Below are 66,909 nucleotides of genomic sequence, written 5' to 3' on the forward strand. Positions count from 1 at the left end.
TATTGTTGAGGATCAGAAAAGGATTCTAAGGGAAGGTAGTCTTTGAAATGAGACCTGAAGAGAGGAGGTCATTCCAAGAGGCAGATGTGAAAGCAGAGAGTATGGGAGGAGATGGGGCATAGCCTGTTCAAAGTCTATCAGTCAATCAACATTTATTAAGCTCCTACTATGTGCCAGAGGTTGGAGACAAAATATCATGAGGAACAGAAAGTGGGTGAGAAGGACTAATGTGATATATCAGACTGGGAAGGTAAATTGGAATCAGACTGCAAAGGCTTTAAATGTCAAAATAGAGGAGTTTGTATTTAACTTTTAAAAATTTTCCATAATATTTTGTTTTCCCAATTACATGTAAACAATTTTAAACATTAATTTTCATAGTATTTCATTTCCCCCCAATTACATGTTAAAACAATTTTTAAACTTTTTTTTTATGTTTTGGGTTCCAAATTCTATCCTTCCCTCCTTTCCCTTCTTCCTGAGAAGAGGGTAAGCAATTGGCTATAGTTTATACACATACAATCACGAAAAACATTTCCAATTAGTCATTTTCATTTAAAAAGAAATTTGAGTTCCAAATTTATTCCACCCCTTCCCTCCCCTCTCCCTGAGACAATTTGATATCAGTTTGTATTTAATTCTTGAGTTAATAGGGAGTCATGGAAAGTTCCTGAGCAGAAAAATAACATGGCCTGATTTGTGATTTAGGATTTAGGATTTGGTGTCTGGGTAGAGCATAGATTAGAGAAGAAAGAGACTGTAAATAAATATTTTATTAAAAAGACGATATGACAACAATTTCCGTTTATTTCTGCTGAGGGTACCATCATGTTTACAGTCACTTGACTCTGCTCTGTCCCTCACTCCCTATATCTAATCAGTCACTGAGTCTCATCACTTTAGTTTCCACATCTCCAACACCCTCGCCCAACTTTCCACTCTATGAGGCCACCCCGCAGTAGCTGAGGTCCTCTTTTCCTCTTGATGATGGTCTTGATGACCATTCTAGCCCCCTAATTGGGCTCCCTGGGTCTGGTCTCTGCCATTTCCATCCATTTCCCACACAGATGCCAATATTATCTCCTTAAGGCACAGATCTGAGCACGTCCGACTAAGACCAATTAAGACAACTTCATCGGCTGCCCATTGGCCCTGGAATAAAATAGAAAGTTCTCAGCTTGGTCTTAAGTCTCCCACCTGCCTTTCTAAACTTGTATTCCTCCTTCTTGGAATCTACTTTCCAACTAACCACTCTTCTCTGGACTCATGATTTCATCTTCTCTCTGTGCCTTTACCCTGACACCCCCCTCCCCATTTAGAAACAATTCAACTTTTAAATCATCCATTAAAATCATCCATCGACCAATAAACATTTATTAAGTGCCTACTATGTGCCAAGAAGAGAGAGGTCACCTATGAAATAACAATTCTCTATTACGTGCAGATTGCTTTTCTTTAAGTATATAAAGATTGCTTTTACTTTAGGTATATCATAAAATGCTTTTACTTAAGTGTGTGTTATTTTCAATACGGGGTGATTTCTCCTGTGCATTTTTAAACATGAGCCGCTAGGTGGCGCAGTGGGTTGTGTGTTGGGTCCAGAATCAGAAAGACCTGAGTTCAAACATGACTTCGGATATTTCCCAGCTTTGTGACTCTGGGCAAATCACTGAATGTTCCCTCAACCTCCGTTTCCTCATCTGCAAAATGGGGATAATCACAGCGCCCATCACACAGGATTGCTGCGGGGATATATTAGGAGAACACATATAGAAAGTGCTTTGCAGACCTTGAAACGCAATGTAAATGTTAGCTATTGTTATAGTTAGGGAAGGCTCATTTTCCTGAGTTCAAATTCGACGCATACTAGCTGTGTGACCTTGGGCAAATCACTTCATCCTGTTTGCCTCAGTTTCCTCATCTGTAAAATGAATGGAAGAAGGAAATGGCAAACCACTCCAGTATCTTTGCCAAGAAAACCCCAAATGGGGTCATGCAAAGTCATTAATGAAACGACTGAACATCGTTACAATTAAAAACATGTTAGTCTCAACTGTGTTTTGGTCTCTAATAGACAGACTGTCCCCCATTCCCAGAATGCTCTCTTTCCTTACTTCTGCCTTTTAACTTTTCTATCCTTCTCAGCTCAGCTTGGTTGCCACCTCCTCTGGGAAGCCTTCCCTGATCACCCACAGTTGTTCGAGTAAAGGTGAGAGGGTGCCACCCTGATAGTGCATGGGGCAAGAACACATTTGTATTGGATCACTCAGAGGCGAGAACAAAGCTTGGGCAATGAATGGATGGATGAATCAAAGGCATTTCAAGAGGACATGTGCTAGGATTGTTAAGGGACTTGGTCATGCCCAGTGGGGCTTTTACAGAAGCAACGTGCCAGTTTGGATGAGAATTCTAGCACTGACCAGCTCAGCCCCTGAGAAGTAACCCTTTGGTGCTTGGTCTGGGGTGGGGAGGTTGAAGAAGAGACTCAGCTGGGGCCTTGGTTTCTCTTCTGGCTAGAAGAAGACCTTGCGAACTTTGGAGGGTCCAAGGATCTGGGACTTCCCAAAGGAGTCCCATAGTGCTAGCAGCATCCGTGGGATAACAGACCCATGTCTGCATCTGGGGCCAAAGAGAAGCTCAGACACTGAGCAGTCAACTTTAAGACTCTACAGGAGGGACAGCTAGGTGGCACCATAGTGGATGGAGCACTGGACCTGGAGTCAGGAGGACCTGAGTTCGAATTTGACCTCAGACACTAGCTGCGTGGTCACTTAACCCCAATTGCCTCCCCGCCCCCAAAAAAGACTACAAGAGCCTAGCAGAAAAGTTACAGCATGCCTAATGACGGGGCTTCATGTGTACCCAAGGAAGGGAGCTTGGCCGTATCTCTCCCTTGAACTCTGCATATACCGGTGGAAGACTTGTAGGGAGATGTTTGATACCAACTCCACAACCATAGTAAACACTTGTTTCAAAAATCTAATTGTTTGACTGATTAATTGATTTGTTTTTCAGCCTTGTCTGACTCTTGATGACCCCATTTGGGTTTTTTTTTTTTTAGCAAAGATATTGGAGTGCTTTGCCATTTACTTTTCCAGCTCATTTGACAGATGAGGAAACTGAGGCAAACAGTGTTAAGTGTTAAATATTGTGTTAAGTTAAGCCCAGGGTCACACAGCTAGTAAGTATCTGAGGTTAGATTTGAACTCAGGGAGATGAGTCTTCCTGAGTTCAGGTAGGTGCTCTATGGACTATGGCGCTGCCCAACTGTCTCTCAGAGTTACCCCTAGAACCTAGATGGAGAAGTAATAGCATGCCCATGCAAGCTGGGTTTGGGAGGAGAGCCCCAGATCATGCATCACTTACGTTTATTTGTGTACATATTGAAACTCCCTGGTAGAACATAAGCTCCCTGAGGGCAAGGATTATTTTTCATTTTCGTTTCTGTTGCCTTATCCCAACGCCTTGCACAGAGTAGTAGGTGCAAACGATATTTGTGTTGTGGGGACTGGGTCCCTTTATGTTTACACCTTTAGTGTGTGTAATCTTGGCCAAGTTGGAAAGCAAGTAGAAATGGAGATCAATGCTTCCGCTCCATGTGGCTTGAAGTAATCAATCAATCAGGCAACATTTATTATTAAATACCTACTATGTGCCAGGAAAAAAATCAAAGCTGCCGCTCAAATACCATAGGAGGTGTAAGGGCCACAATTAAATGAATCCATCATTCACCCAACCCCCTTAAGGTAATTTTGTTAATCCGGTGAGAACACATCTATTGAATTAACTTATGAAACAGAGGTGTTAAACTAGGAGAAAAGACTCTTTAATCAGTGTAGGAGTGAAAGGTGTTTCAGGAAATGAACTAATGCTAGGGAAGCGTATTGGGTTTGACTGAGGAGACTAATTGCTCCTGGTGGGGTCTGGCTGAAATAATAAACCAGTCAGGAGCCTAGAACTGGGGGTGGAAGGCCAGCCTTGGAGGAGAGAGCAGCCTAGCCGAGCCCCCTGAGAAGGAATTCCTTGAGGGGAGGAGAGTTTCTTTTCCACGTGGCCTTGTGAACTTTGAAAGGAGGATTTGGAAAGATTTTGGAGTTCCCACTGGGGTCCTAACAGTGTCCGGTAATAGCTGGCCCCGTCAGGTGCATGGGAGACTGACAACTTAGACCCTCCGAGGAAAGGAAGCTTATGGATTCTAGTGAGGGCCCAGCAGGGAGCTACAGTACAGAACTCCATGAGGACCCCAGGCAGGAAAAAAGAAAAGCCTTGCGGAGCTACAAGGACCGCGGCACCGCCCCCCCCCCCCGCCCCCCTTGCCTCATGTGTACCAACTCTAACCCTACTCTCCCCTGGGTTCGGTATGTTCTTGTGGGAGGGTGTGACGCAGACTTTGGGAAGAGGTTTTGTACCAGCTCGTCTGACTGTACCAACTCAGTGGTCATATGTCTTCCCTTTCCTATTAATCGATAAACATTCATTAAGCACTTCCTACACGAGTCACAAAGAGTCAGAAACAACTGAAAAACAACAACAAAGACAAATATGCCAGGCACGCTGCTAAACACTGGGGATACAAAAAGGGGCAAAGGACAGTCCCTGTCCTCAGGGAGCTTATGATCCAATGATAATAATAGCTCACAGGAGGACCTTGAATCTATGCAACACTTTGCAAATATTATCTCATTTTATCCTCAAAACAAGCCATGGGCTGTCATCATCCCCATTTTACAGATGAGAAAGAAGAGGCATAGAGAGCTTAAGTGACTGGCCCACAGTCATGCAGCTAGTAAGTCGGTCACACTCGAACTCAGGTCTTCCTGACTCCAGGCCCAAGACTGTAACCAGTGTACCACCCAGCTGCCTTAAAAATAAAAAGATTGGAAAGGTGGGAAAGGACCACTTTGTGAAAAGCATTAAATGCCAAACAAAGGGGTCCATGGTTGATCTTAAAGGCAATAGGAAGTTTCTGGAATTTATCGAGTAATATGATTAGTAAAATCACTTTGGCAGATCTTTGGGAGCTGGAGGTAGCTTTCCCTTTGGCCTTATGGTCTTGAGAATACTCATAAACACACGCATATACACATACACACACAAGTACATATACACATACATATACTTCCTTCCTTCCTTCCTTCCTTCCTTCCTTCCTTCCTTCCTTCCTTTCTTTCTTTCTTTCTTTCTTTCTTTCTTTCTTTCTTTCTTTCTTTCTTTCTTTCTTTCTCTTTCTTTCTTTTTTTCTTTCTTTCTTCCTTTCTTCCTCCCCCTTTCTTCCTTCCTTCCTTCCTTCCTTCTCTTTCTTCCTTCCTTCCTTTCTTTCTTTCTTCCTCCCCTCTCTTTTTCCCTTCCTTTCTTTCTTTCTCTCTGTTGCTGTATCTATCTGTTTGTCTGCTGGCCTATCTGTCTTTTTAGCCTGCTGCATGATGCTAGAACTTGAAAGTTCCCATTTAATCCACAACTAGAGGGTTCAGTGGATAGAGCACCAAGTCTGCATTTGAACTCAGGAAGATGAGTTATAATTAGAGGATGCTAGGAGGCGCCATATCGCATTGTGTGCCAGGCTTGAAGTCAGGAAGCCTCATCTTCCTGAATTCAGATATGGCCTCAGACACTTAGTAGCTATGTGACCCTGGGAAAGTCACTTACCCCTGTCTGCCTCAGTTTCCTCATCTGTAAAATGAGCTGGAGAAGGAAATGGCAAACCACTCCAGTATCTTTGCCAAGAAAACCCCAATGGGGGTCATGAAGAGTCAGAAACGATGGAACAACAATCCCATCTGGTTTGTTTGAACACTTCAGCTGGTAGAAGGTGGTCCTCTGAAGCAATTCAACTTGATAAACGTTGACAGGAAACACTGGGGATTTGGGACGTCCAGTAGCAGCTCATCCCTGGGTTGGCTATCAGCTTATTGAGTTTTTTGGTCAAGGCAATTCATGAAGATTGAATGTGAGGGTGGAAAGAAGGCTGGATCTGGAGCTTGATGTCTGGGGTTCGAGCCCCTAAGTCTGTGCCTGTCTGCCCATGACCCTGAGTGAGTCTCTGAATGTGTCTTTAGACTTCCATTATTTTTCTGTAAAACAAAGGGAGTTGAACTTAATGAGATTCACAGTTATTTCCAGCTCTGAATCTATGACCCTAAGACCATGGTGGAGAGATAAATCACAGCACAAAGTTACCGATGTTCTAAGCATGAATAATTTGCTTTTGAAACCATAAAGCACTTTGTAAACCCAAGAGATTGCGTTCTTGTTTGTTCAATGTTGGCTCCAGCTAGAGCTTTTGGATATCCTTTCTACATGGCTGCCATCAGCTCCCTACCTTTCCTCTTGATCCAGGCTCTGGATTTTAGTTCATTTCCCCCAAGAATGGTCCTTCCTATCACCCCAGTCTAGGACAAAGGACAATAGATTCACCCATAAATGTACAGGAGGCAAAATTCGAGAAAGCAGTTAGTAACGAGTCCTATAGCTTCAGACATCTCTACACAAATTTACTAAGCACAGGTAACAAGCAAAATGAACCTGCTATCTTAAGAAAATAGGACCCAAGGAAGGAGAAATTATATTCTGGACCTGAATGTCAGCAGCAAGGAGTTAAAATTTTGGAGGCGAAGGGAGAAAAAGAAGATTGTGATGAAATGCATGTTAACCTACCTAATAGTGCTCTGAGTTTTAGGTCCTGCACCACAAGGGGCCAAAGCAAGTCTGCTAACAGAGACTGAGTCACCTAACTATATGGAAAAGCTGTGGCTTCTTCTAGCACTGGTCATCACAGATTAATCTCATTATGGAGGGGGTGAATCAGGAAATGAAACAGACAGAGTTTGCAGAGATGTCTGCAAAACTTTTTTCCTTCTTTTTTTGAGGGAAAGATAGAAAAACAGAAGCTGGACAATAGTGCTGTTTAAGAAGATTTGAAACTAGCTGAGTGGTCGGATCCAAAAGGAGTAGTCATTAATGAATGATTCCATGTCAACTGGGAAGAATGTCTTGAAGAGGTAATATTAAATGAGGCAATATTATGTAATAATCTAATACTAATAATGTAAACATTAATAATAAAAAGAGCTTATTACAATGCCTCATACACAGTAGGTGCTTAATAAATTCTTATTCCCCTCCTCTTCCCTCCCCAGTGGAATGGGGATGTTCTAAGCATCTCTGCTGGGTCTTGGGATGTTGAGCATTTTTATCACTCTTGGATAAAATCATAGATGGTGTGTTTATCTAGTGTAACAATGAGAAAAAGTTAGGAAGTGAATGATGGGATTAGAAAGATCTTGACAGACTGGAACAATGGGGTGGAATAAGATAGAATTTAATAGGGATATGTGTAAACTCAGTCAGTCAACAAGCATTTAAGTGCCTACAGGCACCAGGTTAAACTGAGGATACAAAGTCAGGACAACAAGCATTGATTAAGCACCTACTATGTGCCAGAAGGCTGTTGTGATGATAGCCAGCATCAGGGTGGCAGCTGAGTGAGTGGGGACAAGGGGAGGCATAGGAGAGACATTGTTGAAAATAGAGACAATAGACTAGACATGTAGGGTGAGGTCCAGAATGAAGTGGATGATGACTTTGAGGTTGTGAGCCTGAGTCACTGGAGAGTCTGCTGGTGTCCTCAACAATAATAGGAAAATTTAGAAGAGGGGAAGGATTGGGAGTAGGGGTGGGGTAAAGATGAGCTCTGTCCTGCTTCAAAATAATCAACTTTGAACATGGTGGAGAAAAGACAGGGACTCCCAAATTCCCCTCCAAATAGCTTTCGATAATACCTCAAAACAAAGTCTGGAGCAGCAAAACCCACAAAAGCATAAGATGAAACAAATTTTTAGCCCAAGACAAGTTAGAAGGTCGGCAGGAAATGTCTGCTGCATCTAGGTGAGAGTAGAGCACAGTCTAGCACAGTCTAGCACAGGGTGTGCAGTCAAGGCCCTAGCAAACCAGTAGCAGACCTTGGGGATGACTGGATCAGGGGTGGCAGCAGCTGCTTCTGGACCTCTCAGTCTACAGATGATAAGAGGGTTGGACAACTGGTCAGAAGGAGATTATAGGTGTCCCTTTGTTGGCATTGGCAGGAGGACTCTGATGTGTGGGCCATACTTGGATCCAGGTTACAGGCCCAGGGTGAGGAGTAGCACCAGCACACCAGAGCTTGTGGCTGCAGAGGAATGGGGACTGTGGTCATAGTTCCAGGGTGGAAAAGAGTGCTTGTGGTCACTCAGAGACCAGAGCACAAGTCAAAGCAGTAGTAAACACACCTCTCCTTGGATCACACCACCTTGGAAGAACTGAAAACTTACAGAACCCCAGAACTAGCTCTGAGAATAGCAGCAGAAAGGCCTGAAACTTGGGACAGTGTTCTCTCCACCTCAGGAGCAGAACCCAACTTGAATCTAGAGTCAGAAGTCAAGAAATAGTCTGGAAAATGAACAAACAACCTAAAAAGAAACCCAAGCATAGAATTTTAAAAGTCAATGAAGAGAGGTAGATGAAAAATTGGGAAAAGAAATGAGAGTTATTTGAGAAAATCATGAAAAAAGAGTCAACAATGTGGTAAATGAGGCACAAAAATCCTGAAGAAAATAACTCCTTAAAAAACAGAATAGGTCAAATGGTAAGAGGCACAAAAATCCACTGAAGAGAATAATTCCTTAAAAAGCAGAATTGGCCAAATAAAAAAGGAGGTACAAAAGCTCACCGATGGAAGTAATTTCTTAAAAATTAGAATTGGGCAAGTGGAAGCTAATGACGCCACAAGAAATCAAGAAACAATAAAACAACATCAAAAGAATGAAAAGCTAGAAGAAAATGTGAAATATCTCATTGGAAAAACAACTGACCTGTGAAATAGATTGAGGAGAGAGAATTTAAAAATTATTGGACTACCTGAAAGCCATGATAAAATAAAAGAGCTGAAATATCATCTTTCAAGAAATTATCAAAAAAAACTGCCCTGATATTCTATAACCAGAGGGTCAAATAGAAATAGAAAGAATTCACCAATCATCTACTAAAAGAGATCCCAAAATGAAAACTCCCAAAAATATTATTGCCAAATTCCAAAGCTCCCAGGTCAAGGAGAAAATGCTGCAAGCAGCCAGGAGGAAACAATTCAAATATTGTGGTGCCACAGTCAGGATAACACAAGATTTAGTAGCTTCTACATTAAAGGATTGGAGAGGAAATATGATATTCTGGAGGACAAAGGAGCTAGGATTACAACCAAGAACTACCTACCAGCAAAACTGAATATAATCCTTCAGAGGAAAAAATGGATATTCAATGAAATAGAGGATTTTGAAGCATTCCTGATGAAAAGACCAGAGAGGAATAGAAAATCTGACTTTCCAATAAAAATCAAAAAAAGCATAGAAAGGTAAATAGGAAAGAAAAATCATAAAGTATTTAATAAATTTAAATTGTTTGCATTCCTACATGGGAAGATAATACTTGTAACTCCTAAGAACTTACTCATTATTAGGGCAGTTAGGAGGAGTGTATATATAGACAGAAGGCGTGGATGTAAGTTGAATGTGATAAAATAACTAAAAAATAAAATTAAGGGGTAAGAAAGAGGAATGGATGGGGAGAAGGGGAAAAGCAGAATGGGGTAAATTATCTCACATAAAACAGGTAATGAAAGAGGTTTTACAGTGGAGGGGATGATGGAGGTAGGGAAGAATGCTTAAATATTACTTTCATCAGAATTGGCTCAAAAAGACAATAACAGGGGTGGAGCCAAGATGGCAGCTGGAAAGCAGGGACTAGCGTGAGCTCCCCGCCAAGTCCCTCCAAAAACCTATAAAAAATGGCTCTGAACCAATTCTAGAACTGCAGAACCCACAAAATAGCAGAGGGAAGCAGGGCTCCAGCCCAGGACAGCCTGGATGGTTGCTGGGTGAGGTCTTTTGTGCACAGAGCTGGGAGCAGAACGGAGCTGAGCGGAGCCCAGTGTGGGCCACGCAGACAAATCAGACCAGGGCGCCCTGAATCAGTGAGCTGCAGCAGTTACCAGACTTCTCAACCCACAAACACCAAAGACAACAGAGAAGGTTAGTGGGAAAAGCTGCTGGGGACAGGGGGATAGAGTTTGCGGTTCAGCCACTGCCCTGGGGACAGCGGAGGTGGGGCAGCTATAGAACTACAGCTGCAGTTGCTTCTGGCCCCAGGCCCACCTGGTGGGAGGAATTAAGTGGCTGATCAGAGCAGGAGTGAAGAGCCTGCTGAAGATCTAAGTCCAGTCCGTGTTGGGGGTTCTTGGGGAAGGAGGAGTGCTGGTGAGGCAGAACTGGCACATCCCCCCAAGCTTGGAGCATAGAACTCTTTACTCTACAAGCAGTCATACCCCTACGAAAAACTCAAGGGTCAAGTAAGTTGGCTGGGAACATGGCCAGGCAGTGAAAACGCATCCAGATTCAGTCTCAGACTTTGGAAACATACAGCCAGAAGAAGTCAACAAAGTCAAAGAGCCTACAACAAAAGCCTCCAAGAAAAACATGAACTGGTCTCAGGCCATGGAAGAGCTCAAAAAGGATTTGGAAAAGCAAGTTAGAGAAGTAGAGGAAAAATTGGGAAGAGAAATGAGAAGGATGCAAGAAAACCATGAAAAACAAGTCAATGACTTGCTAAAGGAGAGCCAAAAAATACTGAAAAATATACTGAAGAAAACAACACCTTAAAAAAATAGACTAACTCATGGCAAAAGAGCTCCAAAAAGCCAATGAGAAGAATGCCTTGAAGGCAGAATTAGCCAAATGGAAAAGGAGGTCCAAAAGACCACTGAAGAAAATACTACCTTAAAAATTAGATTGGAGCAAATGGAAGCTAGTGACTTGATGAGAAATCAAGATATTATAAAACAGAACCAAAGGAATGAAAAAATGGAAGACAATGTGAAATAACTATGGGAAAATCACTGACCTGGAAAATAGATCCAGGAGAGATAATTTAAGCATTATTGGACTACTGAAAGCCATGATCAAAAAAAGAGCCTAGATATCATCTTTCAAGAAATTATCAAGGAGAACTGCCCTGATATTCTAGAGTCACAGGGCAAAATAGAAATTGAAAGAATCCACCAATCGCCTCCTCAAATAGATCCCCAAAAGAAATCTCCTAGGAATATTGTTGCCAAATTCCAGAACTCCGGGGTCAAGGAGAAAATACTGCAAGCAGCCAGAATGAAGCAATTTGAGTATTGTGGAAACATAATCAGAATAATACAAGATCTAGCAGCTTCTACATTAAGGGATCGAAGGGCTTGGAATACGATATTCCAGAGGTCAATGGAGCTAGGATTAAAACCAAGAATCCTCTACCCAGCAAAACTGAGTATCATGTTCCAAGGCAAAATATGGATTCTCAATAAAATAGAGGACTTTCAAGCTTTCTCAGTGAAAAGACCAGAGCTGAATAGAAAATTTGACTTTCAAACACAAGAATCAAGAGAAGCGTGAAAAGGTAATCAAGAAAAAGAACAAGAAAAAGAAATTGCAAGGGACTTACCAAAGTTGAACTGTTTTGTTTACATTCCTACATGGAAAGATGATGTGTATGATTCATGAGACCTCAGTATTAGGGTAGCTGAAGGGAATATGAATGTGTATATATGTATATATATATATATATATATATATATGTATATGTATATGTATATGTATATAAATATATATGTTTATGTATGTATATGTGAGTGTGTATGTATGTATATATGTATGTGTATACATACACACACACACACACACACACATATATATATATATATATATAGAGAGAGAGAGAGAGAGAGAGAGAGAGGGTACAGGGTGAGTTGAAGATGAAGGAAAGATATCTAAAAGAAATAAAATCAAATTAAGGGATGAGAGAGGAATATATTGAGAGAGGGAGAAAGGGAGAGATAGAATGGGATAAATTATCTTGCATAATAGTGGCAAGAAAAATCAGTTCTGTAGGAAGAGAAGAGAAGGCAGGTGAGGGAGAATGAGTGAATCTTGCTCTCATCAGATTTGACCTGAAGAGAGAATACCACACATACTCAATTGGGTATCTTACCCCACAGGAAAGAAGGAGGAAGAAGATAAAAAAAGGGGGGAATGATAGAAGGGAGGGCAGATGGGGGTGGAGGTAATCAAAACCAAACACTTTCGAAAAGGGACAGGGTCAAGGGAGAAAATTCAATAAAGGGGGATAGGTTAGGAAGAAGCAAAATATAGCTAGTCTTTCACAACTTGAGTATTGTGGAAGGGTTATACATAATGATACGCATGTGGTCCATGTTGAATTGCTTGACTTCTTAGTGAGGGTGGGTGGGAAGTGAAGAGGTGAGAGAATTTGGAGCTCAAAGTTTTAAAAATAGATGTTCAAAAACAAAAACAAAAAAAGTTTTTGCATGCCACTAGAAAATAAGATACACAGGCAATGGGGTGTAGAAATTTATCTAGCCCTACAAGAAAGGAAGGGAAAAGGGGATGGGAGGGGAGTGGGGTGACAGAAGGGAGGGCTGACTGGGGAACAGGGCAACCAGAATATATGCCATCTTGGAGTGGGGGGGAGGATAGAAATGGGGAGAAAATTTGTAATTCAAACTCTTGTGAAAATCAATGCTGAAAACTAAATATATTGAATAAAAAATAAAGAAAAAAAGACAATAACATACACACTCAATTGGGTACAGAAATCTCTATTATCCTACAGGAAGGTAGGAGGGGAAGAGGATAAGAGAAGGAGGGGTAATAGATGGTAGGGATAATTGGGGGAGGTGGTAATTAAAAGCAAAATACTTTTGAAGGTGGACAAGGTGAAGAGAGAGAGAATGGGAAAAACGGGGGAAATAAGATGGTAAGAAATACAGTTAACATAACTGAAAAAATTTTACAGCAAATTTCTTTGATAAAGGCCTCACTTCTCAAATATTTAGAGAAGTGAGTCAAATTTATAAAAATATAAGCCTTTCCCTGATTGATAAATGGTTAAAGGATATGAACTGGCAGTTTTTAGATGAACTATTGAAGGCTATCAAGAGTCACACGAGAAATTGCTCTAAATCACTTTTGGTTAGAGAAATGCAAATTAAAATAATTTTGAAGGTACCACCCCACACTTATTAGATTGGCTAATATGACAGAAAAGGAAAATGATAAATGTTGGAGGAGAGATGGGAACATTGAGACACTAATGCTTTGTTGTTGGAGTTGTAAATTAATTCAACCATTCTGGAGAGCAGTTTGGAATTATACCCAAATGGCTATAAAACCACGCATACCCTTTGACCTAGTAATACTGTTACTTAGTCTATAGTCCAAAGAGATAAAAAGCAAAAAAAGAAAAGGACCTATATGTACACAAATATTAATAGCGGTGGTGAAAATTTGGAAATGGAAGGGATGCGCATCAATTGGGGAATGGCTGAACAAGTTGTGGTATATGATTGTGATCTAATACTACTGTGCTATAAGAAATGATGAGCAGGATGCTTTCAGAAAAACCTGGGAAGATTTACACAAACTGGTGCAAAGTGCTATGAGCAGAACCAGGAGAACACTGTACACAGTAACAGCAATATTGCTAACAATGATCAACTGTGAATGACTTGGCTATTCTCAGCAATACAATGATCTAAGGCAATTTTTTCGTTTGTGTTTAATTTCACAACATGACCTATATTGAAATATGTTTTGCATGACAGCACATATATAACCTATATCAATGGGGAGGGAAAGAATTTGGAATTCAAAAGTTTTTAAAAAACAAATGTTAAAAATTGTTCTTACATGTGATAGGGGAAAATAAAATATTAAATAAATATACATATATTTTAAAAAGGCCTGACATTCAGGCAGTGAAATGCAGAAACGAATAAAAAAATGAAAAAAAAAAAACTTCACAAGTACAAGATGTGAGAGGCTTGGTTAGAATTTGTCCAAAACAAACAAACAAACAAACAAACAAAAAACATTTGCAGAGTTTCAGAGGCCTGCAAGTTCAATGGCTGCTGACAAGTAATTCCTCCTTGGGCTGCATTGAGAGGGCACAGCGTCCAGGAAGAGGGGGGTGAGTTACTCTGTGTTGTCCAGGTCATGCCACTTTTGGTACCAAATTTAAGGAAGGTCGCGTTCCAGAATGGCAAAGGCCCAAGAACCATCTTCGACCATCTGAAGGGACACCATGGCCAAGAAGGAAGAATGAGCTGGTTCAGTGTCAGCAAGAACACACCCAGGATGAGAGCTGTCCCAACCTGGGTGGCATCAACGCCTCCCCTCCCAGAGAACTTAGCTGCCATGCTCTGCACTGGGCACCTTCCTCCCCCTCGACGGCTACTTTTAAGTGTTGTCTTCCCCCCCATGTAAGCTTGTTGAGGGGAGGGACTCTCATTCTTTCTGCTTGCATTTGTACCCCCCAGCATTTAGACCAGCACCTGGCACACAGTAAGTGCTTAATAAATGCATGTTGCCTGCCTTGAAAGGTAGGAGGTTTGGTCTAAATGGGGACACTCAAACAAAGGCTGAATGACCAACTGTTGGAGACTACGGAGTTTCAGAAAGCTCCCTTATAAAACTGAAATTTTGTGGTTCTTGGCTAGGGGGTCGTCCTCCCCCAGAGCATCATGGGAGGTGTAGTCCTAGTCCTTTGCCACTGCATCATGGAAGGTGCAGTGGGACTCATCACCCAAAGCATCACGGGAAGTGTAGCTCTCCCTTCAGCATCATTGGCTGTATAGGTCTCACATGCAGTGGCATCATGGGAAATGTAGTCCTCCCTCTTCCAGACATCATGCTCCATTTTGGAGGGTCATCCCATGGAAGGGGTATAGCCAATCCTAAGCTGTGGGCAAGCCCATCCAGGGCCACCCAGCTGACCCAGTTCTAGCATTCTTGTTCCTTTCTTCCAGGCCCCTGCTGTCTAGATTCCCTCCCACGGCCTCACCAGGGCCTAGATCCCCTTCCTGGGGGCAGTGCCAAAGAGACGTGTGGGGGCATTCTGGCCTCTGAACTCCTCCCCCCAAGCCTTTGTCCAGTCCTGCCATCACTGTCCAGTCAGTTCATCGGTCAATCAGTCAACCAATGCTTGGCCTCTGCCTTTGAAGGCCTGGGTCTCCTACATGGCTAGGGCTGGAGGGAGGTGAGGGGTTGAGACTCTACAATTCACACAAAACCTTTTTTCACATACAAAACCCTAAATTATGAGTGGTGGGTGGGGGTGGGGAGCAGGATGGGGTGGGTCAAGCCCCCTTGACAGGGATCAAGTTCATAGTCAACAGCATGGGAAGCAGGCTGAGGGTAAGAGAGGCAGGGAGAAGCCTGGGTCCTGCCCCACTCCTTCGGGGCGTAGCATCTCGGGCTGCGCTATTGCATTTACTGGCAAAACAGCAGAAGATCTGGGGCTCGGCCAGGTCGAAGAAGGTGGCAGTCAGATGGGAGGCCTCGCACCAGGCAGGGGCCGCGCAGCCTCGGATGGTGTAGCCGGCACCCCAGTGTTCTGTGGTGGAGCAGAGGGAGGTGGAGGGGAAAAGAGGGGTTCAGTGCTTGAGCCAGACTCTGCCCTAGGCTCCCAGGGGGCCCTTAGCTCCCTGGGTATGGCCTTCCATGGGAGCCTGCCCCAGCTTGGGCACCCTGTGCCTTGGGACAGAAATAGTGGGAGCGAGTGTGTATGGGTGTGAGAGTGTGTGCGTGTATGAGTGGGTTTGTGTGTGAGTATAGATATAGAGTGTGAGTGTGGCTGTGTGAGTGTGTATGTGTGAGAGTGTGTGTGAGTATGAGAGTGGGTGTGTGTGTGAGTATAGATATAGAGTGTGAATGTGGCTGTGTGTGTATGTGTGTGTGAGAGTGTGTGTGTGTGTATGAGAGTGAGTGTGTGTGTGAGTATAGATATGGAGTGAGAGTGTGGCTGTGTGAGTATGTATGTGTGAGAGTGTGTGTGCGCATGAGAGCAGGTGTGTGTGAGAGCATAGATATGTATTGTACCTGAGTGTGGCTGTGTATGTGAGTGGATGTGTGAGTGTGAGTGGGTGTATGTATGAGTGTGTGTGAGGATGGATATGGGAGTGTACCTGAGTGTGGCTGTGGCTGTGTGTGTGTGTGTGTGTGTGTGTGTGTGTGTGTGTGTGTTGGGGGGATTCTCTCTAGCCCCCATCACCCATCCCTTTCCAGGAAGTCCTCTCTTCACATGATACAGGGTATCTGCTGGGCCGGGTGGCAGTGGCTGTCCTTTCTCAGTCTGAAGTTCTAGGATTCTGTTGGTTCCTGAGCCTTCCTTAGAAGGTCACAGGACCCCGGCCCCTTAGGAGCATCTGGTCCAGGTCCTCACTTTATAGGGGGAGGCATGGAGGCACAGGGTCACACAGCTAGGACACCTCAGAGGCAGGATCTGAACCCGGGTCTTCCTGAGGACAAGCCCAGAGCCCTATATGATGAACTAGGTGGGCTCTAACTCTTCCTTCCAGATCAGGAAATCTCAGCTCATAGGAACTGTAGCCTTCACCTTTTCCCATAAGAAGTTACTCCTCCTTCCCATAAGAATTCCTGACTCAGTTTCCCCATCACAAGTGAAAGGTCTGTACTGGAGGATCTCTAAAGGTCTGCTCTTCCCTTTAACCCTGTGTCCTTCATGTCCCCTTCCCCACCCCCAGGGTCCTTACTGTGGGTGCCGGTGGCTTCAAAGCATCTATTCATAGGGCCCTGACAGGCAATGATGGCCGTCTCCTCCGGGGAGCAGCCATGGGTGCCGTTCCCCTCACAGCTCTGGCATCGAAGGCCGTTCACGGGGTGGTCGGAGAGTTTCGTTACTGGTGGGCAATGAGTGAGAGAGGAAGGAGAGTGTGTGGGTCCTCGGGTCCTCCGGAAGCTAAGTGGCCCAGGGCCCATCCCTTCCCACAGACGCTATTCATACCTGGCCATGGCCCAGGCCAGCCTGACCTTCCTCCCTCCCCCTCCCCCCCACCCTCCCCTCTCCCTCCTCCTTTCTCCCTTCTCTCACTTGGGCCTCTGATACACTGGCTAGAGTTACAGCATCTCAAGAAGAGAAAAGTGTCGTTGTTATGGAAGCCAACAGGGCCTGGGCACTCAGGAAAACTCCCACAGCCGCGCACGTATCGCTCGTCCAGGGGGCCTGCTGTGGAGGCCACACAGGGTGGGAGGATCAGTGATGGGCAGGAGAAATGCTCAGGAAGGGCACTGATGGGGGATGCTCGGGAGGAGCAGTGATGGGGGGCACTCAGGTAGGGAGAGTGGTGGAGAGGGTAATGAGGGAGGGCTCACTGAGGAGGGGTTCACAGGGGCTGCATTCACCTTCAAGGCTGCTTTGGGAGATCCGCTCCAAGCACTGGTCTGTGGGTTCTGGGCAGCGAATGGTCAGAGTCCGACCTCGTTCACAGCTCTGGTCAGAGGATGCACAGGAATCACACTCTAGGGTACGAGCCCCAGGGAAAGTAGGTGAGGGACCTGAATTGGAGGGAGAGGAAAAGGGTAACTCTACTGGCCCCAGGTAGAGGAGAGAGAGAGAAAGAGAGAGAGGGAGAGGGAGAGGGAGAGAGAGACAGAGAGAGAGAGAGACAGAGGGAGAGACAGAGAGAGAGAGACAGAGACAGACAGACTGAGAGACAGAGAGAGACAGAGACAGATGAGAGAGACAGATACACAGAGACAGAGAGAGACAGACAGAGACACAGAGAGAGACAGAGAGACAGAGACAGACAGAGAGGCACACACCCACTCAGACAGAGACAGAGATAGAGATACACACAGAGACAGAGAGAAACTGAGGCAGAGAGACACAGAGAGACAGAGACACACAGAGAGACAGACAGAAAGAGAGACAGGGAGAGACAGAGAGAGAGAGAGAGAGAGAGAGAGGAGTAGAGGGAGTGGAGACTGAACAACAAAGACAGAGACAGGTATGTGGAAAGTGCACCCGAGCCGCAACTCACCCCCCCCTTTACAGTGGGTGGCCCAGGACCTAGGAGACACACCCACACCTGCCCCTTCTGCCTACCCATCTCCCCACCCTCCCTCCCCCTTCTTGATCTCTCTGGGCTCTGTCCCAAGGGTCGTCACCTGAGCTCCTCCCTTCTCCTGTGGAGTCTGACCTGGGCCTTCTTTTGAATTCCTCATTATTCAACAACCCCTCTCCCAGGAAATCATTCTCAACAGGCCTCCTTGAACACCTCAACCTTCTCCCCACCCCCCAAGTGCAGCAAGGGAACTTTCCCAGCTCTGATTTTGTATGTTTTATGCCTTCCCTGACTGACTTCTCCACTCTAAGATCTCTTCTAAGATCTAAGGTTCTAAGGTCCCTCCCAGTTCTGCCATTTCATTTTCTAAGGTTTTTTTCAGCATTGACAATCTACATTTTTTCCTTCTCAGGTCCTTCCCAGCACAGGCTTTCTAGGTTCTAAGGTCCTTCTCCGCTCTGACCACTTATGTTCTACGTTCTAAGGTCCCTCCCACAGTCCTACCATTCCACATTCTATGGTCCCTCCCAGTTCTGATGGTCTCTAGGTTCCCTTCTAGCTCTGACGCTCTCCTGTGCTGACCCCTCCCTCCTGTATGGCTCAGGGTCGGCTGGCCAGGGTCCCACTCACGGGGGTCTGGTTGGTTGCAGAGGTCAAAGTCACACACGATCTCCTTCAGCATGATTATCTCCTGGCTTGTTCGGTAGGACATGGAGCTGTTGTCTTTCCCGGTCACAGCACAGCCCCTCAGCACCACCTCCAGCTCCTGGCCTCCTGGGGTGCAGGGTACAATACGGGTAGGCGATGCTTAAGCCCTGGCTGGCCTCCTCAGTCTCCCTGGAACCCAACCCAGGGGACACTGGTGCTTTAGCCACAAGGTTTTCCATGCTTAGCTTCCTTCTGTGACTGGAAGCTTCATGAGGGCAGGGCCTGTGGCAAGTATAGTGCTCTGCACACAGTAGCTATTTAATAAATAGCTGTAGGATAATAATAACAGCTAGCACTTATGTGGCGCTTTAAGGTGGGCAAGGCACTTTACTAATATCTCATTTAATCCTCATGACAACTCTGGGAGGTCGGTGTCATTCTTATTCGCATTTCATAGATGAGGAAACTGAGGCACGGAGAGTTTCGGTCAGGGTCACCCAGGTAGGAAGTGTCCGAGGCCAGATCTGAACTCTAGTCTTGCTGATTCCAGGTCCCGACCTCCATCCACTGTACCACCAGATGGATGAATGACTTATCTTCCTACTAGACACAAGGGCAGGGGCGTATGTCGCTAACTTCAGTGCCTTCCTCAGAGCTGAGCGCAAGTCTTAGGTCACAGCAGGGTTTAATAAATGGTTGTGGACTGAATGAATAAATAAATGTCTTCTCCCCCTCTTGGACTGTGAGTGACCTCTGGGCTGGGGTGGCGTTCTATCTAGAATCCATATCTCTCCCAGTCCTGAGCATGGGCAAGTGGAATTGCTTAATAAATATTTGTTGAAATAATCCACCAAAGTCATTCATCGGGGAGGAAAGAAGCGTGTGTGAGTGCACGCCAGTGTGTGTGTGTGTGTGTGTGTGTGTGTGTGTGTGTATGTATGTGTATGTGTGTGTATGTGTGTTAGAGGTGGGAACTGGGGCCTGGAGATAGAAGGCTATCAAATGGGTCTTAGCTCACTTGTCCCAAGCCCTAAATCAGGCCATTGTGGGGCATCACCTCCGACCTTCACCTCAGGCTTGACTGGAGCTTGCTAACTGCCCATTAAAGGCAGGTGACCAGGGAGAAAAAAGGATTCCTGAAGGAAAACAAGACAAGGTCAGAACAAAGAAGGAGAAGGATTTGAAGAGGCGAAGGGGGATCCTGACTCATGCCAGGATGGTGGGGAGACATGACAAGAGAAAGGGAAGGACAAATGGACACTTGTAGTCATGTAATGGGTGGGAAGCTTTTCTTCTACAGAGCAGAGATGGACTCTGCAGGGGAAAAGTGGATTCTTGGGTTTCTAGGAATGGGGATGTTCATCCCTAGGAAAAGTCAGGAGACAAAAGATGGGAAGAAGGAGAGAAGAATGGTAGTTGGTGCGTCCCTTCTGAGACTCTTGCCAGGGTTGCTAACATTCAGAATGAGATGATGCAGGTAAGGAAGGGGTGTGTGTGTGTGTGGATATGGGTGCTAAGAATCCTGGTAAGATTTCTATGAACTTATGCAGAGGGAAGGGAGAAGAACCAGGAGAACAACTGATCAATACGTGGTAAGAATGAAAGAACTTAGAAAGACTTCAGAACTCCGATCAATACAATGAGAATCCGTGACTCCAGAGGGCTGATGATGAAGATGATACCCACCTCCTAACAGAGAGGGGATGGGTTCAAGATGCAAAAAAGAAACATACATTTTGGGGGCATGGACAAAGTAGGAATTTATTTTGCTAGACTACTGATATTTGTTATAAGGATTTTCTTTTTTTTTTTTAATTTCAGGGGAGAGTAAGAAGAGAAAATAAATTTTTGTTCATTGAGATAAAATGGGGGGAAAGTATGTAGCAGGGAAGTATAGATACTTAAGGATGAATAGGAGGGCCACTGTCCAAGATGGATGGGGTCATATAACAGAATGCAAATAGACCTGCTCAGTTTGGATTTTGCCTGTTTTCTTTGACTCCTTCTAGACTACAAAGGACAGACTGAAAATAAAAGTTTGTACCCAAGAAAAATAAGGAGAAAGGAAGAGAGAAACTAGCTACCCTTGAGGAAGACAAACTCCCTGACTGAGATGAGCCATAGCCTCAAGGACCGAACAGGATGGTGGGTAGAATGGCCCAGCCCCTCACTGTCAGGGATCTTTAAAAGATGGTGGAGAATAGTGAGGTGTCCTAGGCTTGGAGAAGGGCAAAAGTCATCCCAAGATTCTGAAAGACTGGAATCTGCAAACTCTAGGCCCATTGCCTTGACTCAGATTCTAGAACAAACAATGAAAAATGGGGCTAGGGAAAAATTAGAAAAAGTGGCGATCACGGGGGTGGTTTCCATGAGACTGGGAAGTCACTTGAGGCTGACTTGATTGTCTTTTTTGACTGGGTTACGAAGCTGGGAGAGCAAAGGAATGCATTAAGTATAACTTACCTAGATTTTTAGCAAAATACTTGACACAGTAACTCTGGAAATGGAAAAACGTTTACTAAATGGACTGTATTAAGCTCTAGGATGAAAAACGAGCCGGTTCCTATTCTCAAGATCCTCACCCCCAATGGGGAGAGACAAATTACGCACGAGGCTTATATTTCATGTTTGGTTCAAGGCAGATGGCAAAGTGAGGTTCTACTTAGTCAGAGAAGGAGAAGGGCGGATGGCAAGGTCCAGAGGAGCCTGGGGAGCTGTGGCAAGGCTAATGGTCACCTATCAAGAGGATAGTGGGTCCAAGGGTTAGAATGAGGTGGGGCTCTGGGAAACCCAGCAGAGGTGGAGATGCAGGAGGCATCCTCTATCTGTTGGGAACTGGGAAGTGAGGCAATGAGGAGAGAAAGGTCTGTAATTCTCCTTAGAGGCGGCTGGTCTATCAGAAAGATACGGAACCAATTAAAATGGGCCAGATCCATTGATTTGTCGTTAATGGTTTGGTGTCCATTCAGCAGGTTGCCTCTGGTGGAACGTTCTGGGATTGGCTCTTGGCCCTGTGCTGTTTAATATTGTTACTGATGGCTAGTATTGGCATTGAGGGGAAACCTCTGATTTGTTTACTATGTCCTTCCATCAAGGCGCATGCTCCAAGGGAGGGATCCAGTGTAACAAATCCTAACTCCTGTCACCTCTTGACTCCACTTGAATAAAAGTATATATGGCATGTTCATGCTAACAAGACAATGCAACATAACACATCATAATCGCTAGCATCTAGATAGCACTTTACCAATATTATCTCATTTCTTCCTCACAACAACTCTGGGAGGTAAGGCCTATTAATACGCCCATTTTACAGATGAAGAAAATGAAGTAGGCAGAGAGGTTAAGTGACTTGTCCAAGGTCACACAACTAGGCAGGATCTGAGGCAGGATTTGAACTCTAGACTCCAGACCCGGTGCTCCATTCATTGCCCAATCCTAGTTGCCTCAATGACAGTCAGGATCACAAATGACCTTGATACTCTGTGTGATATGGTGGGATAAGTAGTAGATCTGGTAGTAGATCAAAAGTGGGTTTGGATTCTGGCTCTTCTGCCTATTAATGGGGAAATCTTGGCCAAGTCATTTCTCAGTCTGGGCCTCAGTTTCTTCACCTTTAAAATAAGGAGGGTGACCTCTGAGATCCCTAAATCTGTGCGTCCGTGGACACTGGGCCAAAGCTAATTCTACAGCATTTAGCAAAGACACATATAAAGGGTTATACATGGAGACAAAAAAAATCAGCTAAGTTTAAGATGGAGAGAGCTTGGTCAGACAGGCTTTTGTGTGCCAAACATCTGGGGGGTTTACTGGACTGCCAGGGCAAGATGAGTCATTAGTATGATGTGGCAGCCACAAAAACCAAAGAGATGCTGGCTTGGAGAGGCCTGGCTTCCGGAAAGAGGGAGGTGATGGTCCCACCCCTAATTGAGACCACATTTTGGGTATCACGTCCAGCTCTGAGCATGACAATTCAAGGACACTGGAAAGCTTCCAGTGGAGGGTGACCAGGAGGGTGAAAGACCATTGAGTCCCTGATATAGGAGGATCAGATGGACCTGGGAGAATTGATGGACCTGGGAATGTTTCGCCTGGAGATGAGAAGGCTTGGTCAAGTATTTGAAGGCTTGTCAGGTGGAAGGGGGACTAGGTTTGTTCAGCCTGGCCACAAAGGCCAGGGCCAGGAGTGAAAAAGCTCCTAACTGTTAGGCATTCCTTGGCAGAATGGGCTGCCTCTGGGGGCAACAGTTCAGTCAATCAGTCAACAAGCATTTATTAAGCACCCAGGGTATGCAAGGCACTGTCCCAAGTGCTGAAGATGGAAGGGAAGGCAAAAAATAAACTAAAACTCAGTCTCTACATTGAGTAGCTCACAGTCTAATGGGAGAAGACCACATACAAATATATACATACAAGATATTTAGAGTGTAAATGGAAGGTAACCTCAGAGGAAAGGGATGGGTTGGGAGGATAAGAAATCAAGAAAGGTCTCCTGTAGAAGGCAGGATTTGAGCTGAGGAAGCCAGGAAGTAGAGGCAAGGAAGCAGAGTGTTTCCAGGCATGGAGGACAGCCAATGGAAAGTCTGGAGAAGGAATGACTTGTTTGAGGAACAGCATGAAAGCCAGTGTCACTGGATTGTAGAGTATGTGGTTGGGGAATAAGGTGTAGGAAGACAGGAAAGACAGGAAGGTACCAAGGTTATTATTACTATTAGGTAGATAGAGGTTAAGTGACTTGCCCAGAGCCACACAGTTAGGAAGTGTCACAGGCTAGATATGATCTCAGGTCTTCCCGATTCCAAGCCCAAGGCTCTATTCTAGAAAGGTTAGAGAAACCTCAAGCTGGCAAACTCAATGGGGAAGGAATCTGGAGAGGAGAAAGAGAAGAGGAAGAGAGAAACATTCCAGGATATCATCAGGAATAGAGGGAGAAGGGGAGAAGCAGAGGAAGACCCAGAGTCCAGAAGATTATGGTGGAAGGAGTATGAGATGGTCTAGATGTTTTATCAGGGATTTTTTTTTTCAGGGGTGGGGGCCTTCCAATTCTTGAAATTCTGTAAGGCAACTCCAGGAGTGATGCTGAGGCTTGGTAGATTGGAAAGAAGGACTCAGTATGGCTCTGGAAGGCTACAACTTTTTGAAAAAGAGCCAAATAGATAAGAAAAGGAGGTAGCACTGTATATTAAGACTTTTTTTTTTTTACATGAGGAAATCCAAGGACCAGTAGAGAGGTGGAAGGGGAAGCAAGATGGAGAGCTTCAGAATGCAGATTAAGAGGCTGGGGCAGAAAACAGAAGTCATGACGCAGTCATATAGAAACCATAAGGACAGAAGGAAGAAATAGATGCAGCCTGCTAGCCTGCCAGGGAAGATTGCTGCATAGTTAGAGGAGATGGAAATCATGGGCGCCTTCTAAACTGGCCATCCTCTGGGCCTGGGGATAGTCTCTCTCCTCGTCTCTGCCTCTCAGAATCCCTTGGGAGCCTCTAACCTTGCCTCCTACAGGAAGCCTCCCCTTCTCCTCTCCATTGTTAGTGTTCTGCCTGAACCCCTGAAATTACTTCAGACTTAGGTTAGGTTTTTCCTTTATCTGTGTACATGCTATTTTGTGCTGAGTCCACTAGGTGGCACAATGGATAAGAGTGCTGGGCATGGAGTCAGGAAGACCCATGCAAGAGATTTTCCAGCTGTGTACTCTTGGGCAAGTCACTTAACCTCTCTGCACCTCATTTTCCTCATCTGAAAAATGGGGATAAAATAGCACCTGCCTCCCAAGATTGTTGAGAGAATCAGATGAGATATTCGTAAAGTGCTTTGGGAGTCTTGTAGGGAATTCACAGCTGGAAAGTCAGCGGCTGCTCAACTCCTTTCTCTGAATTTCAGAGACTTAATGGTCTTCTAGCTCAAACCTGTCATGATTCTGTAAGCTGGTGTTTACAGACCAAAGGGAGGAATCCAGGAGAGGGGGAGAAAGTGATCGGAGATAGGGAGATCAATAATGGAACTAGGTGGCAGAGAAGAGGGGCAGGCTCAAGGCACAGGCGTGGAGGGGGCAATGTTGGCAAGGAACCACCCCAATTTCTGAGACAAGTCAGAAAACTGGTGTGCCAAGACTTGGGTTCTGATCCTAACTCCTCCCGTGGCTTATGCGACATCTGGTAAAAACCCTTCTTTGGGTCTCAGATTTCCCATCTGTAAGGTGAGAAGTGGAAGGCCTTCCAGAGTCCACAACCTACGACTCTGGTTTTCTTTCTTTTAAAGGCCCTGGGCAGCTCTGGAGGAGACGCAGTAGAGAAAAGGCCTCTTCCCTGCCCTCAAGGAGACTCCAGTCTGTCTCTTAGCTCCAAGAGTTAACAAAAGTCCACCTTCCCTTTCCTTATAGTGGTCCCCTCTTGTCCCAAAATGAAGCCCACGGGCTGGTCCATGCTGAGGACTCCATTTTCATCTTTACTGAGTTTTGCAGGGCGACTGGATTCTGCATTCAAGGCCTTTGGCGTGCTGCCCCTGTCTCTAAGTGGTTGCGTAACCTTGGGCAGGTCCTCGGAGCCCCAAAGATATGCTAAGGGCCCTGGGAGGGTTTCTCAATTTCCCAGTGTGTCAAATGGAGGGATTGGATTAGACGATCCCCTAACACCTTTCTCTGCTTCACAAGTGCCCGCCCTCCCCATCCCCCTCGAGGGAAGTCGCGGTTCTCACCTCTCCAGCGGTTGTGGTATACGGTGGTTCGACACAGCTCCTGCCCTGGGGGACACGTTTCGACAATGCAGTTCCCGTGGCTTTCGCAATGGTAACAGCGCAAGCCCGAGGAAACTGGGGAGACAAGGGGGCGAGGTCGCTGAGGGAGGCACTCGGGGGTCCCGCGGCTCCCTGGCTGGTTCTGGGCACTCGCTAAGCCTCGAATTCCGCCTCCGCCCCTCACCCGAACTCTAGCCTCTCCCAGGCCCACCCCGCCCTATCCCAGCTCCTCGTTCCCCCCAACCCGCTTCCCGACCCCCACCCCTCGATCCACAGTTTTCTCCCTGGCCGCCCCCCCCAGCACTGTGGGCCCCCGCCTAGTACTTTACTCACTCCTCTAGCCGCGTTTCCCTCCAGTTACTCATTCTCCTTCCCCCCGGGGGGGTGCTTCCTTCCCGTACCGTTCCCCCCTCCCCAGCTTGACTAAGTTCCTCTTTGCTAAGGTTTCCCAACCTCGTCTGAATTCAAAGTGAGCTGGGAGAAGTGGTGGCAGAGGCTTTCCAAGCTCTGAAGTGAAAGAACAAGCTTTCTGTCGCTCCGCAGCCTCTCGAACGCCTGCCGGACCCCTCCCGTCTCCAGCCCTCCCGGACCCCTCTCGGACCCCTCCCGGACGGGCACTGTCTCTTCCCCATCAGGTCGGTCCGTTTTGGCCTCTTCCTATTCCCATTCTCCACCTCTGCCTATAGCTATATGCTCTCCGAGCCTGTCAGAATCTATCCGAGCCTGAAAGACACATCCACCGCCTTGCTCGGCTACTAATTCCCTGTGACGCCCCGGATAAGTCATTCCCCTCCCTGGGCCTCAGTTTCCTCATATGTAAAATAAGAGGGTTGGACTAGTTGGCCTCTGCCGGCTCTTAAACCCCAGATCTAGGATCCTGTGAGACCTTGAATGAGGGAGCGCTTGTCCCCAAGTGTCTGTCTCTGCTTGCCTCTCTTTCCCTTTCTCAGCCCCGTTCCCCTCTTTTTCTTTCTTACATCTCTTAGTCTGTGTCTCTCTTCTTCTCTGTCGGAAGAATGGGAAGAAGGCTTTTTTCCCCTCCTCCCTGCCTTTTCCTCTTTCTCCCAAACCGCAGAATCCCCTTCGCAGGCGCCTCTGGGTCCCCTACCTTGAACCTGGGCAGCAGCCAGCAACAAGAGACTCAAGGTCAGCGCCCTCATGTCCAGTAAGCTGTAGGCTCTTCTGTCTCTCTGCGGCCGGACTGAGCCAGGGATGACTTGCTTCCAGCCTTTGAGGGAGGTTGGGGCCACCTCCTCCCTGAGGCTCCAGGAACTCCCCCTCCCCGCCCCTCATTGCTCATCCCTTAGCGCTCGGCGCCGGTCCCTAGAGCTTCCTTTCTCTTTCAGTCTTTCTCTTTCCATTCATCTCAGACTCTCTCTCCCTGTCTCTGTGTCTCCCTCTCCCTATCACGCAGTGGCTCTCTGTCTCCCTGGATGTTTTCCCCATCTTTTAGCCTGTCTTTTTCTCTTCCCGTGGTCTTTCTCCGTCTCTGTCTCCATCAGTGCCTGTCTTTCCCTGTATTTCTTTCACCATATCTCAGCCTCTTTTCACCTGTCTTGTTTTTCCTTATGTCTCAGTCTGCCTCCATCTTAAGCTCCACACCTCTCTCTCACTGTCTCCGTTTCAAAGTCTGGCTTCCTGTATCTCTCTCTCATCTCTGTCTTCCACTCCATGCCTCTCAGTTTCTCTCTAACTTACCGTTTCTTACTGTTTCTCCCTGTCTTCCTGAGGCAGTCAGGTAGTGCAGTGGATAGAGTACTTGACCTGGAATCAGGAAGACCTGAGTTCAAATGTAGCCTCAGACACTTCTGAGCTGTGTGACCCTGGGCAAGTCAATTAACCTCTGTTTGCCTCAGTTTTATCAACAGTAAAATGGAAATAATAAATGCACCTACTTTAACCGTTGAAGATAGGTGACCAAGGATTAAGTGAGATAATATTTGTAAGTATTTGCGCAGATTGGCACATAATAGGTGTTTATTCTCCCCTTCCTCACTTCCCTGTATCTATGTATCTCCCAGTGTCTCTGCAATCTGTTTTTTCTTTCCATATCTCCCCCCACAATCTCTCAATCTGTTTCCCCTTTCTTCCTCGCCATGTTTCTGTCTGTCCCCAGGTCTCTCTACCTGTCCCTGCATCTATGTTTCTCAGCCTCTATTTCTCCATCCTGAAGACTATGATGAGCCCGGGACCCACAGTCTCACACACACAGTCAGCAATAGCTTTGAGTGCCTCCTCAGTCTGTATGAAGGCCCCAGGCTGCCGATACTGGATGGTGACTGACTGACTCACACTGGGCTGGGCCAGCTCCACCCCAACCACTTACAGGACTCAGATTCCTAGCCCTAAGGATCTTTGCACCTAATGGGACAGTCCTTAAGGAAAAGAGAAACTTACACCGAGAAAGCGACTTTGAGAGAAAGAGGAACAGATGTAAGGAGCTACATCCTGGAGCTGTGATTCCATTCCTATGTGGATGGCTATCAGGTAGGGTGTGGTACTAGGGGGTGAGTCAGGTCTCTGGCTCTCTGAGTTTCCCCCCAGGAAGTGACCTCAGGTTTGGCTATTCCAGGCCAGGCATATGTCACCCAGACCCTGTCCTCAACCTCCAAATCTCTCCTCTCTTATGGCCCACTCCCCACAGCTCCTCTTCCACTCAGGACACAGGGACACAGAAGACAGAGCCAGACTGTGACTGACACACAGAAAAAAGCCAAGAAACAGAGGCACATACCTGGCCATAACCCTCATGTGATGCTCCTTCTCTGTCTCTGTGCATTTTGCATGGGAGGAAGCTATTCCTGGGATTCCTTCCCTGCTCACCTCACCTTGGCTTCTTTTGAATCATATATCTCCTTCTTCAGGAAGCCCTTCCTAATTGCCCCCCTCCACGTGGGATCACTTTCCCCACCCCAAATTAATTTGGATTTACTTATAGGGATCCTAGAGATAGAGCCTGAAGGGACCTCAGAGGCCATGTCCAAGCCTCCTCATTTCATCGATGAAGGAAACTGAGGTTTGAGGATGTCAAATGACTTATCCAAGGTCACACAGGAAAACATCAGAGACAGGATTTGAATCCAAGTCCTCTGTCTCTAGAGTCAGTTCACTTTCCCTTCTGTCTTCCACCTTCAGTTGTAGGTCTCCTCCTCCTTACCATGTCCAATCAGCTGTAAAGTCTATCGATTGCTATCTCTTTCAATCACACTTCTCACATTTGGCCCCTTATCTTCATTCTCTTGCCAGCAATGTAATTACCTCTCTGTCAGTACTATTGTAATCCAACTCCTAATTAATTGTTTCCTTTATTCCAGCCTTCCTCACTCGGCTACAGAAATAATCTTACCAAGATACAGATTTGACAGTGTTACCATTCTCTTTTTCAAAACTCTTCGGGGCTCCCTGGGACCACCAGGAAAAAATTTGGACTTCCCTTCCTGACCGTAAGGCTCCCGGCAATCTGCATGTAACCCATTTTTGGTCCCATTTACTCCTCTTTAGGCCCTTGACATTCCAGACAAAGTGGACGTGTTTTTTGAGCTCCTAAGTGTATCTGCTCCAGGTACAAACTGTCTGTACTTCCTAGGATGCTCTTCCTTCTCATCTTTGCCAATCAGGATTCTGACCTTCCTATTCATCTTGGGTATCACTTCCTCTGTAAAGCCTTTCCTGATAATTCGAGTTAAGTGTTCTCCCCTCCCTGCCCCCAAGTAGAATGTAAGCTTCTTGAGGGCAGAGTCCAGTTTGGTCTTGTCTTTATAGTCTCAGCTCCTTTTCCCAGTGTCTGGCACATAGTAGGTGCTTATGCTTGTTGACTGGTGTTGAGGTCCCAGCTACTCTGAGCCCTTTTCCCTGAGAGCTTTCTTGAGGATTGGTGCTGAAAGCACCCCCTTCACACTGGGGAGGGGGTGACACCTATACCTCCTATATTCCTCCTATTGAACTCCCCCCATAACTCCATTCTTCTGTACTAGATCCCTTCACAGAGCTTCACCATCTCCTGTCAACCTGAAACGATTCTTTGTGAGGGGTGGGGGTGGGCCTGGCCTACAGCATTAAGAACTTCGGGTGTCCAGGATAGGCTCTGTTCCAGACTCCCTATGGGACCTTGCACAAGCTCCTCACTGGGCTTCTGTTAAGTGTCAAGTGGGCGGATGGGTGTTGGGCTGGACAGTCTCTAGGGTTCTGGCTCCAGTATGCCTGTCTCACATGGTACCAGAGCTGAAGGACCAAGTGAGTGGGCTCTAGGACAGGGGTCTATGCCCCAGGCCATCTTGGGGTCTTTGAGATCATGGAGAGATCCAGAATCTCAAAGAACAAAGTCTCTGGGAACCCAGGACTCAAGGGAAGAGATCTTTGTAACTGGAGTTTAGTGCCAGAGGGCCTGGAAACAAAGACTAGAAGGGCAAAGCAAGGGCAGATTGGCCCAGATTTTCATCATCCCTCCACCAGGGAACACTGAGGTTCAGAGAAGGGAATCTTCTTGAGATCACACAGTGAAACAATCAGCCACAGAGCTAGAGCTAGATATGGGCCAAATCTCCTCAGTCTCTTCCTGGGCCCTAATACACCCTGGCAGGTCCACGATTGGGTTAGGCTAGCCCAGGACGTTAGCAGTCCTGCAAGTGGAGGAGATGACCACCTCCTCTCCTGCTGGCCTCCATTCTCCAGTGTCACCCCTGGGGTGTTTGCTCTGGCCAGGCACACCCTGCAGGAAGTACTGGGGCCTTGGTCACACGGGAACCTGGCCCAGGGTTTCCCCCAGTGCTCGGATACCCACCTCAACTCCCTCATTTCACAGAAAGGCAAATGGGGGTCCAGAGAAGAGCAGGGGCCTGAACCCAGGTCATACAGGGAGGATTTGGCTGAGCTGGGAGAGTGGCCCCATTCTTCACTCTCTTTGCCCAGTGCTGAAACAAAGTCGGCCTCCAGCTGAGGGAACAGTAGCTTCCCACCCCAGGTCCCTCCTCCCTTCAACTCTGTTTCTAAGGCAAATGCCCAATCCATGATGATGGGAGCATGACCCACCACCCCCCTCCTCACTTCCTTTTCTCATCTGAACCTTGCTCAGGGCCTCCTCCCTCCCTATTCTCACACAAAACCTGTTTTCAGTAGCCTTCTAGGGAAAGCATTCCCCTCACTACCTGTGGTATCTACCCCAAAGGGCTGACTAATCGAAAAACACAAAACACAGGAGCTGAGATGGCCCCAGAGATGACCTTGCTCAACCCTCCAATTTCCCAGGGACTTTTAGCTGAGACCAAAGATGAGAATAGGTTGGGTGTTTGCTCCTGGTCCCTGAGCAGGGGGAACAAGGCTTTCTTGCACCAGCCTAAACACCCCAACCAAATTCTGAATCCGAGCTTGTTGGCTATTTGACTAATTATCGAGATCCTTCCTTGCTTGTATTTCTCTGCCCACCACCTGGTACACAGTGAACACTTAGTAAATGCTCATGGCCGGCCTGCTTTTCATTACTGTGTACTGTCACACAGAACACAGAATGTCATACAGGGAAATGCTTAGCTTCAAGACCATTTTGATCAGGAATTTGTCACTTTTTTAAAAGTCATGGACCCTAGTGGCAGTTGGGTGAAGCCTATAGACCCTTCTCAGAAGGTTTTTAAATGCACAAAGTAAAATGCATAGAATTACAAAGAAGGCCAATTATGCTGAGACACAGTTACCAAAATACTAAAGAAACAAGTCCACTTATCTCCAGTTAAGAACTGCTGATCAGTCTACCAGGGTCGTGAATCTGCAGTGAGGCCATATGTGGCCTTCTAGGTCCTTGGGTGCAACCTTTTGACTGAATCCAAGTTTTACAGAACAAATCCTTTTATTGAGGGTACCTGTTGTGTGAAGTCTGGATTCAGTCAAAGGGCCGCACTTGAGGACCTAGAGGGCCACATGTAGCTTTGAGACCGTAGGTTCCTCACCCCTGATCCAGACCAAGCTCTTTAAGGATGAACTAAGGTCCAGAGAAGACAAATGTACACCCAATGTGGCACATCTACCTTTTGTAGAATCATAGGATTCAGTGCTAGAAAAGTTTTTAGAGACCACCTAGTCTGACCTGCTTTATTATATTTTATTTTTAGTTGCTAAATTTTATTTTTTTCCATTATCACATGCTTTTTTCACCCTCCCCCTCTAGCCCCACTGGAAAAAAAAAGAAAAACAAAATCTTTGTAATTAATTACACCCTTTCTTCTACGAAGAAGGAAACTGGGTGGCTCAGAAACTAGTGGACAGAACACAGGGCTTAGATGCAGAAAGATTTGAGTTCAAATGCTGCCTTAGGTATGAGACTCTAGGTTTATCACCTAACCTCACATGTAAAATGAGAGCATTAGATTCCAATGCCTCTAAGATCCCTTTCTGCTCTGAATCTATGATCTCATGGAAACTGAGGCATAGAGAGAAAAGAATGGATGTGCCCAAGGTTATCCAGGGAATCAGTGTCGGAGCTGCCATCCAAATGTGGGCTTTCTCAGACCCTGTCTTGAGCTGGGTCCTCGGGTTGGGGTGCATGGAGAAGGGCCATTTCTGAGTCCTCTTGGAATCTAAGGGGTTAGTTGGTCTCAGTGGCAGCCATCCTTATCTTCATTGGCGGCCATCCTTATCTTCATTGGTTATTTGCTCTTCTATCTTGCCCAGCCCAGGTGCCTGGATAAAAGGACACAACGCCCTCCATCCTGACTTTCCTCCTGGATCCTCCTGTCCTTGGCCACAATGCTCGTCTTACTTCTTGGGTTCCTGGTTACACTAGTTGCCTCTGGTGGTGAGTTGATGGGTTCCTATAGTGGTGAGGTGTTTGGCTTCCCTTATGTTTTGTGGGTCCTCCCTTCCTCATCCCTGGGAGCTTTGGGTCCATGTCCCAGCTCCGCCCTGGACTTGAGATGTGATTTTGGGCACCTCCAAGCTCCTCCCTGGGTCTCAGTTTCTTCAGGGAAGTTGGCCACAATGATCTCTAAGGAGTCTTTCCAGCTCTGTCCTACAATTGAAGAATTCTGTGACAAGTCTGTGGGTTTGAGCAAACTCTCTGGGCTTCAATTTCCTCCATATAATGAGGGGGTGGGTTCTCTTGCTCCCCTCCTACAACACCCAGATTCTCCCTCTCATGATCGCTCTAAGCCCCTGTCTTTCCTCCCATGGTTATACCCTGGGCATTCTTTCCTTCCAAGCTCCAACCCCTGCATCCTCTGCCTAACACACATTCTATATCCCACTGGCCCTTCCCACCCCCATTCTACCTTCTGCCTTGACCCAGAATGATAGCATTGAGTTTGAACCAAGACAACTGGGTTCTAGTGCTAGCTTGGCTACTCTGACTTTGGGTCCATGGCTTAAAAGTCTCTTGGCCTTATAAGGCTCCTCTGTAAATTGAGTGTGGTGATTTTGGTGACCCTGGAAGGTGACCCCATCCAGCTTAAAGTACCATTCTCCCATTGGTGCATGCTTCTGGGCCAGCCACTCCCTTCTCTGCAAAATGGGGTGGGTTGGACTAGATCTGAGATGCTTTCCCCTTTTTTGTCATGGACTCCTTGGGCAGTCTGTGGGAGCCTAGGGACCTCTTCTCACAATCGTCTTTTTAAATAATTGAAGGAAATGCTAAATTTTCAAATAATGAGACCTCCTGTTGCCAAGTAAACTGCTCAGGTATAGCTAGCTTTGAGGGGAGGGGACTGAACCTCCCAAGGGCAGGCATGGAGTCTTTATTTGACTTTTGGAGTGTTCCTTTGTGTGGTGCCAGCCACTGACCCTGACTCTGATCTTGACCCCAAGTGGAAGCTCTTAGGTAGAGTCCCCTTTCTGACCCCCTCTTAAGCCCTGCTTCTCTCTCTGCAGAACCCGCTACTGTCCCTGAGACCACATACAAGTCTGAGAGCACCAGCTGTTATTCCTGCCCCTACTTTGGCCCCTGTGAAGCCTTCCTCTGCTCTGCTGGGAAGGATACCTGCCTTAGCACCATGCAGGTCCTAGGTGAGTGGCCAAAGGCACCCCTCTGAGCTCTCTGGGGGGGACACACAAGTATACTTCCCCATCCTGGGGAGAATCCTGGGCTGGGCCATCCCACGGGAATAGAGGTAAGTTGGGGCTGCTACTTACCAGCAGAAACCAGTCCTTGGGATATGGAGAATTAAGAATCAATTTCAGGTTCATCTTCCTGCTCCCCACTGCTGATGACGTCTCCCCCCTGCTAAAGCCAGAGGTGGTCTGTTTCTTGTCTTCTGATCTCCTCCGTGTCCTACAGAGTCCCATCCACCTTCAAAGACCTAAAGAGACAGAGACAGAGGCAGAGACAGACGTAGAAAGGGAGGAAAAGGAGAGACAGGGAGATACCCATTGGAACAGTGACAAAGAACTAGAGACACAATCAGAACCAGAGATAGAAGCAGAACAGTGGGGAGAGACAGAAAGATATAGAACCATTAAATAAGCAGGAGAGAGACAGAGAGACAGGGAGGGAGAGAGAAAGAGGGGCAGAAATGGGGAGAAGAGGAGAAAGGCAGATGGGGAAGAGGAGACCGAGACAGAGTGCTATGGGGAAAACAGCAAGGAACGCAGAGTCACAAGTCTTGAATTCAAATTCTGTGTGACCTTGGGTAAGGCTCTGGGCCTGTTTGCAGCCCTCCCCTTTGTAGAATGTGTGAGCAGGGATGGGGAAGGATTCCCCCGGGGAGTCCCCCTGATTCCAGGTCCCCAGGGAACTGAGTTCCAATCTGAGCTCTCTCCTATACATTTGCTTGGTGACCATGAGCAAGTGACTTTTCCCTCTTTGGGCATCAGTTTCTTCATCTGGAAAACAGAGAGTTTGTATTAGAGGCCTTCGAAAGTCCTTCCCTGCTCTAAGTCTTGTGATCCTAGAGTTCCAGAGACACACAGACCGGAAAGATAGCAGAGGGGAAACACAGTGAGAGAAGGAACCGGACACCCAAGTGCCCAAGGGGCTCAGGGTCCCTTTTAGGCCAAGGACTGTCTATGCACAGAAGGGGTACCTGCACCTGCTTCCTGTCCCAGGGGACACTTCCCTAGAACGAACCGCCGAGACCACGGACCACAAGGGCTGGGAGGAGGCAGAGGAGGCTGCTGAGGGTGAGGTAGCAGCATCTGTAGGGTGGCTCCTTCTTTCTCCTGGGGAGGCCTGAGCTCTGTCCTCTTCCCCTGTTCTCCCACCAAGATCAAGGGAATGACCAGTCTGTCTTCAGAAGAAATGGCTCCTGTGTGGCACCAAAGGATTGCCAGCCTCAGTTCTACAGCCTATCTTATGGATACCAGCTGAGGGCTTGGGTCAGAGTCACCTGTTGCAGTGGTAACTGCAGTGAACCCCCTAGGCCAGGTACATCACCAGACAGGGGATGGGTTAGGGGGAGTGCTGGGTCAGGGTCAGGGTCAGGCTCAGCAGACAGCCGCCTCACTGTCTTGGGCCACTCACTAGACCCAAATGCCCATGAGCGCAAAAGTGGGTGTGGGGAGTGTAAGGGGCTTTGAGGGCAGAGACCAGCCCTATGGGCCTTGGATGGCCCTCTCACATCCTCTTCCCTGGATTCTCCAGAGACCCTGCCCAGGAGTAGACCTAGTGATGTCCTGTGTCCCATCTGCTCCCCGTATGATGCCTCCTGTGACGAAAACTTATATGTACGCTGCTTTCAAGAGGATACTACCTGTGTTAACATGACCATGTTTCAGCCTGGAGGTAATAGTGATGGAAGGAAGGGGGAAAAAGGCTGAGAGGTGAAGGGGTAAAGGGAAGCCCTGGCCAAGAGAGCCTGGGACAGTGTAGGAATGGGAGGTGCTCATTCTCTGTGACCTTTGGGCAAGTAACCCGCCCTCTCTGAGTCCCAGTCCTCCTATTTTTAAAATGAAGGGACCAGACTCAATGATCTCTAGGGTCCCGCCCACTGGGCTCTGGTGTTCTGGGGTCTGAGTTCTGAAGCTGCCTCTGTGGGGGGAGGGGCCCTTTTCTGATCTCTGGGAATAGTGGTAACCAGAGGCTCCAGAGCTTCCCTGGATTCATCCTTTCCTCAGGGGGTCCGAATGTCACCATTCAAGGGTGTGGCTCTGAGAACCTGTGCCAGCTGCCTGAGAACCACGTCCTGGGTTTGGATTACCAGCTTAGGGGGAAGCCAAACTGCAACTCCATCCATCAGGCTGTGCTGGGCTACAAGTGCCAGCACAATGCAGCCACTTGCTCGTTCTGCGGCGCTCTCCTCCCAGCCCTGTTGGGGCTGTGGATGGCCACTTGGTTTGCCCAAGAGCCCACCCTCATTCTGCTCATCTTCCCTAGCCTAGGCAGGAAGAGTCTTTCTTCTTTCTGACAACAGGAGCCCACCCCAAGTCTGGACTGCTCCAGGGAGCCTCCTCAGACAAAGGCCAGTCCAGAGGACCCCCTCAGAGCCGAAACCCCAGAACCTGCCCCACAACAGTCAACAACAAATTATATATTAGCTCATTTCCCCAAACATTCCATGTCTTTTCTTGAATTCTCTCCTGTTCATCTTGTCCTTTAACACCTAAGCTGGGTCCTCAGCTCCTCTGGGAATCCCTCAGTCCCCAGGGGGATGCCTCCAAGCCTTACCTTGGTTCTCGGGATCTGCCTCGAAGACTGAGGTGATGGTGCCTGCCCATGGGTGCTGCTGCTGGGGAAGAAGAGGCAGCTAGGAGCTTTGGAGTTCAGGAGCCCCGAGCTGCAGTAGACTGAGCCCACATTATGTTCAGAACCTGGTGGTGGAGAGCTACTGGCCTGCCTAAGGAGGAGCCGACCAGCCCCAGGTCAGCAGAACGACAGAGGCAGAGCTACTGAGCTGACTGGCTGAGACTGCACAGTGAACCCTACCTCCCATTTCAGGAAATCTGACACAGAGCTCTCCTCCTCAAGCTGTTCAAGGCATCACACCCATTGTATACAGGCACAGAATAAAGGCAGGGCTTTTGCAGAGGACTGGAGTTCAAATCCTACACTGGTTCCTCCCCACCCCTCACCCACTTCCTAGCTCTGTGATCTTGGACTTAATCCCTACAGGCTTCATTTTTCTCATTTGTCAAATGAGGGTGTTGGGCTTAATGACCTCTAAGGTCTTGGCAATTCTAAATCTCCAGTGTTGGTCCAACCATCTGTATTCAATAGTTGAGAAACCCAGAGCCAGAGAAGTGAAGAGATGTGGCAGGGGCCACCCAGGCTGATGTTGTTAGAAGAGGCAGAGAAAGAGGGTGGGGGGAGGGAGTGAGGGAGAGAGAGAGAGAGAGAGAGAGAGAGAGAGAGAGAGAGAGAGATACAGAGAGACAGAGAGAAAGAGAGAGAGGAGAGAGAGGGAGAGGGGAGAGACAAAGAGAGAGAGAGGGAGGGAGGGAGAGAGAGAGAGAGACAGAAAAAGAGAGCTACAGAGAGATAGAGAGAAAGAGAGAGAGGAGAGAGAGGGAGAGGGGAGAGAGAGACAAAGAGAGAGAGGGAGGGAGGGAGAGAGAGAGAGAGAGAGAGAGAGAGAGAGAGAGAAGTGGAGAGGGAGAAAGAGAAAAGGAGGAGGAGGGAGAGACAGAAAGAAAGAGGAAGGAGGAGGGAGTGGGAGGAGAAGAGAGAGGAAACATAAAGGGGAGTGGGGGAGACAAAGAGAGCCAGAGAAAAGGAGATAGACATACTCATATATGTGACTGACTGTACTAGGCCATGGGTTCCCCTAGACTGTGAACTGCCTAAACATAGAGAGGCTGTGTCTTATTTACCTCAATTTCCCGTATGGGACCCTGTGGTCAGTGAGAGTTCAGTAAATGTTTGCTGAAAGAATCAGGGACCAATCACTTGATCAGTGGGGAGCCCATCTCTCCCTTCCCCTCCCCCTCAGGATCCACTCATGAGGTCACCCCAGTGGGCATTGTTGGCCTGGGCCCCTGCTGGTGTTACCCGGCTGGGCGGGGCCAGCCAATCAGCGGCTAGCCCCTGTTATAATGGCCCCTAGCAACTGGGTATGAGCCCAGGCAAACGGGGAGAGACCCCGTGGGCGGGGAGAGTCTGAGGGGTGTGGGAAATTCCTCTGTGAATGTGAGTTGATTTTGCGGGGAATGGTACCCAATGTGGGTGAGATCAGGGCAATCCAGAGGGAAGAAACCAGGAAGAGAAGTCCTGGGTACATAGAATCTAGGTCCAATTCCCCTGGTTGCCCTTTGGACCCCCATAGTCTTCATCTCAGAAAGCGAGAATTAGTCACAGAATGGAGGGGAGGAGGGAGCCCAGGGTTTAGGCAGGAGGGGCTACACCCTAATTACTTAGGTTATTCACTAGACCCTAAAACCTTGGGAGGAGAGGAAAGGGCTGCTCAGGGCCAAGGGGAAGGAGCCCAATTATCTGTCTAGCTTTGATGGACCCCCAGAGTCTGTCCCTTGGTTACTCAAGCTAAGTGAATTGTTTGGGTTTGGGGCAGATTCGGTCTGGGCCCAAGTGCCCAGGCTATGCTCCCTTTTGAGCCTGTGTTAGGTGTCTCTAGGTGACCCTAGACCCTTCACAGAAGTGAGAGAATCTGGGGGTTGTGGCCAAGGCTGGGTGGATTCTCCCCAGTTTCTTCTACAGACTCCAGTTGTTATAGTTTGCTGCTCAAATACCCCAGTCCCTGACCAAAGAGGAGGAGAAACCCCAGGTGTGGGGGATTTCAGCCCAATCACCTCCTTTCCCCTATGCCCCTCTGTTCAAATATCCCAGACCTTCCCAAGAGGTCATGGAGAAAAGAGAGTTTGGTGTGGGAAGGGGCTCCTGTGAGATCACCACCTGAATACTCCAGAGCTCTATGTGGAAGGATAGATCCCAGGTGTAGGAATTCAGGGCATCTTGTGGGCATCTTGTCTCATGGGCCTATGGACTGCTTATTCAAACATTTGGAACTTTTCCTGGTGAAGAGGGGAGGAGGAAAGGTGGTGGCTGTGCTGAGGTGGGGCATAATGGGCCCAATTGGGCCCAATTTTCCAGGCTCAGCCCCTGAAGGATCTCAGATGAGCAGGGGATGGGAGGGGGCTCCGGGATGAGAAATGGTGTGATTCTTCTGACTACCCTATGGACCTATAGTTTGCTGCTTGGACATCCTGGGCCTTCCATAGACCAGAGGAGGGGAAGACAGGTCCTGGGTGTTGTGAGGGTGGGCTTGGGGTCCCATTCCTTAATTTCCTTATAGATTACAATCATACTAAAAAAAAAAAAACAAACCCAATTCTGAACCATCCATGGGGCTGAAGGGAGAAAATCTCTATGTGTCTGTTGGGGGTGGAGAGGAGCTTCCCTAGCTTTCCCCATAGACGCTGATAGGCCCTATCATTCATGTACCCTGGGCTTACAGGGGAGAAATGAGTCTGGTTTCCCCAGTTTCCCCACATTCTACTGTTTATATACCTCACCCCACCTCAGACCCCCTGTTCTTCCCCCTCCCTGGGACCCCAAGAGAGGACAGAAATGAGAAAAATGAAAGAAGGACCCAGAAAGAGAGGAAGAGATTGGGATGGGGAGATCCAATGGGCAGGCCATCTCAGGGAACCATTCCTCCCCTTGGTGATAGAGGATGAAACTGACTTGGTGATAATGATGAAGCTGAGAGTCAGGACCATGGGCTCAGAGTCCTCTAGGGCTGGAAGGGACCTTCGCCTAACCCCCAGAATTTTACAGAGAAGGAAACTGAGGCCTAGAATACGAGGTTGTCAGAAGCGTTGGGTCTGGTGCCTCCAACTCTGTTGTCAGTGCCATGTCGGGTTAAGACAAAGACCCCTTCTAGGTCTAAACATCCTAGGACTTAAATGAGAGGCTATGGAGGGTAAAAAAGGTCACTTCCCACATCTCCTGATGTGGCTTCAGTTTCTCTCCCTGTAAAATGAGGAGGCTGGATGAAGTTGACCCTTGCGGTTCTTCCCCAGGCTTAATGTCTAAGGCCAGCTCTCCTCCTAATTTGCTATGTGACCTTGGGCAATTTAGTCACTTTACTGCTCTGGGCCTTACATTACCTGTTGGTAAAATGGGGAGAAGCATCCCCACTTCCTTCACAAAGATGTTAGAAAGCTTGAATGAGTTAAGGATGGGGAAAGGCCTTCAGAAAACACAAGTGTAAGGAGGCACCATCACACTATGTTAGTGAAAAACAGACTGAAGTATAGAGGGGTGGGGTGAGGTATAGGGAAGGCAAAATAGGAGTGAAAGGGGGCAAACAGTCACAGAGTCAGAAAATGTCAGAGCCAGGAGGCCTTTCAGGACCATCGAGGCCAACCTCCTTGTTTGACAGTTGGGTAAACACAGAGGGTCAAGATACTTGCCCAAGGGGTTGGGTAACAGGCGAGTCAGGGACCACCAATCCACAAGTGGTCTTGACTCCCAGTTTGGGGCTTCCGAAGCCACATCCTGTAGCCTGGGTAAGGCGGGGGTGTGATGACAGGGAGTTTGCTGGGGCTGTTGGGATTGGCTGCCTTTACCGCTAACTGTCTGTCTCTGTTTCTCTGTCTCCTCTCCTCCTGTCCCCCCCCCCCCCCCTTGGTCTTAGGGCCTAGGTGGTGTGAGCGGCCTGCCCCCTACCCCAAGGAGCACACGCATCGAGACTCCCCCACTCCCCCCCCACTCTCCCCAGGGGCGCAATGGCGTCCAAGTCACATGCCCCCCCGTCTGAGGAGGAGAGCACCATCCTCATGGCTAAGGAGGAGCTGGAGGCTCTCCGGACAGCCTTCGAGCTGGGGGATATCCCCAAGGCTGCCTCCCGCCTCCGGGAGCTTCTGGGCTCTGCCGAGAGCAGCCGCCTCGAGGTGGGTGTGACCGGCGAGTCTGGGGCCGGCAAGTCTTCCTTGATCAACGCCCTTCGAGGGATCGGGGCCGAGGACCCTGGTGCGGCCCGGACAGGCGTCATCGAGACCACGACCCAGCCCACCCCTTACCCCCACCCTCAGCTGCCTGAGCTCATGCTGTGGGACCTGCCAGGGGCCGGCTCACCTGGCTGCCCGGCTGACAAGTACCTGAAGCAAGTAGACTTTGCTCGCTACAATTTCTTCCTCCTGGTCTCACCCCGCCGCTGTGGGGCCGTGGAGACCCGCCTGGCGACTGAGATCCTCCGCCAGGGCAAGAAATTCTACTTTATCCGCACAAAGGTGGATGAGGACCTGGCGGCTTCTCGCACCCAGCGCCCATCCGGCTACAGTGAGAGCGCTGTCTTGCAGGAGATCCGAGACCACTGTGCGGAACGTCTCCGAGCTGCCGGCGTCCAGGACCCCCGGATCTTCCTCGTGTCCAATCTCTCGCCGGCCCGCTATGATTTCCCTCTGCTTGTGGCCACTTGGGAGCGGGAGCTACCAGCCCATCGCCGCCATGCTGGTCTCCTGTCCCTACCAGACATCTCCCTGCAGGCCTTGCAAAAGAAGAAGGATGCCCTGCAGGAACAGGTGCTGAAGACAGCCTTGGTGTCTGGGGTCATCCAGGCCTTACCTGTGCCTGGACTGGCAGCCGCTTACGATGACGCCCTCCTGATCCGCTCCCTGCGGGGCTACCACCGCAGCTTTGGCCTGGATGACGATTCCCTGGCCAGGCTGGCCGAGCAGGTGGGCAAGCAGGCTGGTGACCTGCGCTCTGTGATCCGCTCGCCCCTGGCCACTGAGGTCTCGCCAGAGGCGGTACTGCGCATGTATGCCCAATCGTCTGACGGGGCCATGCGTGTGGCTCGGGCCTTCGAGAAGGGCATCCCCGTGTTCGGGACACTGGTGGCCGGTGGCATCTCCTTTGGGACTGTCTACACCATGCTACAGGGCTGCCTCAACGAGATGGCCGAGGACGCCCAGCGTGTCCGGATCAAGGCCCTGGAAGAGGAGGTCACCTCCTCCGGCTCTGATGCCCGCCTCGACGTCGCCAGTGCGCCCGGGTTGGAGAAGAGGGGGGCAGGCGAGGGCGGCGGGGAGGATCCTCCAATCTCAGCCCGCCGGAAGCTTGGACTGCTGCTCAAGTACATTCTGGAGAGCTGGAAGAAACGGGATGTGGTCGAAGAGAAATAAGAGGGCCACCTCTCCCCCAAAGAAAGAACCCCCCCCCTCCTGACCGCTCCACCCCACCATCCCCCATCCCTATTCCCCCACCCCTGTCCCCTATCCCTACCAAAAAAAAATCCATGTGAAGAAACCAATGGGCTGGGAGACTCAGACTACTTCCAGACCGGCTTAGGGTAGGGAGGGATGGGGAGGCAAAGCGCTGCCTTCAGGGGTCTGACAGATGGGGGTGAGGGAGGGTCCATTTAAGGGCTGGTTTCTCCTTCCCTATCCCATAGGCATGTCATCCTTGTGGGGAAAGGGCACTGGGGAGATAGAATAACTAGTGGGGTGCTGGGGAGGGTCCATGAGTGGGGGAGAATGGATCAGGTGTAAATGAGAGGGCTTAGAACAGGGGAGCCTGCAGGGGTCCACTGCTCCCTTAGTGGCGACCTTCCCCCCATCTCCTCTTCCCGTTCCAGACCCTGAAGGGTCCTTTGATGGCAATCCCCTGGCTCCACTCCAACACCCTGCCCCCTTACTCCAAGATGCCCCCACCCCCTCCCCAGGAGCGAGCCAATCAGCATTCAGATCTCATTACAATGGGCCCTAGCAACAGGTCTGGCCAGGGAGCCAATTGAGTTGTTGGGGTAGGGTTCCAAGTTCCTGGAAGAGGAGGCAGAGGGGCCAGGGTCAAAGGAAGGCCCTGCTAACGGTGAGTTAGGGTGGAGGGTGGTGAGGCAGGGTCACTCTCGCTTCCCCCTTGCCCCTCAACACACACCTATTGGAAGATGAGCAGAGATGAGTTTCAACCCCTAAAAACACTCAACTCAACCCAACTTGGCTTAGCCCTACCCTATCTCATGTTCCATCCCTGCAGTGGGCAACTCAGGGGAAGAAAGGATATTTTTTTGGGGGCGGATAGGTGTATGAATCCTTGTGACTCTGTATATAGCAGTGGTCATGAGGTCCTCTGGGAGTGACTCTGAACAGGGGAGAGTGACACTGGCCTCTGGTGTGATTTGAGTGTGTCCAGAGCGGGAAATCCCTTGAGGATGATTGAAAGCATAATTTGTGTTGGTGATTGTGGCTGTGTGCTGGTCAGTTGTTGTGGCTGAGGTTGAGAGCGAACAGAGAATGAGTCATCTTTTGATCCTGCTTTTACCTGTGTGTGTGTGTGTGTGTGGTGCTACCCCTTTGATACCTGGCTCAGCCTCTTGGGGGGCCCTTCCTTGTGCCCAGTCTGTTAAGTTAGGTGAGACTCATCGCTTGTCTACTTGTTGGGAACCTGGAGGAGAGAGTCAACAGTCAACAAGCAAAAAGCACCTACAGTGTGCCAGGCACTGGCCATACAGAGAAAGGCAAAAGACGGTCTGCCCTCAAGGAGCTCAGAGTTTAGTGGAGACAATGCAAACCCAGTTCTGTATAAACAAGCTACAGACAGGAGGAGATGGAGGGAAACCAGAGGCAGTGTGCTGGTACTAAGGGGGATTACGAGAGGCTGCCTGTAGACAGTGGGATTCCAGCTGGGACTTGAAGGAAGCTGGGAGGCAAAGGTGAGGAAGCAGGAGCAGTCCAAGCATGGGGCCAGCTAGTGAAAAGTGTCTTGAGCGAGGACCAGCCAGGAGGCCAGAGTGTCTGGGCTGAAGGACAGTATGGTATGAGGAGGCTCAGGTGTAGAAACCAGACCAATTGAAGGCAGGTGCCCCAAGGGAGCAAGGCCTGAAGGTTTCCAACTTCACAGCTTTGTGAGAGATGTATGCTTGGATCCAACTATTCTGAACTGTTAAGGACCTCAGAGGCCAGCTAGCCCAAGACTCTCATTTTACAGGTGAGGAAACTGAGGCTCATTGAGAGGAAGGTCACATGGAGAGGACCATAGGATCCTAAAGCTACAGCTGGAAGGGACCTTCAAGGCCATCTATCTAGCCCTACCTACTCACTTTACAGATGAGGAAACTGAGTCAGAGAGGGGAAGTGATTTGCCTGAGGCCAGCTCCAGTTAGTAGTAATTAATTGGCAGAGAAAGGATTTGAACCAAGGTCCACTGACCCCAAAACCACAGTTCTTTCCATCATACCCCAGAAATACATGGATTACTATCCCGCACTCTACTGAGGAGGAAACAGGCCCAGAAAAGAGAGAAGACATACTGAAGGTTACCCACAGCTTGTGAATTTTGGAGGCGGGACTGGCGCCCTGGCATTCTTATCTCTTAAGTCCAGGACCCACAGCAGTCAAGTCTGGACCAAGTTGCCTTCCCTCCAGGTGGACCTGAACTTGGAGAGGGAGAGTGGTTGGACCATCAGAGTTGGGAGAGACTTTAGAGGCCATTTAGTCCAACCCCTTTATTTTACAGGTGAAGAAACTAATAGGTGGTGGGAGACTTGTCCAAGATGAGCCAAGACTCAGGTCTCTGAACTCTTTTGCAAGGTCCCACCACTCTACCTGGGACTGGACCCAGGAACACATGGCATGTATGTGCTTCCCGCACTCTTAAGGTGCCTCGACTTGGACTGGCCAGAAGCCGGGATCCCTGTCTCAGGCAGGGAGGGCTCCAGTGGGTATATGTTAATTATACTTTGGGTGATCAAAGACATAGGGAGTGAGTTGGGTGAGGTGTGAGTGTGGGAGAAGTCTCAGCCCATGTGCCCTGCTAGTTCCCAGGGGTCTCTCTCCTCAACCACATCTCCAAGGCTCTCTAGATTGGACACCATTTACTGGGTACTGGGACATGTGTATGGCAGGGACAGAGTAGGACAAGGGTGGGGAAGCTGTGGCCTCCTAGGTCCTTGGGTGTGGCCTTTTGACTGAGTCCAAGTTTTACAGAACAAATCCTTTTATTAAGGGGATTGGTTCTATGAAGTTTGGATTCAGTCAAAAGGCCACACTCAAGGACCTAGAGGGCTACACGTGGACTTGAAGCCACAGGTTCCCCACTCCTTACTAGGAAAACCTTGGCCCTGGCCCTGTTCTGTGCACTTTCCTGGGCTCAAAGCCCACCCATGACAGAGCTAGGTGCTCTCTTCTCACACTCAGACCCACACTCGAGCTCATTCACAGTTGGAACTCCCTGCCATGACTCAACCATGTACTATCATTATTAGAATAGAACGGTATATTACTAGAGTAACAGGCAATGTGGTCTAAGTGGACAAAGATCTTATCGTGGAATTGGGAAGACCTGGGTTCAAGTTTCACCTCTGATACATACTGTCTGTGTGAGCCTAGGCAAGTCTCTTGAGCTGGTGGAACAGACTCCCCAAAACAAGGAGAGTTCTGCCTTTAGATAACATTACAATGACATGTTATTTTGGCTGGCATCTGAGCTCACCCAGGTAGGAAACTCCCAACGTGTAAAGGCCCTCTGCCTGAGTAGATCCGTACTTGATCCTCAGGTGAGAATCACCTGGGGGCACTGATAGGTTAAGTCACTTGCCCAGGGTCACACAGCTAGGAAGTGTCAGAGGCTGGATTTGAACTCAGGAAGACTCATGGTGCTCTATGCATTGAGACATCCTGGGCAAGTCATTCAACCTCTGAATCATCTATATAATAGGGATAGGAATAGCACCCACCTCGAAGGGTTGCCATGAGGATAAAACTAGATAACAAGGCACTCTGTAAACCTTAAAGCACTATACAAATGCTAATTGTTATGCTCGTTTTTTTTTTTGGAGGCAGTGGGGGGGGGGGTGTTAAGTGACTTGAATACGGTCACACAGCCAGTAAATAGCTGAGGCTGGATTGGAACTCAGGTCCTCCTAATTCCAAGGTGGGTACTCTATCCACTGCACCACCTAGCTGCCCCTATTATGTGTAATAAATACTTGTTGATTGACAGCGCTGTGTGTCCTAGAGAGACTTGAACCCAGAGCTTTCTAACTCTAAGGCCAGCCCTCTACGTACTATACAGAGACTGTAATTGTACGACAAGATATTTAACGTTCTGTCACAGTAATGATGGGTAAGTGTTGGTAGACACAATATTCTCTCCACTAGATGTTTCCTCAGATACCTTCATCCTAGGTATTTCTTCTGAGGCCCAGTTGGTAGAACCCGAGCTATGTCCTTTAGCCACCTGGGAAGGCTTTGAGGACTGGGGAAGGAGGGGATGAGACTCTATGGCCCCTGAGGAGCTTCTGGAGGCCTTTGCCAGATTTGCCACACCTCCTAAGATAGAGAGGGTTGCTATATGTACTCGTGGAAGGAGTCCCTACCCAGGTGGAATTACATATCCTCCAAGTAGTGAGGTACATCTATTATTACTATTTTTTAGCAATTCAGTTCACTCTATTTCAATTCAACTAACAGTTCTTAGCACCCGTTACATATCCAAGGTAGGGAGGTGAGTAAAGCGAAAGCCTGGACAAGCCCCTCATTGCTTGAGGGGGAGTAATGCAAAATAACCCTGGAAAGATAGGCTAGAGTATGAAAGGCCTTAAAAGCCCCAAACAGAGGAGTTTGTGTCTTATTTCAGAGGGAGCCAGGAGCCATAGCAGTTTCTTGAGCAGGGGAGTGACACCACCAAGACCTAGTTGTTAAGGTGCAGATCTATCAATCTGGCAGCTTTGCTGAAGATAGATTATACGTTTGCTTAGGAAACCTTCCTTCTCCTACCACCTCCTCCACCTCTCTTCAAAAACTTCAGTGGCTCCATTTTACTTCTGGGATCAATTACAAACCCCTTGGTTTGGGTTTTGGAGCCCTTTCTCAGCTGGCCTCTTCCTGCTTTTCCAGCCTTCCAGCCTTCCGCTATTCAGGGACCTGCCCACACCACCACCCCATCTCTCTTTTCACCTAGTCGCTGGCTGCCCCCCAAGCCTGGGATGCTTTCTGTACATATCTCTTAGCTTCTCTGGATTCCTTCACGTCTCAACTCAAAACCCATCTCCTAAGGACATATTTCCTCGTTCCCCCTTGCCCCCCACTCCCAGCCACCGGAGCCTTGAAGGGAGGTGGTGCAGTAGGCAGAGTGCTGGTAGGCTCTGGAGTCTGGGGGGTTCAAATCTGCCCCCAGACAAATCATTTCAGCTCTCTGCCTCAGTTTCCTCAGCTGTCAAATGGGGGAATAATAGTAGCATCTACCTTCTAGGGTTGTTGTGAGGATCCAATCAGTCAATATTTGGGTCTAGCACAGTGCCTGGCACATCCTAAGTGCTTAATAAATCCTTGTTTCCTCCCTCCCTTCCTTCCTAAGAGACTGCCGTTGAGCAGGAAGGCTAGAAAAGCCAGGAGGTGAGTGGGTGACGAGGAAGTGGAATCAGCCAGAGAAGGTGGATTTTTCTTTGAGTTGGATGGTAAAAGAGGGGGTGGTACCAGATGATAGCCTGGGGGACACCAAGGTCTAGAGAAGCAGGTTGGTTTTTAAAGGATGGGGGAGTTTGCTAGTGTTAGGGGATAGGGAGGTTGCCCAGGTTACTTCTCCCCAGAGCCCACGCCTCTCCCCTCCCCCTTCTGGGCCGAGGCAGTGACTGGGAGGACCCTCTTCCCCTTTCTCTGCAGTCTGGCCAAATTCTACTGTGGCTTCGAGTCCCAGCACAGCACCTCACACCCACCCCCATCCTAGGACTTCCCCTCATTGGCCCAGCCCTTGAAGAGAAGTCTTTCCAGATAAAGTCCCTCTTCCCTCTCCTCTGGGAAACCCTCCCAGTTCCCTCTCTGCACCGTTTCTCCCCCACCCACTCCCACTCCCACAGTCTCCCTTGGGAGTAGGAAGGATATCGATGAGTCCCTGACTCACTATCCTTCTCCAAGCCCCTACTTCCCCATTTACGAAATGGAACTAAGCACCCTGGCTCCCTGCATCCATCCCAGAACGATGTGAGATGCTCATGAGATCATGGAGCGGCACTCACACGGTAGCCAGAAGTACTCCAGAGGAATAGAAGCTGCTGTTATTACTCTTGGTGTTGCCTTTATTGGAGACATCCTGATGTGTAGAGGAAAGACTCTTAGCCTCAGGCTCCAGAGAGACCCAAGGGGGAATGACCTTGGGTAAGTATAGTCTCTGTAAACCTCGATGTCTTCACCTATAAAATGGGAAGACCGTGTTTGTGTGTTTGTGTGTGTGTGTGTGTGTGTGTGTGTGTGTGTGTGTGTGCATGTGTCTGTATGTTAGAACCTGGCTCCCAAGGACCATATGTGTGTGTGTGTGTGTGTGTGTGTGTGTGTGTGTGTGTATTAGAACTAAAGGTAAAGGTGAGGTCAGCTAAGGAGAATGCCAGACATGGTCTATGATAGGAAACCTTCCAGTAGGAGAGCTCACCACCACTCCTTCAAAGCTGGGGAGCCTTGAGGGGAGGAAGACAGAGGGAAGAAAGCTTCCTAGAGGGGAAGGTCCTGGATCCAAGCCTTGAAGGAAGATGGTAGGCCAGGGTTGCATGACAAGGGGATGTCTACAATTGGTTACAGACCAACTAGGGTGGGGAGAGCTGAGAAAGGATTTTAACCCTTGGAGTGAGGAGGGAATGGCTTCCAGGCTTGGAGGTTGGCCCTTCCTCTCGCTCTCCTGCACTTGGTACCTAGTATAGAATTGGGGACCCAGCAGGCACTTGGGGAATGAAAGAATGAAAATCTGTTTCTTGAGTGATTAGAAGTACCTAGAATTGTGCTAAGCTCCAGGATGCAAATACAAGAGTGTCCACAGGGCAGACAGTGCAGCTCTGGGTCAGCTAGGAAAAGACTGGGGTGGTGGTGATGGGGGCAGAATAGATGGACACTCCGCAGCTAGGAACTAGGTCAGAGTTGATTGGATTGGTGTTAAAGAACTGGAAATGGGGGAGGGAAGCGCCACAAGGATGAGGAAGGTGTGACTGCCAAGCCCTGGGAAGACGGAGGGAGATGTGTGTAGACAGGAATGGCTAAGGCAGGTCTATGTGCTCTCCTAGTCCACTGAGGCAACCACAGACATACACATGAGGATGGGGAAGACTTAAGAGTGATAGGATCAAAGGATTTAGAGCTTGAAGCTGGAGATTCGATGTCATCCAGGCCTATCATGTGTTAACCTGAAAGTTTGGTTAAAGGAGGCAAACAGAGCTTGGTGATATAAAAATTCATATAGTTTATTCCCTTAAAGCTAACTTGTACACGATCATGGAGCCAGACAAAGTCTGACTGCCTGAACAGAGAAATGAGAAAGCTTATATACATTTTTAGAACAGTCACAATTCAGCATGTTTGTGTTACTCGATCTTATGATCCCCATGTATGTTTAACCATGATACAAGAAAAAAGATTTTCCTTAATGGAATAGGTTGTCAATACAATAAATCAAGATAGTTGACAAAGTGTCAATTGGAATTACAACCCAGGATCTCTGTGTTTAATTTACCATTAACATTCCATAACATAGTATATGCCCATTAAATATTAAGATAAGAAAAAGTCACATAATTCAAGATAGTGTCTGGGGTGAAGGTTCTCACCCTTAATGGCTAATAGAGGAAAGAATATTCTTAAGTCAGCCCGATCTGGCCTTGTTGACATAGGAAGGGGTATTCTCTGGTCTTACTTAGAGAACAAAGAGGTTGTTTGTTTAAGCTGGTTAATCAGTTCAGTCTCTTCCTCTGGCCCTTACTGAAAGTTATAAAAAAATGATATTAAATGATATTAATGATCATCACACGTTAGAGTTGGAAAGGCCTTTAGAACAGGGAGTGTTAGAGCTGAGAGGGAACCTAGAACATGGGATGTCAGAGCTGGGAGGGAACCTAGAACATGGGATGTCAGGCCTGGGAGAGAACCTACACCATGGGATGTCAGAGCTGGGAGAGAACCTAGGACATGGGCTGTCAGATATGGAAGTATCCTTAGAATAGAGAATGTCAGAGCTGAGAGAGTCCTTAAAACATGGAATGTCTGAATTGGGAGGGCCTTTATTGAACCTCTGCATTTTATGGAGGAGCAAAGTTAGCCTCAGAGATGAGAAGATGCTTTCCCAAGGCCCCTGGTGCCTGATGTGTCCCCCTCCCTCCTTCCATTGAAGGTCATCAATCCCCCCCCAAGTTGAAGCCCTCTGAGCTTTCTCTTCTGATGGCCACCCAATCTCTAGGGACAGCCCAAGAGTCTAGGAACACCCTGACTCTGACACCTGAAGAGATGGCGGCTTTTGGTGAAATTTTCCAAGGAGACAGTCTTGCAGTGATATCTGCCAAGCTACGTTCTACCCTCCACTCCCTAGAGAATGTTCGGTTGGACATTGCCGTCACGGGAGGGGAAGGCTCAGGAAAGTCCACTTTTGTGAATGCCCTCCGTGGCCTGGGAGATGAAGACCAGGGCTCAGCCAAGACAGGGCTGGTGGAGACAACTTTGGATCCAACACCGTACCCGCACCCCAAGTACCCCAACATCATCATCTGGGACCTGCCGAGCATAGGGTCCCCCTTCCTCCAAGATGACAAGTTCCTAGAGAGAGTCCTGCTTGGCCGCTATGACTTCTTTATCATCCTGGCCTCTGACCGCTTCACCACCAGTCACACTTGGCTTGCCAGCGCTATCCAGGTCAAGGAGAAACATTTCTATTTTGTCCGCTCCAAGATTGATGTGGACATAGCTGCCTCACGCCAACGCCGGCCCAGCACCTTCTCTGAGGAAGGAGTGCTCTTGGAAACCCGGGAAAACTGCCGTATCTACTTGCAAGGTGAGGGATTGGGGATTCTGGGAGCAATTTGAGGGCCCTAGATTGATCAGCTTGGAGCCCCCAAAGCCAGGAGGGAGTCCATCCCACAAATAGCCTTTGCATTCCTTAGTTACTCACGCACCCAAGGAAGATCATGGAAGCAATGAATTTCAGAACTGAGGTGAACTGATGTCCAGCTCCTTCCTGAGCAGGAACTGTCCTGTAGAATCAGTGATAAATGATCACCCAGCCCCCACTTGGAAACCTCTTTGGACAGGGAACTCATTACCTTCATATTCCTACTATCAATGAATTAAAAAATCTCAAGGCGAATGGGCCCCCGAAGGGTGTCTGTACAGGGACTCCTTCTATAGCCACATTGACAAATGGTCATTCATCCAACCTCATTTAAAAATCTCTAGAGAATGGGTGCTTACTACTTCAATATCCTTAATGTCACATTATCCTGAAATCTCAAGCCTAGAGTGTTACTAGTTCAGTCTATGAGCAGGAATATTTCTTCCTGCCCTCAGCTTTGGGCAAGTCATATTATTTCTCTGGGACTCAATTTCCCCATCTGTACAATAAAGACGTTGAACTAAATAGTCCCCGAGGGACTCCCCCCCAACCCCGGGCTGGAGACTTATAATCTTGTACCCCCAGAAAACATCTCTAACAAGTGATGACTAGCCTCTGCTTGAAGACTCCCAGTGACAGGGACCCTGCTCACTGCCTCCCAAGGGAGCCCATTTCACTTTTGGGCATATCTTGATAGGATACATTTCTTTATGTTGAGCCCAGTCTTTGGGGTTTCCATTCGTTGACCCAGATACAGGTGAGAGAATGGAAAAAAGATTGTAGAAGGACCATAGGTCCATTGCTTTCAAGCTGGAAGGGGCCTCAGAGGCCATTATACCAATATTCTCATTTTACAGATTAAGAAACTGAGCCTTCCAGGGGGCCCAAAGCCACTCAGGTACCAATCATCAGGTGAGATCTCAGCAGATGGCCCCTCATCTCGCATATAACAGCCAGCATTTATATGATGCTTAAAGCAAGGATCATAACGTACTTTACAAATATTATTTCATTTTGTTCTCACAACTCTGGGAGGGAGGTGGTGCTATTATTATCGTTTTGTAGATGGGGAAAACTGAGGCAAACAGAGGTGAAGTGGCTTGCCCAGGGTCACAAGACAGTAAGTGGCGGAGGCAGGATTCCAACTGTCCACCATGACACCTAGCTGACCCTTAGCTGAGAAGACTTGTACTAAATAGACAGACTTCTCTGGCTTCATCTGCCTTTGGTTCCTTCTCTCCCACCTCAGGATGAGGTGGGTCCAGTCCCCTCTCATTCCTTTCAGGACCTCTCTCCATCCATCATTCCTTCTCTCATTTCCTTTCTCTCTCTCCTCTTCTCTCTCTCTCTGTCTCTCTGTCTCTCTTTCTCTGTCTCTCTCTGTCTCTTTCTGTCTCTCTCTATGTCTCTTTCTCTCTGTCTCTGTCTGTCTGTCTGTCTGTCTGTCTGTCTCTCAACTGCTATTTCATACTGCACTACCCCAGAGAGCATCTACTCCAACCCCTAGCCAAAGATGCAGCAACCACCCACCCCGGCCAAGACCACAAATTATACAAATTATACCAACTTAACAAATTATACCAACTTTGCTTGAACACTTTCGGGGGCAGGGAACTCATTCTGTCAAGTAGCCCATTCCATTTGGGGATCATCATAATGGTTAGGAAGGTCTTCTTTAGCCCATTCCTACATCTGCCTCCATCAGCCTATCCCAGCTCACTTCTAGTTCTGCCCTCAGGGGTCCAGGGCAGTGATATATATGGGAAGTACCCATGAATTTGCACATTATGTTCCCCATAGAATGGTACTTTGTGGGTCTGCATCTACTCCAAATGATAGCTCATGAGCCCCCACTGATGTGGTTACTTTTTATAGTCAGCCAGAGGATATAACTGGCTCAAAGCAAAGGCATTTGATGAAATAACATAGTAAGAAAAGTAGCTATAGAACATTTGCCCCAAAAACCTAGATCAGCCTCCTACAAATACATACACAGGGGAAGAGTGCCCATGTGAAGGGGTGTACACAGACAATACATGTGTGGGCGATACCCTTGCATAGAGGGGCACAAATATAGGTTACATCTGTAGCTAGGGAATGTGTAGAGCGGGGCATAGTTCATCAACCATCGCTCTCTACTGGCCTCCTGTGGCTGGACCTGTGGTCAGTACTGGCTGCTGTTAGGCACAAGATTTTGGAGTTTCTGTCCTATTCCAAATTCTGGTCTCGGTTGGAATCCTTAGCTGGAGAGAGAGTTTTTTTCCTCATGGAAGAGTGGGCTCTGCCATGCTTTTTCCTTTGAAAGGGCTGATGCTTTTCCTGCTGAAGCTCACTTAGAACATAGATGCCCTTATGTAAGACTTGCATAACCTCTTTCTAGGCAAAAGCCCTACTCATTTCTCAGAACCTTATCTAGAAGAAGATTTCCTCTTCTTCAGATTCTTCAGCCCTGGCTAAGCTCTCTGGAACACAAAAATAGAACTCCTCTAGCTAACTTTGTGTCTTCAGGTTTATTTCTGGTTTTTTTTTTTTGATTTGTATTTAGCTGTAACTGAGTCCCGTATCTTTGTTCCTTCATGTTTAGGGTCAGTAAGTCTCTGTAACTTGCTTCTTAATTTTCCCATGCTACTATATTAAGTCAGCAACTGCTTTAGAAGCTGCCCTCTCGCTATGTACCAAGGTCTCTTGGGGCTTGGGGACTCAACTCTCTCAATTCCCAAACTATTCCCCACTCTACCCTTCTGACCCAAACATAAATCTCTTCTGCCCTTCTGCCCCAAGACCACCATATTGGACAATGGTGCTCATGCTCCCCCTGAGCCTTCCCTTCTCCAGGCTAAACATCCTGTTTCTTCAATGGACCTGGGTTTCAATCCTTGTGATAGCTTCGTGAGGTCAGCAGGGTGGGGCTGGTTCTCTCCAGTGGAAAAAAGAAAAAACTGAGATACAGAGAATGGAACCATAGTCACACATTGAGTTTGGGGGCAGAACTGAGACCAGACTCCAGAACTCTTATCTCCCAAACTCAGGGTTTTTCCTGCCTCTTAGACAAATCCATGGGTTTGAACTACAACAGAATTGAGGGATCCCCAGGATGGAAAATAGAAGCCAGGCAGAAGACCTTCTAGTCACTGCACCCCAGAAGGGCACCTTCACTACTAGAGACAGGGGAGAGAAGGGGTCTGAGGGCAGAAGTTCAGAACGGGAAGAGCTGTCAGGAGTAGTCTGGCACCTAAGTCAAACAGCAAAGCAGACCCTCAAATCAACTTAGTAATTCCTGCTGTGAAAGTAATTTGAGAAGTAATTTAGAGAAATTTAGATGAACAGGAGGAATAATTAGTTACCCTGGCAGTGCAAAGATAAATGTTATTAACACAGTGAGAGATCCGGTGCCTTCCTATTTTAACTAATTATTCTTTTTGACAAAGTGTGGGGTTACCAGTTAGTAACTAGGTGTGTCCACACTGCAGAAATGTATCCTTTCCGTGTAAGTGCCCCTGGCAAAGTCCCTTTCACCCCACCTTAGTTGCAGCCCTGATCAAGATCTTTCTCATGAAGGGGAAAGGATGCCAGATTGAGGGGGCAGCTTGGTGGCTCAGTGAGTAAAGCACCAGCCCTGGAGTCAGGAGGACCTGAGTTCAAATCCAGCCTCAGAGACTTGACATACTTACTAGCTGTGTGACCTTGGGCAAGTCATTTAACCCCAATTGCCCTGCCTACCCCCCTCCAAAAAAAAAAAGAATGCCAGATTGAGGTCAGAGACCAAGGTAAGGTTCGATATAATTAGAACATTAGCTAAGCATCTATTGTGGACAAGGTACTGCGGATACAAAGATAGATGTGATAGAGACCCTGCTTTCAAGGAAGCTTACAATCTAATGGAGACAGGAATGGTGGCTGAGAGAGTGTGGGAGGGCAGGAAAACGTGAGGAGGAAGAGAACATGTCTGCTATAGGCAATCTACAGTGCTAGGCACTGGCTCACTGCCCGTGAAGAGGGCTATTCATGGGCTTTTAGCGATGATGAAGCAGTTAGTTGGCTTAGGGGATAAAGTGTTGGATCTGAACTTAGGAAGACCTGAGTTCAAATCTTCCCTTGGACACTTAGCTGAGTAATCCTGGGCAAGTCACTTAATACCTCTTGGCCCCAGTTTTCTCATCTGTAAGATGACAACAGTAATGGCCTCAACCTCCCGTGGTGGTTGTGAGGACAAACGAGATACTATTGATAAAGCTCTCTGTAAATCTGACACTACTCCATAGAAGTCGCTGGTGTTGGTGATGCGATCCAAACACAGACGACCACAATGTGAATGAAAGTGAGATAAGGACGGTGACCAGTGGGAGGAGGACACCAGGCCTGGGCAAAGTGCTAGCAGAAGGAAGGGACTCTTGAGTCTGGCTCTGATAGTGCCTCTCTTTGTGACCTTTGGAAAGTCACTTCATTCCTTGGTTTTTTCCCTTTGTTAAAAAAAACCTCAATGGTCTCCAATGTCTCTTCTGTCTTTGGTCCTGCAAGTTCTAGGATCATAGAAAGTCTAACCCTTTCATTTTACAGATGAGGAAACCGAGGCAAACAGTGGTTAAAAGTGACTCTGCCAGGGTCACCTAGTAAGTGTCTTGAGGTGGGATTTGAACTTCTTGACTCCTGGTCCAAAGTTCCACTCACTCCACCACACTGCCATTCCTCTGTTGGCATCCGTTTCCTTGTGGGTAAAATGAAAGGGTTGGACTAGGTGGCCTCTGCGTCCACTCCTGCCCTGACCTTCTGGGGTGGTTTTCCAAGGGATCAGAGGAGGATAAGGTCAGCATGGGCTGGAATGGGCTGGGAGGGCTCTGAGGAGGTGGGGCTTAGAAGATGGGAAGGGTTTCCCCATGGTGGGGGAGGGGACAGAGGACACTGAGATCCTGGAGGCAGCTTTAGTCCATTCAGTCAATAAGCATTTATTAAGGGCCCACTATGTGCCAGGCACTGTGCTTAGTGCACAGTGGGAATACAGAAAAAGTCAAAAGACAGTCCCTGCCCTCAAGGAGCTTACAGGGGGAAACAGCAGGCGAATAAGTATGTACAAACTGGCAGCGCTGTTTGTACAGGACGTATTTTATATATGGGATAGAACTAAGCTGGGAAAGGCTCCCTGTGGGAGGCAGGGTTTTAGTGGAGGCAGTCTCTTTTTCAGTTCTATCTGGCTCTCTGTGACCCCATTTGGGCTTCTCTTAGCAAAGATACTGGAGTGGTTTGCCATTTCCTTCTCCAGCTCATTCGACAGATGAGGAAACTGAGGAAATAGGGTGAAGTGACTTGCCCATGGTCACACAGCTAGTAAATGTCTGAGGCTGGATTTGAACTCAGGTCTTCCTGACTCCAGGCCACTGTGCCACCTACAACGAGTAGCACCTACCTCCCAGGGTTGCTGTGAGGATCGAATGAAATAATATTTCTAAAAGTGTTTAGCCCAGTGCCCTTACATCGTAGGAGCTTAATAAATGCGTATTCTCCCTTCTCTTCCTGAGGCTCCTCCAAGCTCTAAATCTGGTGAGCTTTGGACTGAGAGGGCCTTGGGCAGGGGCACAAAGGAAGGGCACCCCTTGGGGCTGGGTCCACAAGGCTTTCCATAGTCTGTGTTTCCAAGTAAGTGCCCACTGTGTGGAACACCATGTTAGGTTCCTTGTCAGAAAGACCAGAGGATTGCCAAGGCTTAACTTGGGGCCTGCAGGATTGCAGGGATGGAACTGGGAGGCCTGGGGAGGGCATTTAATCCCTCACCCTATTCTGTTCGCACCTAGAGGGCAGAATGAGGGGCAGCAAAGGCAGAGAGGCAGATCTCAGCTTCATGCTGGGGAAAAGCTTCCAAACAGTTTGGGGGCAGGGGGCAGTGGGGTGCTGGGGAAAGGATGGTGGATTTGAAGTCAAAGGTTGTGGGTTCTAATCCTGCTCTGCCACTTACTGTGTGACCTTGAATAAACCACAGCCTCTCTGGTTGTCAGTTTTCTTCTCAGCAAAATGAGGTAGTAGCTGACCTCTGAGGTCCAGCTCTAAGTCTGTGATCCCAGTGATAGCTCTCCCTGCATAGAAAGGATTGTCTTCACAGGTAGTGAGCTCCCCACCATGGGAGGTATTCAAGCCAGGTGATCACTTGTTTCAGATTTTGCAGAGGGTATTTTTGCATGGGTCAGGCTGGACCAGATGTCCTCTAAAGTCCCTCCCAACTCCAAGATTTAGTGATTCTGTAAGAAGGGGCAGCAGGTCATGAGTAACCCGTCATGAGAGGCCTTCCAGGAGAGGCTTGAATGACCACTTGTTGAGGGGTGTGCGGAAGGAGGTCCTGCTCAGAAATACCCACTCCTTCTCCCCTAAAGTTGACCTCCAGGACTGGCATTGTCCCAGTGCCCCAGAATTTGGGGAGCCCTAACTCAAAAACATGGCCAAGAGGCCAGGGAAGGCTTCCAGGCAGGCCGGGTGGGGGGGCCCTTTAAGCTGTCCTATTGACAAGGATTTGCTAAGAAGCTTGGGAGAGCTCCCTTGAGGTGGGGGGTGGTGGGGGGGTGGAGGGTGGGCTTTGGAGATGGCCCAAGCTCTCATCTGGGGAAAGGGGAACCGAATAACAAGGGGAGCCTTTGTCTTCCAGGAAGAGGGAAGGGAATGGTGTCTGGCTGATGGGGTGAAGTCTTCTTCAGGAAAGCGGGGTGCTGAGCCATGGAGGAAGTTTGTGGAAGGAAGGGGGCCCATGAAGATGGGGAACTCTTTTTTTTTTTTCAGACCAGGGGTAGCTCAGCAATCTGGGAGGGCTTTCCAGAGGAGGAGGGGCCTGGGCAGATGGATAGGACTCTTGTCTTCCCCAGCTGAGGGAGTGGTCAAACCCAAAGTCTTCCTGCTGTCCATGTTTGAGCTGGCCAAGTATGACTTCCAGCTGCTCATCGAAACCATAGCCCAGGATCTGGAGAGCCACAAGCGCCACGCCTTTCTGGTGGCCCTGCCCAACGTGTCCCAGCCCATCCTGGAGAAGAAGGCCACCTCCATGCTCCGGCACGTCTGGCTTGTGGCCACGGTGGCCTGCACCCTTAACATTCAGGTGGTGCCCGGAGTGCCCGAGGTAGCCTGCGACCTGGGCCTGCTCGTGCAGACTTTGGCCGGCTACCGCCGCAGCTTTGGCCTGGAGTCGGCCTCGCTGTACAAGCTGGCCCAACGGACTGGCGGGTCTCTCCAGGCCATGCAGAGCAAGGTGTGCGGCCCGCTGTGTGAAGTGAGCGAGGAGCAGGTGATCGACTTGCTGAGCCGGGCCAGCAAAGACACCACAACTGCCTTTGCCCATGAGCTGGCAACCCTGCCCGTCCTGGGGGTCCTAGCCTCCTGCAGTCTTTCTTTTGCCACTGTCTACCAAATGCTCAGGGCCTATCTAGACAGGGCGGCCAAGGATGCACAGAAGGTTCTGATCCAGGCCTTTCCAAAGGGCCGGTAACCCTGTGGACCCAAGATGCTGAATCATCTCCCTGCCCTCCACCACTTTGCGCCAGCTTGGTGTTTGGGAGAGACCCCTGCCCACATCTGTGTATGTTTGGGTTGGGCTGGGGCTGGGAGAACCAAAAAACTCTCAAGTCTCTAGGAGCTCAGTTGTTTGTGGTTATTCATGTCCCCATCTTGTCAGACTCAACAAAATTCAGTGGGCCCTTGGGAGGCACCTCATTCATTCACTCACTCAGCAAACATTTATTAAACACCAACTGCATATAGAACACTGGGAGAAATACAAAATTCCGAGGGCCCATGCTCCCAGCAGTCACTGAGCCCATGATCCAGTGGGGGAGAAAGATACCAACCTGATAAATAACGTCTGATTTTTTTTCTTTGTGGTTGTTCAGACCTAGGATTTCATCACTGTCGGGAGCTTCCTATGTAGAAAATTCCTTGGGAGGTAAATAGTTAATTCCTTAATATACAGTCTTAGAGTACTGCATGGGGGTGTAGAGAGGTCGTATTCTGCCCGTGGGCCCAGGGATAGTATGTGCCAGCGGTAAGACTTGAACCCTCAGGCTTCTCTGGTAGAGAAATAGCTGTGTTATTCTTGGCTTTCGAAGGCATGGGTCTCACCCTCCAGTCTTCTACACACTGGAATGTGCTCCCTCATAGAATAGTGGACCCTGAGAGCAAGGAGGGACCTTGGTGGGCATCCATTCAAACCCTTACCTGAGTAGAAATCCCATCTCTGACATGCTTTACAAGGAATCATTGTACCTCGTCTGAGACCCCCTACAAGGGCACTCACTACTGACTGGCACTAGAGTCACACACATACACACAGACAGAGGAGAGGGGGTGAGGGGAAGGGAGAGAGAGAGAGAGAGAGAGAGAGAGAGGAGAGAGAGAGAGACAGAGAGAGAGAGAGAGAGAGACAGAGAGAGAGAGAGAGAGAGAGAGAGAGACAGAGAGAGAGAGAGAGAGAGAGAGAGAAATCGCCAGGTTTTTCCAGTTGTAAAGAACTTCAGTGTGTGTCTAGCCTGACCACGAATCCGCTCTCCAACATACTGGACAAGTGGCTCTCCAGTCTCTACTGAAAGACCCCCAGCCAGAAGGCACCCACTCTATCCCACTTGGGTGCAACTCCAATTGTTAAAGGACTTTTTCTCCCATCTTAGACCTAGAATCCCAGAACCAGAAGGAGCCTCAGAGGGCATCTAGTTATTCTGAGGCAGCTCATCTCACTTTCAGATAGTGACTTCAATTAATTAAGCACCTACTATGTGCCAGGCACTGTGCTGGTCACAGGGGATACAAAGATAAAAATGAAGAAGTCCCTGCCCTTGAGGAACTTACATTTTAACAGAGGATGTCAGCTACATAAGGTAGGAAGCGGCTTCTAACGTCAAATTGAATTCTCTTCTCCCTGTGCCTGCTCCCTCCCCCTCCTCCTAGTTTTGGGCTCTGGGGTCAGATCTAGAGGTTCTTCCTCCTGACCCCTCTTTGGGCTGCCTCACCTTGTCCATTGGGTCAGAAATCATAATCTTTGGAGCTGCTATTAATCATCTCATATCCAAATGAAGATCAGAGACAGGAATCTACTTGCTCAAGGTCTCGTGGGCAGAAATGGGGAAAGAGATGGTATTCACCTCCCTTACCAGCACCAATCGATGCTGCCCAAAGCAGAGAGAAGAAAGGGTTGTGACCTAATGGGATGGCAGATGGAGACATTTTGGAGGGGGCATGTTGCAATGGGGGTTCTGGGACAGAGCAGAGAGGGAGGAAGATTCAGACACTGGGCATTTACGGGCAGAAAGCGTTGGGGGTGGGTTATGCAAAGCCAGATTTGTGTGATGGGCAAATCACTTCCTGTCTCAGGGCTTCAGCCTTGCAAGACCATGGGGGATGAGGTAGGGTTGGGTAATGAGGAAGGCCTGGTCTAGATGGCCTCTAACTCCTCCTAACTCTAATGATCTATGGACCTACACTATAATTTTACCCAGAGGGCATTGAGTCCAGCCATCTCATTTTACACATAGGGAAACTGAGGTCCCAAATGGGGCAATTACTTGGCCAGGGCTTAATCAGATGTGGGGGCAGGCTGAAGGGGAAGAGGATGTCTTGGATGGCACTGAAGTTGTGAAGGTTGGTGATGGGGAGGATGGTGGTACTTGGCACACGAATGGGGATGGCATGAGGCGAAGGTGATGAGCTCTCTTTTGGATACGCTGATTTTGAAATGCAATAGGAGGACATCCAGGCAGAGAGGCATCCCTGGGGTTTGGGAGAAAGAACCAGAAGTTATCTGTGGATAGATGAAAATAGAACCCATGGGAACAAAGGAGAAGGGAGAGAAAAGAGAATCCAAGATGGGGCCATCGCAGAGGAAGATGAAGACCAAGAATGAGTCCACCAAGGAGTCTGAGAGAGGGGCTGGCAGTGAGGAGGAGGAGCAGGAGGGAGCAGTGGCCCACAAGCCAGGGAGGAGAGAGAGAGCAAGAAAGGGAGTAGGGGCTGGTTGGCTGCAAAAGGTTTCTGAGACATCAAGGAAGGTGAGGACTGAGAAAGGCCTGCACAGCTAGTAGGAGATCACTGAGATAACATTGGAGACAGTTTCAGTAGAGGGGAAGGGTGAAATCCAGATTGCAAGAAGTTGAGAAGTAAGTGGGAAATGAGGAAGATGTTATAAAGAAGAGGGGGGGAAGGGAGAGAGAGAGACAGAGAAAGACAGAGAGACAGAGAGACAGAGAGAGAGAGACAGAGAGACAGAGAGGAGAGACAGAGAGACAGAGAGAGAGAGAGACAGAGAAAGAGATAGAGAGAGAGACACAGAGAGAGAGACACACAGAGAGACAGAGTCAGAGACAGACAGACAGAGTCAGAGACAGAGAGAGAGAGAGGAGAGAGGAGAGTAGGAGGAAGATAAGGAGAAAGAGAGAGAGGAGAGTGGGATGAAGTGAAAGGGAGAGAGAAAGAGAGAGAGAAAGAGAGAGAGAGAAAGAGAGAGAGAGAGAGAGAGAGAGAGAGAGAGAGAGAGAGAAGGATCCCTGTCTGGCAAGTTATGACATCCCACTTGATATCATAGTCCCTGAAGAGTCTATGCTCCTCTTCCTGGACCTTCTAGGGGATCACGGAGACTTGAGTTGGAAGGGCCCTCTAAGTTACAAGGTTCAGCTCCCCCCTGGCAGAATACCTCCTGTCATCTTCCTGCCTTCATTTAAAGGCCTCCAGTGAGCAAGAAGCCAGGACTCCCAGAGGTGACCCTTTGCTTTTTGGGGAGGCTGCTTAGGAAGAACGACCCCGATCCTGCAGCCCCTCTTTACACCCTCCCCTCACTGCTCCGAGCTCTGCCCTCTGGGGCCAAACAGACTCAGGTTCTTCCCTCCTCCACATGACAGCCCTTGGAGGACCTGAAGACAGATGTCTTTCTTTACACCTTCTCTCCTTCAGACTCCGTATCCCCAGCTCCAACTCATGCCTGAAAAATAACACTTCCACCAATGTGTGAGCACAGGCAGGTCACTTGTGTTTCTGGGTTGGCTTCTGATGTCTCTTCCAGCTCTGAGCCAGGGGTCCTATGACATCCAGCAAGTGGCCATCAGAGTCCCAGCTATGGGGAGCTCATTGTCTGTTGTCATCTTCCACTCACTTCTCAACTTCTTGTTTCAATTTGGATTTCACCTCTCCCCTCCACTGATTTTAACAGTAAAATTATAAAGTCAAGGTAGAAGGCCATGGAGACCATTCAATGAAAAATTTAGGTAATTTAAATTAAACAAACATAGAGAACTCATTGTACACAAGACACCATGCCAGGCACTAGGGATAGAAAGGGGAGAAAGAAATTGTTCCTTCCTTCAGAGAGTTTACATTTTACTGGGGGTGGGTGGGCTGGGAACAACATCATATCCAAGTGAGTCCAAGTGAGGCCAGTTAAAGGAGATGGAGGTAGGTGGATGAACTGACCCGGAGAGCTAGGCAGACAGACAGGAACATTGGATAGATGGAGTAATTGCCCTGGGCCTAAAGAAGAGCCACAGGCAGATTGATTACTCTGGGCATGGGGGTGGAGGTAGGGGGCATACACAGATTGACTGGCCAGAGAGATGGACGGATGGACTGATTGGAGGAGGGGCTGGGCCTATGGACCGATGATTAGAGGGAAAGATGGACCGATGGGCCTGTGGGCGCCGGACAAATGGCCTGAGTGACCTAGAGGAGGTGAACTGATTGGAGGAGGGGCCGGGCCTATGGACTGATGATTAGAGGGGAAGATGGACCGATGGGCCTGTGGGTGCCAGACAAATGGCCTGAGTGACCTAGAGAAGGTGAACTGGTTGGCCTGGGGTCTGGATGGATAGAATGACTGACTTGAACAGGGTGGAGAGACAGACAGATCTCCTTATTGAGGTGGGCAGGTGAGCTGCCTAGCCTCAGGAGGCTTGATGAACTGACCAGGGGGTGAGGTATGGACTGACCGAGAGCAGGGGCTAGGCCGCTAGATCGGCCTGAAGGCAATGGACAGACAGAGTCGTTCATGGGGGCTCAGGGAGAGAAAAGAAAATCGAACAGATGGATTTATGAACTGGCAGCCTGCATAGAAGGACTAAGTGAAGGGCATAGTGGATGTGGGGGGCGGGGACAGATGGCTGCCTGTCCTGGCGGGGAAGGATATGGGTAATGATTGAACTGGGGAGGATGGATTGGAAAGGTGGATTGACTAACCTGAAGTGGGTGGACAGATGGACCAAGTGACTGGAGCTCAGCAGACTGGCTTGAAGAAACTGGACAAAGGGACTGCTTGGCTACGGACTGACCAATTTGGAGGGTAGCTGGAGAAATGGATTGACTGACCAGGAGGGAGTGAACAGACAGACTGACCTGGGAGCCCAGATAGCACTGATCAAAAAACCATAGATTCAGGACTGGAGGGAACTCAGAGGTCACCAAATTCAACTCGTTTTACAGATGAAGAAGTTGAAGCTGGACAGACTTGGGGAGGGCAGATATAGAGGTTTAGGAGTAACGGACAGATGTGGGAAGGTGGGCTGAGAGTATTGGTTGGTTTCAAGGACTAATATGGGAAGATTGAGTGACTTATAGACAGATTATGGGGAGGTATCGGGGTCTGGTTTGGGAGGGGACCCCCTAGGTCAGGTCAAGGACAAGAGGCTGACTTGGCCAGAGTGACCAGTGGAGGACAGTGAGGAGGCAGAGTGATCCTCGAGGAGGGATGAATTTGGGCGGGCTCTGGTGTGATCAGGCCATACACAGATTCACTCAAAGAACAGGGGATGCCCACCTTGGACAGGAGAAGATACTAAAGTATTCCCACTGAAGGGAAAGGACTATCATCAATGTTTGAAGCAGTGTCATGTCACAAGGTTTCTGAGGCTCGTTCTCCTCGGTCCCCGGAGGGCAGAGCTGGGATCAATGGCTAAGTTGCAAAGAGTCAGATTAGTTTTTGGAGTAGTTTAGCAAGAGAGATGGTGGTGCTCACCAGAGGTAGGGGTTTTTATGATAACAATAATTATTGTTGGGAAATAGTATTTTTTCAATTGCATGTGGAGATAGTTTTCAACATTCATTTTTTTAAATAAGATTTTGAGTTTCAAATTTTTTCTCCCTCCCTGCCCTCCCCTCCCTTCCCCCCTCCCCAAGATGGCAAGCAATTGGATATAGGTTACACATGTGCAATCGTGTTAAACATATTTCCACATTAGTCATGTTGTGAAAGAAGGGACAGAACAAAAGGGAAAAACCATGAGAAAGAAAAAACAAAAAAAAAGTGAAAAGAGTCTGCTTCGATCTGCATTCAGACTCCATGGCTCTTTCTCTGGATGTGGACAGCATTCTCCATCATGGTCTTTTGGAATTGTCTTAGACCCTTGCATTGTTGAAAAGAGCCAAGTCTATCAGAGTCGATCATTGCACAGTGCTGCTATTGTACAGCGTTCTCCTGGTTCTGCTCGTTTCACTCTATGCTAATCATTTAAAAATATTAATATCTAGGGAGGCATGAAATGAGGGAATGTGTGTGGGTGTATGCTTACCAAAAGTATTGGCTGCTTGCTGTCCTAGAAGACATCCAGAATCCAAAGGGAAAAAGAATTCTCTCTTCCCCCAAGAGGATGTGAAAATATAGAAGCCAAGTTAAAGGCCTTGAAGGCCAAGAAGACAATGTTGGAAGGGTGGGTGCCTTAGGGACTCGGTATATAGAGCATTGGGCATATAGTCAAGAGTTGAAATCCAGCCTCAGACACTCATAGCCATGTGACCTTGGGCAAAATCATGGCACCTCTGTTTGCCCCCTCTGTAGAATGTGGATAATAATCACATCTACGCCCCGGATCGTTTGTTGTAAGGATCAAATGAGATAATATTTGGTGCTTAGGAGATGCTATATAAATGCTAGCTGTTATCATTACTACAAAAAGAAAATCCAAATATCCCTCATGTTCCAGTGACCCAAGACACCTCAGCTTTGAAGACAGCCCAAGTCCTCTAGGAGAAACAAGTTTGATCATTATGTCATCAACAGGTTTCCCTTGATGGCAGTCTTCCATGAAAAAGATTGAGGACAAAAGCCCCCTGGTCTTCATGGTGGATGCCTGAGCTTACCAACACCAGATCAGGCCAGGCTATAAAAAATGTGGATGACAGCGATGTGATCAAGGTCAACTCCTTGATCCCAGCCTGATGGAGAGAAGGCCTAGGTCCGGCTGGCCCCAGACTGTGGCCCTTTGGAGGTTGTCCATACACCTGAAACCCTCTACCAACTCATCCACCTAGCCTGTTCCACATTCCCAGCCAAAAGTTCTCCAGTATACATGTAGAGGGATTCCCAAAGGATGGCGCAGAATGTGTTGGCTGAGTTCATTAGGGTGATTGCTACGAGCCCTGGAACGCTGACCACTGAGGGCACTCAGAATTTGATCTGACGATCCTCACCAGGAAAAAGCCTGTAGGTCAGAAGAGGCTATGAAATTTCATGAACAACTACTCTGGGGCCTCCATGATCAGCTTGATGTTCGGCAGACATGGACCATGGGCCCAGAATGGAACAGGAAGAGAAAACTGGGATGGCTTGTCTCTAGGAAACTGGGCAGTGTTTTTTGTGACTCCAGGCTTACACTGGAAACAAGGGCCCATGATTTTTCTTTTTTTAAAACAATAGCCTTCTGGTGAGACTGTGTGGTTGTGTCATGGGAAGCCCAAGAAGAGACTGAAATTGAGGGTCACTCAAAGGGAAAGCTACGTGGTGGTGAGGCTGGCTTACGCCACCACCCAGTACCAGACAAGGATTGCTCAAGGGAAGTGGCAAAGAAGGCTTGTTTCACCAGAGAAAAGGATGTGCTTATGGAATAGGTGGGGCTGGCCATGGGGCAAGAGCCTGGGATCATGGGACCACAGACATGGTACGAAGGGAGGATCAAAGGAGATGGCCATCATAAAGTACTATGTACATGTCACCTATTAGTAATGTTGTTCTATGGGGGAAGGGGACCAGCATTTATTAAGCACCTACTATGTGCCTAGCACTGTGCTGAGCCCCTTGCAAATATCATCTCATTCGATCCTGACAACAACCCTGGGTTACTATTAACCTCATTTTACAGATGAGAAAACCGAGGTTAAGTGACTTGCCCAGGGTCACGCAGCTAGTAAGTATCTGAGGCTGGGTTTGAATTCAGGTCTTCCTGACTCCAGGCCCAGTGATCTTATCACTGCAATGATATCCACAAAATGATGAATGCACAGAAGGATGGTCATCCATCTGGCATGGCAGGTTGATCCTCTGGAAAGCAGTTGTGAAGAAAAAGAATATTCTTGCATAAGGATAACTCAGGGCAGCTAGGTGGCATCACAGTGGATAGAGCACCGGGCCTGGAGTCAGGAAGACACGAGTTCAAATGTGACCTCAGACACTTCCTAGCTGTGTGACCCTGAGCAAGTCACATACCCCCTTTTGCCTCAGTTTCCTCATGTGTAAAATGAGCTGGAGGAGGAAATGGCAAACCACTCCAGTACCTTTTGCCAAGAAAACCCCAAACGGGGTCACAGAGAGTCTGAAACCGCTCTACAACAACCACAAGGACGAGCAGGCATTGTTATCTGGACACATCAAGGACACTGAGCAGATCGCTCATGCTTTCTGCCTCAGTTTCCTTATCTGAAAAATGGGGATAAAAATAGCACCCACCTCACAAGGCTCAAATGAAAATAACATGCACAAAGTACTTGGTCAACTTGAAAGTGCTATATAAATGCTATATAAATATAAATATAAATCTACTACAAAGGTATTTATTACTGTTATCAATTATATTGCTAAAATGGGTCAGGGGCAGTAGGTGAACACAGGTCTCTGCTGACTCCAAGTCTACTGCTCTTTCTAAACCACCCTGCAAAAGTATCATCTTTACTTATAGAAGCAGTTTACTAATAGATGTGTTAATTGTTTTCTATACTGGGTCTCCGCTCTTGCTCAGGCTGGAAGTACCCGGGCCACTCATAGCCGGACCCCACCACGGAGCAGTCATGAAGTTTTGATCTGTGCTCTTTCTGACCTAGGATGGTTCACCCCTGCACAGGCCGAAGTTCACCATGTTGGTGCTGGACTTAGTGTAGACCCCTGAGGGGTTTTGAACTGACCTCAAGTAATCCACCTGCCTCAACCTCCCCCCTGACAGGAGTGACAGGTGTGGGCTCTTAACATATAAAATTAAGTGGAAAAAAGAAAATGAAAACATTTGAAAATTCTTAACATATAATTTGTAAAGTCTGTGTGGTTTTTTTTGGGGGGGGGCGGTGCTTCAGACCTGATTTCATTGATGTAGGAAGCTCCTGGGGAAGAAAGTCACTCCACAAATACAGATCAACCCCTTCTCTGCAAATCCGTTTTAAAGATTAGCTAGGCCACTGAGGGGTTAAGTGATGTAATAATGATAAGCGATAATGATGATGATGGTGATAGCTGAAATTTATATAGCACTTTAAGGTTGACAGCACTTTACTAATATATCTCATTTAAGCCTCAAAACAATCCTGGGAGGTCAGTGTTCTCATTACCCCCATTTTAAAGATGAGAAAACTGACCCATAGAGGTTATGGGTCTTGCCCAGGGTCACATTGTTGGCAAGTATCTGAGACTGAATTTGAATCTAGGTCTTCCTGACTCCAGGGCTATCCCTCTATCGGCTACACCTTCTAGCTGCTCAGTCAGCCAGTGAGAGGTAGGATTTGAACCCAGATCACCCAGCATCCAGGCTGGCCCTCTATCCATGCCATGTTGCTTCTGATGTTAGCAATGTATCATCACCCAGGTTTATTTGCCTATATTCTTCAAGGATTCATAAGCTCATCCTGGTCCTCCCTCCCCTGAGGCAGACCGTGGCCTGCGATGGGGCCAAAGCAGGCGTCGATGGGGCCAAAGCAGGCATCTCTCCGAGGC

At 48.2% G+C, this 66,909-nt stretch overlaps 3 protein-coding genes across 3 annotated transcripts; 2 read left to right on the plus strand and 1 right to left on the minus strand.

Moving 5' to 3' along the window:
- Positions 1-15,177: 15,177 nt before the first annotated feature.
- On the minus strand, positions 15,178-26,493 carry PLAUR (plasminogen activator, urokinase receptor). Its single transcript, XM_036743686.1, is given in 8 exon segments — positions 15,178-15,232; positions 15,234-15,480; positions 16,640-16,786; positions 16,978-17,112; positions 17,289-17,441; positions 18,581-18,724; positions 25,295-25,408; positions 26,442-26,493. Coding segments are annotated over 8 exon segments (1,047 nt in total).
- On the plus strand, positions 26,492-35,836 carry LOC118836375. The gene is made up of 6 exons (XM_036743687.1): positions 26,492-26,498; positions 33,185-33,319; positions 34,358-34,432; positions 34,518-34,676; positions 34,893-35,033; positions 35,366-35,836. Exons 1-6 carry the CDS (start codon positions 26,492-26,494, stop codon positions 35,653-35,655), a joined length of 807 nt encoding a protein of 268 aa, XP_036599582.1. The 3' UTR covers positions 35,656-35,836.
- Positions 35,837-39,931: 4,095 nt separating this feature from the next.
- IRGC (immunity related GTPase cinema) lies at positions 39,932-57,459 on the plus strand. Its single transcript, XM_036743688.1, has 5 exons — positions 39,932-41,314; positions 41,782-41,918; positions 43,801-43,859; positions 49,356-49,943; positions 56,843-57,459. The coding sequence occupies exons 1-5, from the start codon at positions 39,932-39,934 to the stop codon at positions 57,457-57,459; spliced, it is 2,784 nt and encodes a 927-aa protein (XP_036599583.1).
- Positions 57,460-66,909: the final 9,450 nt, after the last annotated feature.

The sequence above is a fragment of the Trichosurus vulpecula genome, chromosome 2 (assembly GCF_011100635.1).
Source record: "Trichosurus vulpecula isolate mTriVul1 chromosome 2, mTriVul1.pri, whole genome shotgun sequence".
Classification (NCBI taxonomy): domain Eukaryota; kingdom Metazoa; phylum Chordata; class Mammalia; order Diprotodontia; family Phalangeridae; genus Trichosurus; species Trichosurus vulpecula.

What these genes read in the sequence shown, in the direction of transcription:
- IRGC (XM_036743688.1), top strand. Translation starts at nt 39,932, where the DNA reads ATGGCGTCCAAGTCACATGCCCCCCCGTCTGAGGAGGAGAGCACCATC. An exon ending in GCTGGAAGAAACGGGATGTG is followed by an intron (nt 41,315 to 41,781) that starts GTCGAAGAGAAA and finishes TTCCCGTTCCAG; the next exon opens with ACCCTGAAGGGTCCTTTGAT. An exon ending in ACAATGGGCCCTAGCAACAG is followed by an intron (nt 41,919 to 43,800) that starts GTCTGGCCAGGG and finishes CGCACTCTTAAG; the next exon opens with GTGCCTCGACTTGGACTGGC.
- LOC118836375 (XM_036743687.1), top strand. An exon ending in GGCAGAGGAGGCTGCTGAGG is followed by an intron (nt 34,433 to 34,517) that starts GTGAGGTAGCAG and finishes TCTCCCACCAAG; the next exon opens with ATCAAGGGAATGACCAGTCT. An exon ending in CAGTGAACCCCCTAGGCCAG is followed by an intron (nt 34,677 to 34,892) that starts GTACATCACCAG and finishes TGGATTCTCCAG; the next exon opens with AGACCCTGCCCAGGAGTAGA.